Source organism: Thunnus thynnus, chromosome 1, assembly GCF_963924715.1.
Source record: "Thunnus thynnus chromosome 1, fThuThy2.1, whole genome shotgun sequence".
Taxonomy (NCBI): Eukaryota; Metazoa; Chordata; class Actinopteri; order Scombriformes; family Scombridae; genus Thunnus; species Thunnus thynnus.
This window is the reverse complement of record NC_089517.1, coordinates 37,095,410-37,167,498: the sequence shown is the minus strand read 5'-3', so window position 1 is coordinate 37,167,498 and position 72,089 is coordinate 37,095,410. Positions and strand designations below refer to the sequence as shown.

The 72,089-nt window shown below is 39.3% G+C and overlaps 2 protein-coding genes across 4 annotated transcripts; both read right to left on the bottom strand.

Moving 5' to 3' along the window:
- Positions 1-16,224: 16,224 nt before the first annotated feature.
- fgf4 (fibroblast growth factor 4) lies at positions 16,225-24,516 on the bottom strand. Its single transcript, XM_067597011.1, has 3 exons — positions 19,684-24,516; positions 17,967-18,070; positions 16,225-16,911 (listed from the first exon to the last, which is right to left on the bottom strand). Exons 1-3 carry the CDS (start codon positions 20,078-20,080, stop codon positions 16,735-16,737), a joined length of 678 nt encoding a protein of 225 aa, XP_067453112.1. The 5' UTR covers positions 20,081-24,516; the 3' UTR covers positions 16,225-16,734.
- A 3,362-nt stretch (positions 24,517-27,878) lies between these two features.
- Positions 27,879-44,361, bottom strand: fgf3 (fibroblast growth factor 3). Of its 3 annotated transcripts, XM_067596982.1 has the most exons (6): positions 43,168-44,361; positions 41,522-41,695; positions 41,289-41,421; positions 30,389-31,737; positions 29,400-29,503; positions 27,879-28,979 (listed from the first exon to the last, which is right to left on the bottom strand). In XM_067596982.1, exons 4-6 carry the CDS (start codon positions 30,630-30,632, stop codon positions 28,596-28,598), a joined length of 732 nt encoding a protein of 243 aa, XP_067453083.1. In that variant the 5' UTR covers positions 30,633-31,737; positions 41,289-41,421; positions 41,522-41,695; positions 43,168-44,361; the 3' UTR covers positions 27,879-28,595. The 3 variants fall into 3 exon arrangements, with proteins under 3 accessions (XP_067453083.1, XP_067453090.1, XP_067453099.1); XM_067596989.1 differs by lacking the exon at positions 43,168-44,361 and having other exon boundaries at positions 41,522-42,273; XM_067596998.1 differs by lacking the exons at positions 41,289-41,421; positions 41,522-41,695; positions 43,168-44,361 and adding an exon at positions 32,682-34,257.
- Between the last annotated feature and the right edge of the window lie 27,728 nt (positions 44,362-72,089).

Here is a 72,089-nt window from a genome sequence, read left to right as displayed (position 1 = left end):
TTTACTCAAGTACTTTACTTCAGTGCTTCCAGTACATGGTATTTTATACTACTCTACTACATTTCAGAGAGAAATATAGTACTTTTTACTTCCCACATTTATTTGTCAGTTACTTTACAAATTAATATTTTACATACAAAACATATGATGAGCTTGTATAATATATTGCAGCATTATAGGTTTAACTAAAATGAGCTCCACCTCAACCAACTACAACCATCAAACAGCTACATTAATGCATCAATAATAATATTCAATAATATAAGATAATTAGTATATTATGTATAGGGGGGATTTGTTCTGCGTTGAGAACTTTTATTCTTGATAATTTAGGTACATTTTGCTTTTAATATTTACATATTTTACTTAAGTAATATTTTCAGTGCAGCACTTTTACTTTTAATGGAGTATTTTTACATTGTGTTATTGATATTTTTACTTAAGTAAAGATCTGAATACTTCTTCCACTGCTATAGTAGCGGTAGTAAAATATACTGATGGAGTAACATTAATTAAAAAACAAAACAAAACAAAAAAAATCAGTAGAAATAGTAATGGTAGGAGCAGCAGCAGTAATAATGAGTGTTGCACAAGGTTTAACAGTAGTAGTAGTAGCTGTAGTAGCAGGAGTATGAAGCAGTAGCAGTGACAGTAGTAGTAAGAATGTTGTTTTTGTTGTTGTAAGTTAAGAGTCTGGCAGAAGGAACAGTTCCAGTCTAAGCAGACCTTGGTTCATGTCTATAGACTGCATGTCTTACGTTGATGATCACGTTGCACAATTACGTTACATAAAGTGCTACCAAATGTATTCTGTCAAATTGCACATTTTTTTATTTGTGGACAGGGTAAAGTCTACAGATTGGGCTGAATCCAAGCGGAGCTGTGAGACTGGGTCACTCCACACTAAAATAACAGACTTCTTTCCGCTCTTATCACATTCTGGCCTGTGCTTCCGATGCTCTGAGTTGCATTTACATACAAGTTAAACTGTAATGGAAAGTAAACATCACCATTCACGAAAAGGCAACCAGAGGCCCTGATTTCAAAACCTTATCTTTTTGTAAGTTTTTGGATTTGTAAATTGATCCTCTCTGAGGGAAGATGGTGTTACTGTCTGTGCACGTTGTGGCACTTTGACAAGCATGTTTTTTAGGGAGCTTGATGCATATGAGGTCCGTCTCTTAGTACCTAACACATCTGCACACTTTCTGTCACTAGATGGCAGCCTGGAATATGAATGTATCTCTTCAGAGCACAAGGTAAAAGTGAAGATTTGAAGCAACTGTGCTGTGTGTGGAGAACACAGAAAGTCAAGTCACCTTTACTTATATAATGTTTCAAACACAACAGAATTGACCTGAAATGTGTTACAAACAATGATGATCAGAAGTAAAATACATGAAGCTGTAGACACAGAAAGATGTCCAATAAACAGTCATTCTCCAATAGCACGGACACATTGTATACTCTATATAAAAAAGGAACTGTACATCTTTTATCATCACTTGCATCAGTTATCATCAGTGCTCGAATAATCTTTAAGTTATTTATGAGCCTTCCATCTCTTATGATGCCAGAAAACTCCAGCTCTCATTGCTGAGCCTGCACCTGCTTCATCAGTTGAAAGGTTGTGGGGAATAGATAGTGCTGTTCCATGAGGATACTGATGGGTATAATGGTATTTATCATACTATAAGTAGTAAAGATAATCAGTGAAGTGGACTGTTCATGATTGTTGAGTGAAACAATGACACATGAACACCATTCTCTCATGCAGGGGATATATATACAGTCAGCTCAGGCCAAACTGGCTGAATGTGCATGAAATGTAGAATTTCACATATTCCCTCTACATCAGAACAACAGAGTCCTCTGAAAATGAAGCATGAAGCATCAGGCGAACTGTTGACGACGTACATTCATGTCACTTATTTATCTATTTATTCTATAATGTTTACTCTCCACCTGAACTTTCACAACCATCAGTGGTGGAAGAAGTTTTCAGATCCTTTATATAAGTTCAAATACAGCAATGTAAAAATACTCCATTACAAGTATAAGTCTTGCATGAAAAATCCTACTACAGTAAAAGTACATTATTAAAAGTACAAGTATTGCAGTAAAAGTAGTGGTTTGATCCCTCTGACTGATATATTATTATATATGACATCATTAGATTATTAATAGTGAAGCATCAGTGTTAGAGCAGCATGTTAGTGTTGTAGCTGCTGGAGGTGGAGCTAGTTTACACTACTTTATATACAGTTAGCTAGTTTAGTCCAGTGGTTCCCAACCTAGGGGTCGGGCCCCTCCAAAGGGTCAGCAGATAAATCTGAGGGGTTGTGAGATGATTAATGGGAGAAGAAAGAGGAAAAAACAAAGTTCTGATACACAAATCTGTTTTCAGTTTTTGGACTTTTTCTCTAATCTTTGATTTTTGGTGAAATATTGGATCATTTGAACATTTATTGAAATCAAACCATTTGAGAAGTTTAGAAAAATCATTATTTGGTGGAGCTGTTAACAACTCATAGACATGTGAAATGTGACCCTGACTACACACTGCTTTTTGTAAGACGTCAAAAGCCACAAAGGTTGGAAACCACTGGTTTCATCTTTAACAATGTGTTGTATTTTAAAAGCTTGTTATATTATCCATTGTGTCAAATGTTCATCTGAAAAGTAACTAAAGCTGTCAAATAAATGTAGTGGAGTAGAAAGTACAATATTTCCCTCTGAAATGTAGCATCACATGGAAATACTCAAGTAAAGTACAAGTACTTCAAAACTGTACTTATTTACAGTACTTGAGTAAATGTACCACTGATAACCACAATAGTAATAGAAAATTGGGTTGTTGCAACTATAGATTAAAGCCTGGTGTTTTCACTTACATCTCTTGACGTCTCTTCACTCTCCTGTTGCACCTGTCAACTGGGACAACTTTATCATTCTTATTGGTACATTTTAACATGGTTGTGATATCATTTGAGGCAATTTATCAGATTTCACACAGCTCCCTGTGAAGCCACAGAAGGCTTTACACTACTTTTTTCATGCAGTAGTAATCCTTAACACCTGGAAACACATGCTGATGTGTGATATTTATGGAGTTCCAGTTTAATCTTCGCCTTCCTATTGACCTTATGCATGATCTGTCTAGAAAACTTGAACTTTAAAAATGTTGGCATTAGGCATAACAAATATATTGAATGAAATCCAGGGTTTTGCAGAATCAGTGTTGGTGTCTGATGAGGGGTTGCCTGATTCCCAGCATACTTTTGCTGAACGTCAACCTCAGCAGAGATCTAAACATATATGTATAGTGTGGGGAAAACAAAATATAACTAAGAATATAGAACACCATATTCCACCAATTCATTAAGAGGGTAAAACCGATGACATAATAGTCAAAACAGTGTGACATTGTGTAACATAGAGGAAGTGATGGATCCTGAACAAAAGAAAAAAAGTCCTGCCAGCAGCCACAAGAGGCTGCAACGGTCATTACACCCCACAGTGTGGAAGTGTTGGAAAGGACACACAGACTTTGTTTTAGATTCTTGCCAGCAGTGGAGTTAAACTTGTAATGTTTATCCTGAGGAATGAATGGTTTCTGTGAATTTGATGGAGATTTGTCAGTGTTGGATGTTGATGATTCTTTTGTAAAAGTGTTAATTTGAGTTTTGTTTATTTGCACACAAAGACCAACAGAACGTATTGATGACTTCTACCTAAAAAATATAAAACATATTCACACTGTTAAAAATATACTGCATGTTATGACAACAAAGAGATTGTATAAGAGAAATGATATATTTTTTAATGCTCTATACTTTAAGAAAGATGAAATATCAATAAATTTGGAAAAATAAGTTTTATAAATTTGGAGTGCCATATCTGAAAATCAACCCCTGCTCATGAGATGTTTGGGAAAATGAAGTTTACATGACTGTCAGGTTGAAACAATCTGGGAAAGGAACAGCTGCTCACAGCTCAGACATATAATAAAAGGTTAGGAACTAGTGCATCAAAATGATGGGCAGACCGACAGATTAACCGACCGAGTGACATCTGCCATCCTTGGGCCTCTTTAGTGAGGTAAAAATCTACAAATCTATTTATACACACTACAAACATGTCAAAATGAATACACACAACATACTGTAAGTTAGAAAACCTTTCAAGAGAAAATTGTTGATCTGTGTAACCCGTATACATACGTATATCTTCAAACGGTGAACTTTTCAAACTCCTGAATGTGAACTTTTTTCTGTTTTAAGCTTGGTTACAATGCATTTTTAATGAATTCTTTTAATTTTTAAAGGGATTTAGGAAGATTTTGTCAACTGTAATCCTTTTTCTTATAAAACTGTAAAAAAAATTCAAATACATGCTTTTTATCAAATAGCAGCATCTTGTACTTTCTGCAACCCTGTCATTTCTATGAGACAGGGTTGACTCTCTGAAATGTTCCAGAGCTGTTTGTGAACATTTGTTTACTTGGTTACAGGCTCTCCAGTCCAGCTGATGAAATGAGCCACACAGACCAGACTGCGACAGCATGGTTTGACCTGCTGACATTTGAGAAGCGTGGCTGCCTTGTATGATATGATGATGCTGTTTGAGTCAGAGCTGGCCTGAGCTGTTTGCCGGCTGAGAGACACTCTAGGACATAGCAAGATGATGTCAGGCCACAAAACTGGGCTTTTGTGTGAGGCGGATGTTGCAGCCATGCAAGCAACCAACCTACTGTATGTGGGCTTACACCTACACTGATTTCCATCACATCACTGGAAGGCAGACAAATATGCTTTGTAGTCTGACTGTCTTACCTTAGACTTGCAAATGCATTATTTCTTTTCTTAAAATTTTGACTTTTACAGTATGTATGTGACTGAATTAATTAAAAATGAAATGAAATGAAATATTCTCAATTTAATATAATGAGTAAAGATTTCATATTTTCAAAAGTGAGTCATAACCACTTTTATTTTAAACTAAATTACTATCAACTGACACATATGATGGGATCCATTATGGCCAGTATAATTCACTCAAAGTAATCTCCAGTTGGGTAGTAACTACTTTTTTCCAATAGAGGGCAGTGGTGATGCTTCAAAGGAAATGCAGCACTACAGGGTCCCCAAATGTCAAATAGGATTCATCAAAATAATTAAGTAAATAATTGAATTCATAAATACTTTGTTATTCTGTGTTGGTAGAATCTCTGGTGAGTGATTGTTGAAGTTATGTCCGCCCCAAATGAACAGTAAAAGCAAATATGGTTGTGATGCAGAGATGTAAAAAGCTAAACATGCTAGCAACAAGCCGTAGTTTTCACCAAAGCATAATGAAATATATGGCTAAGAACACAAGACATATTTGGTCATATTTTGGTGAAAAGGTGAGATTGGTGGATTACAGCAAGAGTTATTTGAAAGGTTCTGGAGATTTTTACACATTTCTTTTGCCATTGCTGTTGGAATCAATTCTGAATCCTAGCTAGCTACATCTGTCATCCAACACAAAGGAGCCAAGCTATACCAAGTAATCACCATACTGAGTTAGCGTGTAGTTTAACATTAGCATATTTAGTCCATATGCTTTCATAAAGAGGAGAAAAGTAGTTTTGAGTAGATTTAACATTTTTACCTACTGAAGCTTCACGCTAACTCTATAGTTCTTGCTCTATTAAAACAATCGCTATGTTGTTTTGCTATATGAACATTAAGCATCTATAAACTTAAATGCTACATTCAGGAAATCTCTGCTAGCTACATTGTTGTGCTTCATTGCCGTTCTGAAACACACCTGTGCTTAGCTGCAACACTGTTGCCAGTTTGCATGCTGAGGAAGGACGTTTGCAATCAGATAATATCCGGTTACCATTCAGCAGCCAGATAAGATGCTGGAATTGAGCTTGTTGATTTGTTATCATTTTCAAGAGACTCAGGGTGGAGAAAAACAGCGGAGGACAAATCAAGATGTCACAAGACTCCTCAAATAGCCACAAACAGCCACCCTTTAATCATTTCAACAATCTACAGCAGTTCTTACAGATGGAGGGCATTTGGAGTCCCATACAGGTTCTTTGGGCATGTGGACACATCTAGAGGTTGGGTGTTATTTGAAATATTTCAATACTAGTGCTAATATGATAAAGAGTTTCGTACAAGTTTTGGTACTGATACCAAATACTTTTTTTTCTCTATCGAACTTTGAGAAATATTATTTTCTGTAAAACCTATTGTCTAAACACAGGGAGCAGTACAAGAGCCTAGCCTGAATAAAATTCAGTCTAAAATTAGCAAAACTTTGGTTTAATCCAGGAACTATCTGATCCAAAGAATAAGAAAGTGAGATTATTAATTTAACTAGACATTCAGTGTCAACTTGTTGTAGTTTTTGAAACTCAGTGCTATGGACATATAGTCAGTACCGAAATAGTATTGGGGTTTAGAACTCAGCTCTGTCTCCACCAGATCATTAGTTTGAGTGGCTCTTCACTTTCCTGCTTGTACACAAGTTTAAGGTGTTATTTTGTTTTAATTCACATTCTCTTCTGTTAAATTTTTTGTGAATTTGGTTAAGACTTGTGCGTTATTTGGATGGAAACATACACATACTTTTGTTTAGGCTGTAGTAGAAGTGCTTGTACTCCAATATTGTTTCAGTGTTCAGCCTTTGATAAAGTGATAGGGTCGACGGGACACTCAAGTCAGCTGCAGCTTTAGAGTCTCGCTAATAAGCCGTGACCATGAGCTCTGTGTGTGTACAAGGCAAGAGTCCACGTCATTTCCTAAAGTCACACATATACACCACAAGCAAGTACACAGGAAATCACAGTGAGAAATGGGTGTGGGAAATGGGAGGATATAGGGAGTCTTTAGAAGTACCTTCAGTTTACAGCTCAACATCTGGAGCATCTCAGACAGGCGGATGATAACTGCCATCTTCCCACAGAGACAGACAGAAGAGTGCTTTTCTTTGAGGGTGAAGCTCACAAAAATCACAAGTGTTCAATTAAGTCTGATGAACTTGTTTCTGCTTGGATTTTAAGCTCCATATTAATGCTGTGATCTACATGAGATGAGATACAGTATGTATATGAGATAAATGTTACTGATGAGTATTTAAAAAAAAAACTAAAAAAAAACGCAAGAAAAATAATTTATTGTTTGGTTTTCCCAGTTTTAATCAAATTTAATCTGATGATTTTTGTGAATTGTGTGTTGCATTGTGGGACAATAGTGTCCATGAACATTCAGTAATTGATTGGGTTTCATGCGTAAGCATATGAACTTGTGTCATTGTGTCATTCTGCCTGCATGAAGTCACTACTGAAATCATGGTTATATTTATTCATAGAGAGCCAAAGGCCTGGCGTCACTTTCTGTCTAGCTGTGCTTTGCTATCTTCTGAAACTTTCATTCATCTGTCTTTCTGAAAAAGTGGAATGAGTTGCTCTGGTTTGCTGTCCATATTCTATAAGATAAATGACCACCTACTACAGCAGTTACTATTTGAACATGATATGAATTATACAAAAAATAATAATAAAATATATATACCTATATATTATATAATATATGATACAACATTGTAATAGTTGGTTTCTTCCATATTCATAATATCCACCGACGCTCTCTTCTAATGTTATATTTCCATGTCTCTGCTGTCCACCAATCATCTGCATCATCTGGGCCTCCATGTCCTGCTCTAACACAGACATGTATGGACTAACCTCTGCCACAGAACTTGCCTCTTCTATTGAGTTTGTGACCTTTGACCCACAAAGGTCTTGGGCTTCTGGGAAATGGTGTTTGTTTACGGCAGTTAAAAACAGACATTTTTATGTCACTACTACATTTTTAAGTCACTACTGAAAAATGAACATGTTGCTGAGCAAGGTTACGGTAATGATTCACTTTTACACATTAGTGTTACTACAAATGTCCGATTCGCTAACAAATCAGGATGTTTGTTTACATAAAACAATAAATGAGTTGCATTTAAAACACATTTAAATGCAATCATTTTCACATTGGTTTTCTCTTGGATTTGTTTTTTTTTCCAATTGTTTTCATTCCAGTGGATTCCAGCTGAGTGTTTCTAGCCCTCGTCTGATGGAACAGATATCACTAGCATTTCACTTGCACTATACGTGCACAAACATGACCTGAGGCGTATTTTAAACCTTTAACTCTATTTTCTTCCATTTTATGTGCACAACTACAGTGACTGTGTGTTGGACTCTGAGTGCTGCCAAAACTCTGGTGACCGACACACAATACTGAACACATTCTGTGTAGAAGGAAGCTGCTTCTCTGCTAAACATGCTGCTTCCAGTGCACAGCCTGTGAAGATATTGTGTAAAGAGACTGGAGAGGCTGCTCGGTAAAATGTTTTTTTGGCCACATCAGGCAGTGGAAACAAGCTGTAAAGTAAGTTTTACCAAACTGTTGCCTATTTACATATTCAGGTGACACAGAACAACATTAACATGTGTTTTGAGTTGTGTTTGTGTCCACCTGATGAATGTAAGTCCAATATTCACTCTTCTTTTAGCCTGTTTTGGTCTCCATCAACTCCTGAGAAAAAGAAATGAGTCTGAGATCATTTGCTTTGGGTTCGTCACTATGTGCAACTCCTGTTACATACTGTAGACAGAGTCATGTGTCGTAGTCATAGTCAATTTATGACTTTAGCTAGAAATCATGCACATTCTGTACAAAAGCTTGACAACAATCTGAAAACTTAAACTTAAAGGAATTAAATCAGAAAAAGTCTCTATGTACCAATATTTTGGAAAATGGCAATTAATAATTAACCTTGTAGAGAAACTGAAACCCAAATGAGGTTTTTATTTTCGTTGTAAGAAATGTTTTCCCTTTGCAGCAAGAAAAAAGTATTGTTCAGTCCACATTTCTAACTGTTTTAGATTATGGGGACTACTTTATATTACTTTATAGGCCTATCACTATCTCTGCATTTCATTTTCAACGTTGGAACAAGAACTGGTCACTGTAAATTATACATGTCAACTGGATGGACTTCACTAAAAATACAGAGAAAGGTTCATGCGTACCTTTTGATTTTTAAAGCCATCCTTGGTAAACCTCCTGTTTCCCACAGCTCTCAGTCCAGATCATCTAGATGGATAATCTGCAGTGTCTCTAGAGTGCTCAGAACTTGATAAAAGTTCTTCCTCCGCACCATGGGGCTTGGAAAAATGCATCAGATAAGCTTCTGGAATCAGGCATTCAAGCATCACAGTATAAAAATGCTTCATGTAATTGTTTTGAAAGCTTTATATTTCATATGTCTCTCAGGTTCTGATTTGTTGTGTTAGATGTGATTGTTGTAAATTCATTTTATGACACCTGTTGTATGCTGCCATGTCGACAGGTCTCCCTTGTCAAAAAGATAATGTATCTCAAGAGACTTCCTGGTTAAATAAAGGTTAAATAAAAAATGTAGATTATTGTTATATATTAAAATTAATGATTCAATTTATGAAATATTTTTGACACTATAAAACACTTTTAAATATATGTCTCTATCTCTAGCAGCAGTGGCACCAAAGAACTTAGCTGGAAGGAGAGACAAACATTCAGCAGCACTCGGCTAATTTGCCTGTGATGAAATGAAATGAAATTAGCCTGAAATAAACCTCACCGGGCTTGGGCTCAAGGATTGGTTACCATAGCAACTTAACCTGGATGTCTGGATGTGTGAATTCTGTCATGAGCGGAGTGCAAGGTGTCACATAATTATGTCAGTGATGAAAGAGCGTGTGTGTGTGTGTTTGTGCTTGTCTGCGTGTGTGTGCGTGCGTGCTTGCATGTGCGTGTGTGTGTATGTGTGTGTGTGTGTGTGTGCATGTGATTGACAGCCGTGCAGCAGCAGGTGTCTTGTCAGGCAGACTGGGTGCTGGCTGCAGCCAGTCAGGACATTTGAATGCTCCCAGTAATCACCTGATTTGCCTCTGGACTGTCCAGAAACCAGCCAGCTATTTCAACACCAGTGTGACCTTGTTTGCTTTACTAATTGATGGATTAATGATGTCGTCAGTCAGCAAAGATGACCGGAGGGCACTTATTTGAAAAAAACAAAACAAAACAAACAAACATACTAATTTTCACAAACTATCTTTAGGTCCACATCCACATATGTGATGCCTGAAAACTTGAATCCATACAAAGGTCACATTTGAAACACTTCAAATGAATTCAAATCTCCTCAATCCTCCCCTGTCTCACCGTGACACACACATCCTCGCTGTTCTCTCCTCCATCTAATAAAACATCAAAGCGAGTGTGTGTGTGTGTGTGTAGTGGAGGGGGAGAAGAGTTGTGTTTGACCTAAGATCTCCTCACCTATCTGTATGTCTACCTAGACACCAGTAAATGGCTGTTAAATCACTCTTCTCTGTTGGCGCACACATTGTTGTCAACTCTCTCTCTCTGCGCATCTTGTTCAGCTTGAAAGGCTCAAACGTTTCATTGCACAGGTGTGTGTTTGAGTACAGTGCATGGTGTGTATCTCACAGACAATAGGAGAGTGGATGCAGGAGGCTGAGCTCTATCTTTAGTCCACTTTACAGACCTTTAACCAGGCCGGCCTTGGTTTCAGCCAGCAGAAAGCTGTCATTCTGTCATTCTTTCAGGCTGTGACAAGGCCTGTTTTAGCCCAGGCTGCAGCTGAATGGAAGGACAGAAATACATATGTTGAGCAGCTATGTGAACACCTGTCCTGCTCTGGGCAAGGCGGCACTGCAGCCAATACACCATCAGAGTGGCAGGCAGCTATAGAGAATGGATAAATGATTCAGGTTCGTATCTCACAACAGGTCAGGTATGGAAGGCTGTGGAGACCATGGGTGTGATTATTTTAATGATTTAATTTCTCTTGATTATATAATAATTTTCATGAACAAGTTTCATTTTTTAAAAATGATTTTTGATCTCAACAAACCCAAACTGCCTTCACCTAATTTTATTGGATGAAACCCACAAGATTCTGATTTATACCATCTACACGGTGATTGCATTATGTCTGATCTAATCTCTTAAATCCATTTAAGTTCCTCATACTTCCTGTGATTTATTACTGCACTTCCATAAAGTAAGTGACTTCACAAGACAGACAAGAAAAGAGCAGGCAACAGAAGCTGAGATATGTGGAGCTGCAACTATCTTGATAATCAATATATCGTTTCAGTAATTTTTAAAGCAAAAATGTAAAATTTCCAAGTTTCAGCTTCTCATTTGTGAGGATTTGCTGCTTATTTCTGTTTTATGTAATAGTACATTTTTATTGGCTGAACAGAACAATTTGAAGATGGCTTTAGGAAATTGTGTAAGTAATAAATGCTGCATCCTACATTTCCCATGATGCTACTCAATAGGGTTTATCATTTGGAGAGGTTTATACTAATCTCAGAATGAAGACTTTTAAAATACTTGTTCAACAGGTAAAATATTTTAGTCTGATCACATCTCATGTATTTACAAGAAAAAAAAAGATTATAAAAATAAATTTGATTTCAATTTGGATTCACCGAGGGCCTGAGTGACACATGTCAAATAACTGAACTTTCGGTTCATATAACAACATGTTATAGACTGGACTTTGCCTTGACTGAGAGAGAAAGAGCTTTAGGCACGGATTAAAGGATAAACTAAAATAAAAACAGATAAAACAGGTGAATTTTAGGATGGGATAAGTCAGAGCTGAGCTGAGTGTGTGTGTGTGTGTGTGTGTGTGTTTGTGTGTGTGTGTGTGTGTGTGCTGCTTGAGTCTTTGTCTGCAATTTTGTTACATGCCTTAACAATAATGTATAACCAACACCATCCCATAATACATCCTGGTATATTTGTAGCACTTTTGTTCAAATGCATAAAAAAGCAGTTGTTCTCCTGTGCTTTTGATCACACTGTATATATATTGTATATATTGTCAGTTTGTATTTTATTTTATTTTGTCTTCATTTTCAATTAAATTGTATTTAATTGATTTTATTTTCCTTAAATCTCTTTATGAAGACCTTTGAATTGCCTCTGTGTTTGAATGGTGCTGCACAAATAAACTTGCCTATGGGATATAAAATATGGCATATTATATTATTTACAAAATTATTCTAATTCAAGAATTTTCTTAATACTATGAATACACTTTGTGGTTTCACCTATAAGACGAGATACATAAGATATAATAAAAGACAATCTGATCACAGACATACAGATAAAGACACACGTTACTTTGTGGGGATCATGATTTTATTGTTAGCTTCCCTTAAGTTAGACTTATGCCATGTGCACAGCACATACAATGTAACATTTTATTAGGCCCTGTATAAAACTACAGGACAGCTGATAAAAGTAGTTGATACAAAATTGTCATAAGACCACAGGACTCAGAATCATACATAGTACAGTATCATTTCATCACTTCGCAATAGAAAATCCTTTCCCTGAACACAGATGTCCAGGCAGCAGAGCAGTTAGAAAGAAACATATCATCTGTTTCCTGTTCATACATATGTGAAAACCTGCTTGAACAATGAAATCTACAGTATAATGACTCCTATAAGCATAGGCTGACTTTATTTTGTCCTGAAAGTAGTATATTTAAAGATGCTCTCTCTGATACACACCCAGTAACACTGCCAAACTCTCACATTTTCACCAAGCTCACTGTTGATCTTTTAAACTTAAAGGTCAGTTCACGCAAATTACAAAAGACATTTTCTCACTTACCTCTAGAGGTATGAAGCCATGTAGATAGTTGTTGTTTTTCTACCCAGGTTTTGAGATCTGTCTCTTACCCCAATACAACAAAGGTTAATGGAACTTTATTTGTGGTACTCCCAGAATTAAACAAGACTAGGTCAAAACCTAGTATATGGCTGGACCATGTATGAAATGCTATAGGGCTTTTAATTTGAAACGATGGATACAGGAAGTGCGGTCCAGCCAAAAAGATTCGGCAACATGTCCTCCCAGAAACAGTGTTTCTGTTAGTCGGGATATTTCATAGAACATAGTGTCATCAGTATTCACAGGGACTATTTATTTGGTAGAAAGTAGTTCTGGTTAAAACAGTGGTTTAGGAGATTTGGAGTAATGAGGATGTTGTTGTTGAATTATTTAAATGTAATTTTTCAAATGTTCAAGGCAAAAATCTCAGACGCATATCTCAAAACCTGGGCCAATGAAACCAAAACTATCTGCATGGACAGATACCATGGAGGTAAGTAAGAAATGTGTTTTTTTATATATAATGGGGGTGAACTGGTAACTTGGGGATTTGGGGTGCTGTTAGGCAATATAACAAAATCAAGGAGTGCATCGTTAAAGCCTCAATCTATGATTGGTGTACAGAGCCCTTTCTCTCATTCTGCGTTTGGATGTGGACCGTATGGACCCCCGCAGCAGACGCTGTGCTGTGCACCACTCACAGACTGCTGACTTGAGAACTACACTGGTCTTGCTTGGACTATAGCTGAATAATCAAATGAGCAGCTGGAGTAGAGGGCTGGTCCTGGGTCAGTGACAGAGAGCAGAAAGGTATTCTACTGTAAACATGATGCCCGCGATGCAAAGCAGTGATACCGGAGAACACTGAACACAGCTGTGAGCACCAGACACACCAGTATACCTGCATGCATCACTGCTGACCAGCTGAGATGATAAAGAGGAGAAATACACAACTGCACTGTAACAAGAGATGTTTTCGGACGACCAGACAGTGGCTTTTACACTTATTTTGTTTTTTGGATGTACATCACAGTCCTGAGCCTGCACAGTCTGGATCAGTTTGGACATCCACGCTGGTTTGCAGGAATCACAGCCTAAAGCCACTACAGCAAGTGACAGTTTGCATGATATTTGCTTACGCTATTTGCAACTTAATACCAAGCGTGTGCATTCAGTGTAGCCGGTCTCAGAGCTAATACATCATCACTTCTACTGAAGGCACTCTTGCTCAACAGAGAAACAGAGTACAATCACAATATCCCAGCTGCAGTGAAGGAGTCAGGCTGGTTACAATATGTGCTATCATATGTGGAATGTTGAGACTGAGATTTAAACCTTTTCAGACCTCTCAGATAAAAAGACTGAATAAGAAAAAAAGGAGAGCATAGTAAAGAAAAAACAGAAAATGGGTAAGATGTGGTCAACTATCTCTCACCAGTCCTGTTTTTTGACCTGGTTTGTTGATGATTGGTGAATTTATTCATCGATTGCACCAAAGCGAGCCAATCGAACGCCCCTCATGCCTTCAGACAGCGACTTCCACCCAGCTCTGTTGGTTTTAAACTGTGCTCCCCCCGCAAGGAATACCAGCACCTTCAGTTACTTAGAGGTTATATTTACAAAATATATAAAGAAAAATATAGGGTTACTGGCCCGAGCATATAGTACAGTCCAACAGCTGTCCGTAAATATTTCTCCCATGATTATCCTTTCTAAAAGTAAATCACAGGGTAAAGATAGCCGGAACGTGACAAGGCGCAACTAGGACAACATGGCCACCAGAGCTGGGCTGCAGTAGACTGCAGGGACTCACAGAGAGACAGAGAGACTCTGAGGGGACAAACACAAGGAGGAAGGAGTCTGAGAAATATGTACAGTAAACAGAGCTAATGCATAGGGCAGCTAACGCGGTAGAAAGTTTACGTGAAGCTCAAATACGGGTTATAAAATCAACACGGAATTGGAAATTGTTTGTACCACAACTGCGCCAAAGTTTGTAGTTTCAACAAAATGTATTTGTGAGCCTATTTTATCCTGAGTGTGTTGTTGTTTATCACAGCACCAGGAAATGACTGTAGAGGATATGCACTCAGTAAATGATACTGATGTATAGCCTGAAAAATCTGTTTAGAAACTGAAGGAAAATTGTGCTTCAAGACACTAAGGTAATTAAATAAATATGGTTATTAGCTTTCTCCCCAAGAGAAGATTGATACCACTCTCATGGCTGTATGCTGAATATGAAGCTACAATTAGCAGCCAGTTAGCTTAGCTTAGCACAAAGACTGGAAACAGAAGGAAAATGGGTCTGTCCACTGTTCGAAAAATATGCATACCAACCCCTCTAAAGCTCACTGACATGCTATGTTTTGTTTAATCCGTACAAAAACCGTAGCGTAAAAATACTCATGCTGTTGTTTTACATACTGTGACTTACTGGCAACCTCATGGCAAAACTCTAAAAAGTCACTACACTTGGTCATGAAAGTCTGGCACATAACCTCTGAAAACTACAACACATGGTCTTTACCCTTTTTTTTTTTTTTTTTAACAGATTAAACAAATGAGATATAACGTGTTAATTAGTGAGCTTTAGAGGTGCTGGTAGGCAGATTTTGTTACCTTTTGGACAGAGCCAGGCTAGCTGTTTTGCCTTGTTTGCAGTCCGCTAAGCTAATGGGATGCTGGCTGTAGCTTTATATTTCCTGTACAAACATGAATGTGGTATTTATCTTCTCATCTACCTCTTGGCAAGAAAGTGAATAAGCATATTTCCCAAATTTCCCAATTTATTTAAATCCAAAAACATTTTAAGTGATTTCAAAGTGAGAATATGTAACTTGTGAAATAGCAAGTATGGCTACAAGTGGCAATTACAGCAGTAAAAACCGAGTGTATAGAACTAAGTTAGGGTGTGTTTTACTGCTCAACTTGTTATTTGTATCAGTAAGACTATGTTCTCCCCTCTGTGAAACGCTACATAGTCTTGCTGTAAGTGAAGGTATAAATCACTTGGTGAATGGCATTTTCTAGGGGAAACAAATTTTGGTACAACACTGGCAATATGACAAATATCTGTCAGATGGCACAAACTGCCCCAGCCTGCTAAACGATCTCTGGCCAGACTTATTTCTTTCTTCCAGTCCAGTAGCTACTGGACAATCAGAAATAACTTGACATAAAGAATAGTCCCATTCCACAGTCAAGGCTACGGTTTCTCCGTTACATTTCAGCACTTTGACCTTGCCTTTAAACTCCCAAATTCCCCACTTATATAATGTCAAAGAGGATGCCTTTCTCTATCGGCAGTCTTATAGATCTGACTGAGATTGACGGCAGAAAAGTTCAGAGTTCACCCCCCCCACCGCCTCCCCCCCTCCCCCTGGCAGAGCTATAAACAGACCAGTGGAGGTTGTGGGGGTTCTTCGTCTCCCCTCCCACCCCTCCTCTCCTACCCACCTCTCTCAGTAAGATGATACTGTTTCAATTAGGCTCCAGTGCCACACAAAAGAGCCGGAGCATTGGGCAATCAGTGCCACTTCTGACACCAAAGACACTCACGGCTCATGTCTTTTTTTAGGCTAAGACTCAAAAAGGTCCTGTTTTGTTAAAAATAATATAAAAAATAGCAAATGTCTCCAGTGCACTGTTGCGTATTTTCTCATCAGTGCAAAATAAACCAACATCCGAATAGACAGGAGTTCATTCAGTAGCAGCATATGTCTGATAAATTAGAAAAATGAAAACATAAATAACGTTTTTTAGCATCTCTGATCCCCGCCCCAGTGAAAAGACAGACCCTCCTAAAAAAATACAAAACTGCAGTTAAACATAAATAAAAAAATGAATATATACATAGCAAAAAAATCAAATATGATACACTTGCATAAAGCTTGGAGTGAAAGTGCATCATAGTTTGGAGCCCCCCTTCTCTGTCTCCATATTGAGGTGAAGTCTATTTATGAGGCTACTAGATTCTTGGCAAGAAATGTGTCACTGTCATGGCGGGTGACACTCGGTTTCCTCTTTTTGTTTTGCCGTTCTTACTCAGGCCGATGTACATCCTCGGGTAGGCCACCGACTCGTAAGCGTTGTAGTTGTTAGCGAGGAGCTTCTCTCTGAACTTGCACTCGTGGTTGTAGTGTAACTGAGAGAGAAAAGAGGGAGATATAAGGATTATTTGAAAATGCCGATTGTTCAACTGCGAGAGACAAAACAAAGATGCCGGGACATTTTTTCAAGGGGGAATTTCAAGTCTGTATTGTTCGTTGTGATTACTATCAAACAATTGCTTTATTTATGACTGCAGGGCTATTGTACAGTAGCTGTTTCACTCAGATTTTCACAAAAAATGAGATTGTGAAATGATGAATGATGTGAGTGAGGCAGGACTCAGGACACCATGCTTTGTGCCATTTTCCCTCTGTGGGTAGTTTCACTCAAGTAGTTTCATATTCAGCACTCAAGTTTTTGTATAAAGTCTTTCATAAGTTAGCTTAGTAACTACAAGCTAGTTTTAAGCTAGTGATTTACTAAAACACTTTGAACCTTTTGAACCATTTGAAGGAAGGTGTTAGCTAGTAAAGACTTCAGTAAAATGTAAATCATTTTATAAGAAACATCTGTAGTGCTGTCACAGCAGCTTCACAAGCTTTAAAATAATCTCCAAAAAATGTTTTTTTCACAACCAGAGTACAGTGAGGTCATGTCATTTGTATTTTTTATTGAAATTTTTGAGTTTAAGTAACCTGGAAGGGGTACATATTCACCATTAAAAAAGTAGTACTTTATGTTGGTCCCAGTAGTTTCAGACTTCATATAATCATGAACAAATAAGTATTTAAGGGACTCAGTGTTCTCCCACTAGAAATGGATACTGGACAGTGTGAAGAAGGCTTTAAAAGACTATTTATCAATTATGCAATTTACATACTTTATTTTTGGTGTATGGTAAAAATTCTGTCAGGGGGGTCAAGGAGACTTGGACTCATATCCTCAGTACTTCAAAAAGTCCCGACCATGGCTCTGCTCACAGCACGTGGACACTTTTTTCAGCATCAGAGCTTGAAATTATGGTTGTAACAAAACCAAAATTAACAAATGTAACAACTGAAACTATATATTTGTCTTTGTCAAACCAGTGTGTGTATCTATGCGCCTGTTGATGATAAGGACAGTAAATCACAGCATTCGGACACTCACAGATCCATACAGCTTTCCTCGCCGGTTCATGGCTACAAAGAGCCCGCTGCGAACGCCAAGCAGAGTCACCACTCCCCTCTCCACCGGAGAGATCTGCAGAAGACCTTCATGGAGGAAACAAACCACACACACACACAATGAAACATGTTGATCTGATGGGGAAACCTAACCTCCTGATCCACACAGACACAGTGACATTACTGTACTGTAGGTATCCCAGAAGATGAGCTGGATAGTCAGCAGCTCATTTCTCAGAAAGCTGAGGAATTGAGTCTGTTTGAGATTCTAGCTGTAAATGCTGATGGACACTTATGTATTTGAGCATTTCACAGGTGATACATGTCAACTATTTGACAGTATTTTAGTTGAAGGCTTACCTGTGCTTTTATTGGGTTTGGCAAGGTGACACTATGCAAGCCTGATCTCGTTGTAAATTCATGTATTAAACAAATGATGTCTTTTTGCCCGTAGGTTCTACACATTGTTGACTCAACTGGGATGAATTTCACAGTGACAGTTTAGTAAATCCTGATTAAACCTTTAGCTTAATCATGTGAACTTAACCCAACAAATCACAGAATTTCTAAGGTTGACATTTTTTGTGTTAAGAAATGTGGAAATTTGCATGTTTTGGGAGCTGCAAAAAGATGAGTGTTTCCTCTGACGTTTGGTTGTTAACATGTAGCCTAACACCTGAATTCAGTAACCAGACAACAATATCTTACACATCAAATCAGTCGTGAATGTATAATTTTGGAAGTCTGAGGAGGTAAATGACATAAAAGCAGTGACAGATGAAGGTTTACAGAGTCCCCTGCTGATGCAGCTTCTCACTTGGCCTTGACAAGCTGGTGGCTTACAGCAGTGTGTGTGTGTCCTTTGTTCCTGCTATCATTTTAAAATGCTTTACAGTGGCTTGAATTCCTCACAGAGATTTTGTGTAATGTATCTCCCTGAATTTTTATGCCTTGTCTCAAAATAGTACCGAGGCAGCACAAAACAACAAGCTTTAAGTTCCTCAAAGGCAGCCTGTCAATTCCACAGCTCGCCTTTTTGTCACTTTAATACGACCACAATTCACAAACACGAGACGGCAGGGATTAGATTTGACATGTTAAGTAAATAAATGTTTGTTATTCTTCGTGTCTGCAAATGCGAGGTGTGTGACTGTGTCTGGGCCGGACCGCTGGGGTTAATCTGTCTTAACAGATGGGTCTGTGCGCTGCGTCCTAACTTTAGGTGCTGCATGGCTGGCCGCTGGCCTGGATCACAGCGAGCTCTGGTTACACACAAGGCAAAAAGCACCCGCACCTATATGCTCAGCGGCACTACGGGACGACTCCAGATGTTGGCACTAACACATGGATCGATATCTGTGAGCCGATCACTGGCTGATAGCAGGAGCAGCATCTCAGATCAGAAGTGTGAAAAGTGAAGGTTTGGATCAGGTGTCAGCAGGTGGTGAAACATTTTCATTAGAAAGTGCATCCTGTTTACTCACTGACTGACAACATGCCGAACATGTAGATTGTTTTAGTCATCTCATTCTTGGAGATTCTCCAAAACTCATTAAAAAAGAAGAATTCTTTAACTTTGAAAGTAACTTTTCTTTGGTTATTAATGGTATTAAAGTTATAACTGAACTACTAACAAAAGAAGGGAAATAAATAATCACATGCTTATATCTAATTCTTAAATAGCCTAATTGATAACTTACTGTAACGATTTTCGTTGTGCACCCCCGTTATTCTACCGTCCGGTAACACCTGAATATGAAAGCCGATTCCCACGTTGCAATAGAGACGCCGCAGCCTTTTAATGCCCAGGAGGTAGTCCCCGTCCCGGCTGATCTCCTCTCGCTTCTCCCCCGGGATCCGCGCCAAGGACCGGGAGTAGAGGGCCTCCCAGCGGTCCGCCGTCCCGTTCAAGCCGGGGGCGCATCCCGCCAGTCCGGTCACCAGGCCCAGGACCAGAACTGTCCGCAGGGCCGCCAGAGAGCCCATCCCGGGTCTGGCTCTGAAAGCAGCCTCCCGGCGTTTGCCTTTCCAATGAAGCGAGAATAAAAAGAAGAAGAAGCGACGCGGTAGAGAGGAGCGTGTGGAAGTTGCGCTCATTCCCAGACCGACAGGCGCACTGGCTTCAGCGTCGGAGCGACATTGATCTGCATGAACGCTGTGCAGCCATGCCTCTATATTTATACCTGCGGACACATTACATCACAGCTCCACACTTAGAAGAAATCTACAAACTACTTTTTTCACATTCTGGCGCACCAAAGCGAGCCGGGGCGTTACTAAAATCAAATAATAGCTGTCTTATCTCAGAGCAAAGTCAGCAGTTTGTAGAAAATAAATGAATAAAGACGTTATTATAATAAAAAAAAAAGTTCTTTGTGTGAGGCTTTCATTATCAGCAGCAGAATATCATAATTTATGTATGGGAGGATGTAAAATAGGAAACGGCCAAGTTAACAGACCGTAGTGTCGAGACAGGAGACAGTTCTATAAATGAACAATAACAGGAAAAAACACAGGTCCAATTCAACCAAATGAAAAAAAGCGCTAACTTAAGACTGGTAGAAGGAAATCATGTCCCAGGCCCTTATAGAAAACAATGGTAAGACTAAATAGAGAGTATGCAGAATGATAAGTATGCTGTCATTGTTGGCCAAGACTTTACACTCGAAGTTCTGACGTTCAAACTGAAACACTTGTCAGGTTTGTGAACTGTCATGTGTGGCAATAGATCATGAATCACAGTATCCGTGTTTATAGCCTAATAAAATAAATAAACATTGCATGACATGTGGAAATATATTTTGGTTAATGTTTACAGGAAATGCTGCGTGAATTCTTATTTATAGGACATGCTGCGTGAAGAAGTTTACCTGTGTTTCTTAACGGGGTTTCAAGCTATACTTGGAGTGCAAGAAACATTATTTTAGCCTGGTTCTATTTAATGAAAGTGTCTCACTTTCTTCAGAATGGAGACATTACAACATTTTACAGTTAGTTTCACTTGATATTTTTTCTTTATTTGTCTTTTTTTCACTACTGTTACTGTCACTACTAAATGTCTTTAATAGTCAGGGATGTAAAACCAGTGTGTGCACATTTTTATTTGCATCAGACCATCAGACTTTAACATTAATCTAAATTATTATTTTCACTGTGTAAGTAAAAGATGAATGCTTCTCTGAAATAATACATTTTTGTTGTTTAAATTATGATAAACAGCTGGTGTCATGGCAGCGTGTCTTTGATGTGTCATCCTTGACAGTCTTTCAGATGCACTGGTGCATTGCTTTTGATGTCCATTGAAATAAACCAATCTAAATAGTGTTCCCTCCTTTTATTTCACCATGTCATCACTGCTATTATCCCTGCTAATTATATGTTAATCACTAACATTTACCCTCTCTGGTGAGTGTCCCATTATTTATCTCTATGTTGGAGCATTGAAAGTCTTCCCTCTCCGTCAGAAGAGAAACAGAGGTCTTTGATCTCTGGGGTGGCTCAGTCCTGCTCCTCATTGACCACGCATGACATGTTTTCTCACGTTCACATTCGGCTGATCCTCAATGTACGACAACATTGTTTCTTTGTGTGCTGCAAAATGGCTCCTTGAATGCAGCCAGGTCTTAGAGACAATCCTGTGGTGTTGAGGCCCCTGGTTGATGACTACCAAACCCCAAAGATGGCTGACAGACTATCTGACCTCCAGAGCCCAGTGTGATGGACCAAAGGACCTTCATGACGCCTGAACCAGAAGAATTGCCAATGGTCCATCAAACCTCCAGGACAGCTGACAAAGATGAGCATAAGGACCATCACATAATTCTCCAGGATTGTTGAAAAAGTTGATGGACTGCTGTCCTTTTATGATCCTGAATGGACCACTGGAGCTCCAGAATAACTGGATATCCAGGACAAATTAAGGGCTACTGGACTGCTGGACCTGCAGAACAACTAATAGACCACTAGACCTACAGGGCAACTGATGGACTTCTAGATCTCTGGGACATTTGATTGACTGCTGGACTGCTGGACCTCCAAGATAACTAATGGGCTGTGAGAAAGGGTTGCTCCTCTCCCTTTTCATTAGGCTCTGGTTCCCAACATTACTAGTGTTTCGTGTTAAGTCACTAAATTCAGTCCAATGTTTCTGTTAATAAATCAGTCAAATAATGGAATACGGGTTTCATCTGGGTGGTTTGTGTTTCACAATGTTATATTTCGTTGAAGGGCTTCAATTCTGCTGTGATGTTTCTTTTTTGAGAGTTTTGTGATGGTAGGGCAAATCATCTGCTTAATCAGTGATGGTGACAATAGGTGTCAAATAGGAGTCATTAGGCACTGTCAATTTGAGGTAGGAAGGGTTCAACTGTTCTGTAGTAAATGACATTCTGTATAATTTGATGGACTCACGGCTGTGCATTTGTGACCGTAGAAAATGTGATTGTCAGCAGTAACAGAGAAATTCTACATTAATGTTCTAAATGCTTTTGAAAGCTTTGTATCAGTCCAGCTCACCCTGTGATAACCTGAGCAGATGGTACGTTCCAGTTAGGTGAGGCTGAGAAGGTAAAAGGCCAGTCACTGGTCAGTGAGATGGAGTAGGGAAGAGTACGGTGGCCCTGAGAGCTCAACACACTGCAACTTAAGAAAACACATGCAAATAGACAAAACACAAGCACGTCAAGAAAACATCTTCATCAATTTGACAACACATGCGCTGCATTTGAAAACATGCTGCAAATTCAGACAACACAACACATTACAGACAACACAACAGAAGTGTTTCCAGAGAACACTTAAAAGTGATGAACACGTCTGTACATGCTTGTCGTTGTCAAGGTTTGTGACTCATGATATTATTGAAGTCGGCTATTTGTCAGTTGTGTTGGAAAATGAGCCAAAATGTATGTTTTTTTGGTTTATTTTAACATTGTGATCGCATGTCCAGATGTGTTCATCACTTTTAATTGTCCACTGGAAACATTTCCGTTGCGTTGTCTGTAATGTGCAGTGCATTTTCTAAATGCTGCACATGTGTTGTCAAATTCATGAAGATGTTTTCTTAATTTGCTTGTGTTTTGTCTATTTGCAAGTTTTCTTATGTTGCAGTGCATTTAGCTCTCAGGGCCACCGTAGAAGAGAGTAGGTTGCAGTTTGCTGTGTGGCTGCAGATTTTATTTGTTTCTTCTTTGCTTCAGCTATAAGCAAGTTATAAGCAAGTTATTTTTGCTCAATTTCTCTGGGTTCATTTTTGCCTGTTTCATTAATATTTTTTAAATAAACATCACCTTTTTTGCACACACTCCTGCCTACTGACCTGCTTCATTAACATCCCTTTAAAAGTTTCCAGCACCAATCAACATCTTCTTATATTCTTATATACAGACTGATGGACAACTGGGCCACTGGACCTTCAGAACAACTAACGGACTGCTGGACCTCCAAGACAACTAATGGACTGATAGACAACTGGACTTTCTGAACAACTGATGGACTGGTTGAACTGCAGGACAACTGATTGGCCACTGGACTGCTGGATCTCCAGGACAAGTGATGTACTGGACCTTCCGAATAACTGATGGACTTCTGGGCCCCCAGAACATTTGGATGACTACTGGACCTCCAAGTCAACTAACGGGCTGATTGACCACTGCACCTCTAGGACAACAGATTGACCCCTTGACCTCCAGCACAACTGATGGGCTGCTGAACCTTCACCATAGCTGTAGGTTGTAGGTTAGGTTGAGATGTTTCTCTCCAGTCATGCTGAGATTTGTAAGTTATGTACGGCTTTATTTTTTGTTTATGTTGTACTGAAGTCATTGTCGTTTTAGGTTGCATGTACGCAATGAATTATGCTGAGGGAAAGAGGTTTTAGATTTCACTGGGTGACAGCTGCAGTACAGAGCTTAAAATGTCTCAACATTCGACACAAGTATTCATTTGCTCACTAATTTATCCATCATGTCCAAGCCCATGCACTGCATATTCTTATCATTCTTAAATACCAGACAAGGACAATGCTTTTTAATTTGATTTTTAATCAAAAAGCATTGTGACTGATTATAATTACAGAAAACTGTGCTTGCATTGACCCTACAGCACCCTCTCCCTTTGTCTCTTTGTTCTTTGCCTCAACCTTTTATAACCATGAAACATTATGATTTTGATAAACCTTACAGAAATGTTTGGTCGTACACTGAACATATTGTGTACATAAAGTGAGTTGATTTTTCCAAATTTTGTGTCCATTCAAACTTCATTCAGCTATACTGCAAAATATTAGAACTGCCTACCAACCTACCATACCACAAGCTAAACAATATTCTCTTCAGATTTCAACCTGGATTCATGTCACACATGTGTGTAATGTGTGAAAAGGTGTCCTACCTGTTAGTAAATGTGTATATCCAGTGTCATGTTCTGTATATCCAAACAGAGGAGGAGAGATATTTCCTCTGATATTGTTGGCACAGTACAGATGGATGGAGGCCAGCTAGACAGCTGTCACTGAACTGCTGCCAGAGTGGATTCACTAAGTGACTTGTACTGGTCAATTTGTCTACATTACGTAATTCCCTGTTGAAAATGGATAAACTGACGAATAAAATGGCTTCTGTTGAAGCCGTTTCTGTGCTTTTATTGTCACATACAGTGAATGTTTTATTCAGGCTTGTGTGTAGTTTTTCAAAGCAAACCAGGAATTTGGCAGTAGTATCAATTAATTATTATTTATATAATTAATAATTAATTAATACTTATTAAGTATCAATTTATTGGGGGTAAATATGTCAACACTGTCAACAGTTCCAGGTAAAGTCATTTTCTTCAACTGAGCTTTTAAAACCCAATCTGTTCATTCAGGTGATGAAGATAATCAGGTTAATCATTCTGAGGAAGGTGGAATCATAGTCATGAAAAATAACATTATTGTGTCCTTTTCTTCATTTGTTACTACTAAAATCTGTGAAATGGTTGTATGTTGCCTGTGTTCACTTGGCTGCGAGCTGCCTGCAGAGGGCATTGAGAAGCTCTGCCAAACTTGTGAGCGGTCTAATTAGATGCACATTCACACATGGCAACAGGCCACAAGTTGTCTAGAAGAGAGACAACTATCTGCCTCTAGGGGTCACTGTCTACAAGTGAACACTCCTGTGATGCAGTCACCTGCTCTAAACTGAGGGCTTAAAACTATTGCAACCCCATTATACTTTTACAACCCCTGTATGCCTCTAATGAAACCTATACTTTGACCAAAATGAGTTTTTGACGCAGAAGTACATAAATCATGATTTTATGTTATGTGACATATTTGGGGCATAACAATCTTTGAACACTGTCATGCCCCAAAATTTTATTTATGATGAATAATCAGTAAATAACTGTTCTCTGTCATATCTTTGTCAGAAAACTCAAATACGGCCGACTTTGCTGGGTGGGAGTCCAGTGAAAAGTCCCATTCCAACACATTTGCTACATCCAGTATCAGCAGTGAGCAAGTGCAAACACGATTCTCTCTGGAAACTGTTTTTATACACAAATAAGATTTTAAACACATTTTAAAGAAATTTGTGTGTGTGAGAGAAAGAAAAGAGTTTTATAAGTTGTTAATAATTGCTTTATTAATGGTTAATAAGCCATTTATTCATGTTTTGGGCATAAATATAAGCTGTTAAGAATGGATTTGAGGTTTCCAGATTGTGAAAAGTCACTTTGACTGCTGTTTATTCTTTCTATTTGGTAATACTGAAGTTATACATTTTCATAATTCATTAATGAATGATTAATGAGTTGTTAATAAATAGCTTTTGTTGCAACCTGGGAGCCCAAAATTTCATCATGTTAATAGATCAATTACAGTAGATCTATAAAGTATTATTAAATGCTTTGTTAATGATCAATTAAGCCAAAGTTAAAACTTTATAAAAAGTGCCTTCTTACAAAGTGGTAGCAGATAAACTCTGAAATAGATTTTTAATTGAACACACACATTTTCTAAGGAACACCTAGAAGGACAAACATGTGTCCCATTCGTTCCCACTTCACTGACGCTGCAGTGAAAAAGATCCTCTGTTTTTCCCTTTCTGAAAGACGGGCTAAGAATGATTTAGCTATTTAGCTATTATGTAATTCAAGTCAAAATGCTCTCTGAGGAGTCCTTATCCCTGCACCCATCAGTCCAGCGGATATCGTAGATGAATGTCGTTTTTATTGGCCAGCTGATAAATCTTAGTAGGGCAAATCCTTCAGCAGGATGTTACAGATAGAAAGGGCATGTAGGAAGAGATTCAGAAGATAAATGCTGCTAAATGAAACAGGCAGGCAGGGAGAGGGGCCACAAAAGGCCCTAACCTCTCTGAAGTCCCGCATTCCTGTTGAGTAATATTAGAGTTTGGCATTCATAACAAGCCATAGCAAAGGTGTTACACTTTGTATGACACAGTTTCTGCTTTCAGGAGGGCCTGCCTTGTTTATCGACTCTGCGGCTTTTGGTCGGTGTTTCAAAAAAAAGCCCAAAAGTCTCAGGCGGCATCGCTTCCCAGGCCCCCCTTGGGAGGAGCTATTGTCCGGGCCAGGAAGCCTCCCCAGCCCGCAGGTATAGAATGACAAGGCTTTATATGCAGCTACCTATAGATGGGAGTGAGGCAAGGCAAAACCTGAACATCCAAAAGAGTCCAAATGCTGCTTGTGATGAATTTTGCATTGATGGTCGTCTTTGTAGTTTCTGCTCCGCCGTGTTGCAGCAACAGGTGGGCACTTTAACAAATGAGCTGCAGCAGAGAAGAAGGCATAATGTCGCATGTAGAGAGGGAAAGAGAGAGAGAGAGAGAGAGACGGAGGGGGGTGTTACATCTATGAGTGCACAACCCCCCCATGTTGTAAGAAACCTAGCTAACCTAGTGTAACAACCACACCTGTCTACTACAGCTCTATGCAGGAGGAATAAGGCACAACAGGCTGCTCTGTATTGAATCCTCGGTGGGAATATCTACACAATATAGAACCGATTTTCCCACAAGTCATTATTTGAATCTACATATCTTTAAATACTAAAAGTTCCTTGTAAAGTTAATAATCCTTAGGTTTGGCTATTCACAGTCAATTATAGCTGTAACTGCTGTTTTAAAGTTGAACTAAATTAAAATCTAGTTCTATCGTCTGAGGTGGAAGGGTTAAAAAACATTAGCTGTGTATGGTTAAGGAAGAGCGGGAAAATACATTGGGTTTGTCCTGCTGTTTTACACTTTTGTTAAAAACAAAATGTCCTATTGTGTGTTTCAGGTGACACTGTCTTCAAAGAGCAGCGGCTGAAAGAACAGGGAAAAAAAACCCGAAATGACTCAGTGACTTTGTCGCCTCAAAAATCTTCATTTTTCATACCTCAAAAACTGCTTCATCTTAAGGCTTCTTGAAGGGTGGTGTTAGCATTTTGAAAATTGTGTTCTTTTTACATATTTTTTTTTAATTAGGTTTGGTTACTTAGAGGGATGTTGCCATATTCAATGTCAAACCATCATTTGCAATATTTCACTACAGAAGCTAAAGTTCCAATGGAATCAAATGTTATGAAGTCACTCTGAAAGAAAACAATACAACATTCAGCTTTTGTGTCCGCAGCTGGTGTATAGAGCTGCGTTTACCTCTCTACTAAACCACAAAAAACACTTATTTTAAAAATAAAATAATAAGATTTTATGGCTGTGAAAACTTGTTGGAACAAATCAAAGAAAAATCGTCACATGGAACAAATTAGCCAGTTGTTTTGTTGGGTCAGTACCATTGTGTTTTATGTTGGAACCAGAGGGAACAGGTGAGTGGAAACTATGAAACAAATAGCAACATTGGTAAAATGCAGAAAATAGTCTTATCAATAACTTACAACACAGGCACCAAATAAATATTCATATCATTAGTAAAATATACAAAGTACTTCTTTCAGTTTACAGACAGTAGACTATCACATTGTAAGAGTGTCACAAAAACACACCGGATCCCATCTCACGCTGATTTTCTCTTTGCTTCTTAATGTGAATCTGACAAAAAGTGCTTTGCTGTGTAGAGTCCTCTCTTCAATATCCGTTGTGTTTGTTAGCACTTAAACATAGCAAAATATTATATTCTGTTGGTCATCTCAGCTTTTGACAAATGAAAAGCTATAAAGTCACTGTACATGCATAATGTATTTACAATAGAACCAGCTCTTATAAAGTTTTTTCGTTCTGAGTGAAGTTCTACGACAGCTCGTACAAAAGTAGTTTTACAAAATAGTTTGGAAGTTATCAGCTATAACAAGACATCTGTTACAAGACAGTAGCATTTTGAAGAAGTTAGACATCAGTAAATAGAAGATTATACAGATGGGTTGACTTTGTGTGTGTGTGTGTTTTTAAAGTCTCTTCAATCAGAGGATTTGGGTGGCCTTGTTCAGGTCTTTCCTTCTTCTTCTATGGATTTTTTTCTCTGCGTCAACAACAGAAACTTCGGCTAATCCAGAAGGCAGGATCCCAACTGTTTTTTCCACATCCTCCATTGCATTGAAGCTACAGTATGCACTGAGATTAGGGGTCCATGTTTGGAGGAACCATAGTCAGCTCCCCATCTAACAGTTTGCTCAGTCATCTGGCCGTCGACCCCTGCCTTTCCTGGCACGATGCCGGCGTCTCCGGCGTTCACCACGGCTTCCGTGATGATGCGTGTGGTGGTGTGCGCTTGGACTGTCTCTCAGCCGCCTCACCATCTCATGGTCCTTGTTACCCAATACCCGAGGCAGGAAAAGCGAGGCTTTGTCAGTGCTCCGGGTTTTAAAACCTCGCCGTGGCCGGCCTTTCCCGTTAATGGAAACGTACCACTGCCGCTTGGCACTGGCTCGCCGCTTGCTGCTGCTGCTGCCCCCTGGTGGCAACGGCTGCTCAGTAGAGTGGTGTCGGGACGCGTAGGTGTTGTACCCCAACTCGTGGATCCGCTCCACAAACTCACACTCTTTGTTGAACACTTCCTGGGGAGATGAGAAGGAAGGAAACAGTGAGCCACATTTGTCATGCAGCTTGCCGTATGTTTTTGATTCACTGTGAGTGTTTCCACTCTGCTCAGCTCTGCATGGGCTCCTACAAGCCCAAAAGACACCGCTATAAGACACCAGATCAGCCACAGAAAAATACAGTCTACACCAGATAAACATACATTTGCAGCAGGTAAAATTTCTAGCATGAAACCAAATGTTTATATGTTGTTTTATTGGGGGCCTTTAACCCGCTGCCTCTGGCCCAGTGTCAGAAAAGAGCTACAAATGTTGAAGTAAAGGTGACATACTAGAAAATAATAAAAACAATAATAATAACTTAGATTTATATAGCGCATTTCAAGAGACCCAAAGATGCTTGACACAACGAGATGATGAGGTGACATCTGTACTCACCGAGGCATACAGCCGTCCTTTATCATTCATGGCCAGATATCTGCCAGAGAAAAGCCCTTTTATGGCCACAACACCCACATCCACTGCTGTGATTTCCATGATGCCTGCAATACAGAGAAACATATGGCAATTATATTATGCTGCATGAGATCATGTTTAATATAAGATTTATAATGGTTACAATTATTTTAAAGATCATTTGATTTTGGTTTGTATATTCTTTAATACTCAATCAACACTTCCTGGAAGTTTAAAATAAAATTTAAAACATTAAAAGCAACAGCAAAAACAAACAAACTTAAGGCTTGTTCAAAGTAAGGCTAAATGAATTAATTTCCGGTCGTATCTGCCACCTCTTGTCGCTCTACTTACAATGTTTATTGGCTTTTTTAATCAGTGCTTGATTAGTCAATGGCCTATTCAGCGCTGTAGAAAGGCCCTAATGGTCGCTGATTAGATAAATACATCCGTTAGGACAGCGCCTTTGTCCCGCCTGGATGTTAATACTTTGGCTGATACTTCTAATAGAGATGAACCTGCATGTCGGTAGCTTTGCAATGACATGATTTCACACACGCAGATAGAAGTCAATAGCCTGCCACAGACGCGCTTCACTGAGTAACTGACGGTGAAACTCTGAAAGATCCTAATAGATTAATCTTATCAGAATTTACTAATATGGATTGACCAAAACCAATAAAAAACATAATTCAAAAAATACAAATTAATGTATATTTTAATATATTTAAGTAGAGCCTATTTTTGAGACATGTTTTTACTCTGTTGCTCTGTCATTTTATTTCATTTCACAAATCTACATTCAAAAAACATTTATTTAACAACATGGCCTCATGTTTAAATTAAAATTGGTAAAAGGCACTGATCCTTTAGACCAATACAAAAAAATATGCAACTTGTGTTCTATTAACATATCTTAGTTTTCGTGTATAGGTGCTGTTCCCTGTGCGTAAAACCAAATGAATACTCACTAAATGGGTTGTTTTCCTCCAATGATCCATCTATTTTCCCATTAGGATGAATTTGTAAATGATATTTAGTAGCGCAGTAAAGTTTTCTTCGTCTCGGCGCTCCTCCGAGGTGTTCATACACTCCTCCGCGGCCCCCGGCGTCCCTCCGCTGCCGGGGGTCGCAAGCCTGGCCCGGGGCGCAGCGGGCCCGGGGAGTAACGGGATCCAACAGGCTCAGCAACACCAGCAGAGGTATCATCAGCATTGTGGCATGGCCGAGGAGCGACAATTGTGGCGAAAAAACGGAGAACTCCTGCCCGGCTCTCGGGGTCCCATTAAAAAGTCGGGGCCCCAACGCTGGAGAGCTCCAGCCCAGCGCACATCCGAGCCGAGAGACACCGCTGACAGCACAGCCGCCCCCGAGGTAGGATCCGCTCCTCGCCTCTGCCTCTGCTGCTGCTGGAAATCCCTCCTGTGGATCTGACTGAGAGCTTCTGCTCAGACTGAGCGCAGATATAAAAGAAGCTTGTGGCGACAATAGGCTGAACTCCGACCAATTGATACAAAGGAAAGGGGGAGGCAAAAGGTATCAGCCCTGTGTGAAGTGAGAGACTGCGGCGTGGATAAAATTACACAGTGGCTGAGTGCGGAACAGCTCTCTCCTCTGAACTCCTCTTCTGAACTATCCTAAAAGAGCAATTAGACATCCCAAATTATACAGGCGGGCTGAGCCAACGCCAGGCACAGCAACAGGTGAGGAGTAAGACTGTTGCTGGATGTTCTGATAAATGAATACTCTATCTTAACCTAAAAAAACGTTACAAACTACAACAGTTTCAATTAAGTTTCTTTAACTGACATTTTAAGGTAAATTATTCCTGGTTTCTCTCACTTTCTCACTTTGGAGGATTTAATTTGCCCACTCTGACACAATTTATCTTCCAAATTTCTGACTTATTCCCATCACCCCTGATATTTCAAGATATAACAAAAAATGTTAAGCACTTTGACTTTTGGGTGGTCCACTTCTACCTAATGTATAAATACATCCATTCCCATTTAACAGGTGCTTGCCAAGCATACACAGTAAAACCTTCATGACAGGCTGAGGTCAATATCAAGTTTCTGTAATTTGTAATTTGCGTTGAATCAGAGTTCCTTGATGGCAGCACAGTCCTGCATGTGACTCATAGATCCACAGAGTTCCTCCAGAGGTGGTGACAAGCCGCCACTGCAGATCAACTTGGGAATCGAACTCAACCTCTTGTCTCAGCAGTTAAAGGTTCCTGTCCTTCTTTGCTCTCAAGCATTTATACGCTCCTTCTTCCTCTTGACTTGTAAGCATTGCCCACTGATGCTATGGGTCGTTTCTGTTGAAGTTAGATGGAAAAACAAAGACAAATGAATGGTCTGTCAGTGATCCCACAGGGCTCTCTCCATGTGCTCCCCACGCTACACAACCTCTCTCCTGTGCGTTATTCTTTATCCTTCACCCGAGCAATGGATTGTCCCAGACTTTTCCCATCCTAATGCCCCGGCTCTGGCTAGGCAGCAGCCGGTGGGCGGAAGAGCAGCAGGCTAAATGACTACTGCCTAAATTGCTTCCATCTTGGTCGCATTATGGTTTGCATTCTGGTAATTAGCACCATCATCTACAAATCTCTCTGCCCTTTGGCGCTGCTCCACTGCTGCTATGAAGGCCTCTGCTGAGAATCCCCCAGAGAGTCAACGGTTAATTTGTCTTCCCCTCCCATACATCACCCAGCTAGCTGCCTCTGTCACTTTATTTACCCCGATGATCAGAAAAAGGCAGCTCTTTTAATTACAAATGTGTGCACATTATGCCTCCGAGACCCCTTGCAAGTCAGACAACACACCAAAACATCAGCCAGGCCGTGTGTATCAGAGGTTGTTCTGGTGGCCATTTCTAAGTGAGACGCTCTTGATGTGGTTAAATGCTGGAAGAGGGTGGAACCTCAGATGTGGTGTGCTGTTTCTCTCAGAAACTATTTTAATTACGCTCCCTCCACGCCGCCCACAAAGCATCCCAGCAATAAGCAGGGCAAACGCTCTCAATTTGTGAGGCACATGCACACACACATCTTCTTCTTCACATCAGGAAGAGTGTGTGGTGTTGTTTTTAATGTTGAAGGCTAAAAATTCAGTTTTGAAATGGCGCTAAAGCCAAATTTTAGGCCTCTTTCAGATATTCTATCCAGATACATTAGTGCAGGATTGCAGTTCACGGAGTTAGGGTTAGCCCCATTTGTGACCTCAGCACTCCATCCGGTATATTTTTAAAAAAGTTTTTTACCTGTTATTCATCAGCAGGTTGCATCTTCAAAGCTATTTTGTGATCTCACAGATGTGTTCTTTCTGCCCGGAAAATGTTTGCCCGGGTGAAAATAACTCCAATCCAACATTCCGAAAGGCTGAGTTGCTCTGCTCTGCTGAAACATACAGACGGGTGACAAAAGGAAAGGAAAAACTAACATAAAGTGTCTGTTAGGGCCCTTTCACATCAACCTCGTTTGGTCCGGATTTTGGACTTTTCAGTTTGATCCGAACCAAAATTACAGGTGTGAAACCTCCCTCGAACCACAGTGCGGACCAAACAGCTGAACCTTGGTCCGATGAAAAGAGGTGGTTTGGGTCCGGATCAAACCGAACCATGGTGAGGTTTGTTTCTAGTGTGAAAACATTTTTTGGATGGTTTGGACTTTTGCCAGGCTATTGTCAGAACCAGAAATAAGAAAAATGAAAAATGAGCCATGGTAGCACACAGGGAGAGGAGACCAAGTTTTTAATTGAAATATGGTCCGACGACATTATAAAAAGTCAACTGGAAAACACTCATAAAAATGCAGACACTTTCCAGGAATTTTGAGAATGACAGAGAGAGAGGATATGAAAGGATGGCAGAGGAATGCCATTTGATGATAAAGAAACTGTAGTATATATAGTATAATAATATAATATAGTGCCAACAAATCTGTTCATTCATTTTCTCTAGTAATTCAAACCAATAAAAGGCTATCAGCTGAATTGTCTATAGACCAGTGTCAAGTATAGGGAGAGGCAGCCCACGTAGGTGATGATGACAGTACGTAGGTATGTCATGTAAAGTTCTTTAATGCGCTTGCATAATTGCAATGTGAAACCAAAACTAACCAGATCAAACATATACAATGAAACAAAAACATGAACCTTGATTCAGATTTTGGTTCAGACTTTCAGGTGTGAAAAGGCCCTAAGTAAGGTGTTGGGCCACCACGTGCTGCCAGAACAGCTTCAATGCACCTTTGCATTGATTCTACAAGTCTCTGGAATTCTTCTGGAGGGATGAACACCATTCTTCAAAAAGATATTCCTTCATTTGGTGTTTTGATGATGGTGGTGGAGAGCGCTGTCTAACATGTCAGCTCTAAATCTCCAATAGGTGTTCAACTGGGATGAGATCTGGTGACTGTGAAGGCCATAACATATGATTCACATCATTTTCATACTCATCTAACCATTCAGTGACCCCTCGTGCCCTGTGAATTGGGGCATCCTGGAAGAGACCACTCCCAATCAGGATAGAAATGTAAACTTTGTATTGATTTGCAGTGACCCTTCCCTCTAAGGGGACAAGTGGACCCAAACCAGCAAAATTCCCCCCACATAAGCATAAGGCCTTGGCCACACAGCCTACCTCTAATTGAGCAGCACTGAACTGCTGCGGCTTGCATGCATGTGGTGTCCACACAGACAGCGTTGCTGCTGCTATGTTTCTACATAGAGTTTGACTTTGATACTGGCCATCAATAATAGAATGTTTCATGTCATGTCATTATAAATTGAATTTATATTTAGTTTAGACAGAAAAAGGTTAAGAGGCGTGTGCTCAGTTGTGAAAATAGATAAATTATATGTGAGTTGAGTTCAACCCCTGCTGTCACTGCTCCAAGTGAAGAAAATCCCTCCAGATGACACCAAGTTCCCCAAACGAGCCAAACACATTCCAACAATCACTGCAATCTTAATATAACCCTAAGTGATGACTAAGTATTCTCTACCTCCTGCATGAACAATAAAGTATTATGTGGCCAATTTAATCCCAGAATCGAATACCCCAAAATACTTATCATTTAATTGCGTAAATCTTTTACATGGACTGATGATTTCCTAAAATGTAGTTATGATGTACCATCTGATCAGAGTTAATACTGACTATGCTTGGATCCATCCACATCCTCTTGGGTATTAGACATATTGACAAATGGACTCATGACGTGTGGTAGTAAATTGAGACCCTTCCCAAACCTGATTGGACTGAGTATCAGTCTCTGGTCAGTGAAGGCCTCTATTGTATGGAGTACTGAGGCTAAATTAGGGTTAGGGTTAGGGTTAAGGCATCGAATGCATCTTGAATGATCACTTGTGATCGGATTTTCCTCCCCTGCTCACATTTGACCATGGGGAAACTTCGACCACAGGTAAACAGAGAAAATAAACACTTGTGCTCATCCATGGAGCAAGAGAGGAAGGTCCTAGCAGCTGTTTGATGCCTCAGCTTGGGTACAGACTTCAGAGCCTCGTCCGCGTTGTTTGGCAGAGGCAAATCAACTGTGTTTGGGAGCTTTGTCCTGCTATCTGCACAATGCAAAGTTGACTAATTGGTCCTTCAATGTGGCCAGGGAGCTATTTGAGTTCACATTACACTGCACACTTGCATTCCTGACCACCTCCCAGTGTGGCTGGAGTTATCAGATCCTGACGCGTCCTCAATGCATTTTAGATGCATTCACACCTGTTTGTAGAAGAACAACACAATGAGCAATGCCTTCCCTTCAAGAAAAAAGCTTTGGGCAATTCTTGATTATTTACCCAACTGAAATATTTCCAGCCAATCCTTTTGCCACCATCCACTTGACAAATGAATCCAAACCCAGCCACGTGAAGTACCCCGACACAAAACCCCAAAGCATACATTTTAACTTTCCCTTTTTCTCTCCTCCAGCCATGAATGAAAGCAAGAATTTCAGGGCTCCTTTTTTAATTGACCTCCCCAAAATTCTCCCCCCACCACCAACCCCCCAAAAAACCCTCTTGGCACAAAAGAGTTTCTTTTCTGCAATAATACAAAGGTTATTAGCCAGGTCCTTTTCTTGGCCCCCCCTTTTAGCTGAGGAAAAAGGAGGTACCAGTAATCCAGAGCAAATCAAAATGACCTTTGAACCCTTTCTGCTGTACTTTTTCTCATGGGCAGATTTCTTTGGTGAGGCGGTGATCAGAGGGCTGAACCCGGCCGCTGCCTCTCGTCTCCTGACAAATCGCTGCTGAGCCTCTTTTGTCCCCATGACTTTGATCTCACCTGCTTGTCAGGCGCTTCAGAAAGAAGTCTAGTACAGTTCCAGCACACAGCAAACAAATTGGCAACTATTTTATTCTGCCTCCCTCTTTCTCCCTCTCTTTTATTTCTGCTCAGCCCGGTTCAGTCTTCAATTTCACCATGTTGATTTTGTTAATGGTACTTCCAAAGCTTCCAAATACAACTGAAAGTCACAGTTTATAACAGTTCACTCAGACAGTATAATTGAAAGAAACATTCCCACTTGTATTAGCTTTTACTTTAATGCCCTGTGGTGATAAAGAGGCTCAGTAGCAGACAGTAGCAGGACACAGCGAAGAAAAAAGGGCATAATTGTAAATAGAAAATGGTGTAGAAAGAAGGTATTTGTATCATTTAAATTTTGGTTGGATTTGCTGCCGTTCCTTTACTGTTGGGAAAAAGGAACTGAAAGTCAATCAGAAACTTCAGTGGAGGAGTACACAACACTGACTCTTCAATTTGTCTGCAATTTTTTTTTGGTAATGGAAGTGCTTTGGAAAAGTTGGTTACTGTTGTGTCTTGACATTTTAGCCTGACTGTGAACCATCCACATATAGTAGCTCTTTGGTTTACTCTTTAATTTGCATCAGCAAATACATTAGGTAGGAAATGTAAATCCACGTGGATTTTATGGCTCCACTTTGACAACTCAAAGCACAAAGTTAGGGAAAGATGGTGAATTAAGCTGAACATTAAAAAGTCAGCACTGACTTGAAGCACAATATGAAACCAAAACCAATCTTTCCCCAACCTTAATCAAGGCTTTTAGTAGTAACTAACAAAACATGGGGCACAAGACCTGAACCTCAGTGTATAGTGTCAAAGTTCTGTGCTTGGTACACCCGACCATCCATCCCGACCACGTCCTTATAACTAGGTATAAAAATGCCACACATCCTGGATTGAAAAAGACATAATGTAAGGGTAACATAGGCGGCAATAACATTTTCTCTTCGGAGGAATATATACTGTATTCATGAAGTTGTCATCTAGCATCTCTGTTTCTTCAAACATGTTTGAACAAGAAAATCACAATTGCTGAAATTGCACCAGTGCCCAGGGGCATATAGAATTCACACTACTGATCATACTGTTTCTTCTATTTTCATGTTAAGATTCAGGTAGTGTGTATATAGAAGCAGAGACAACAGGAAATAAAATAACCACAAATCTCTGCATATCTTACATATCACTGGACTTCCCTGAGTAATATTTATCCTATATAAACTGGAACTAAACATCAAAATAATGGAGGAACTTATGTTTTTTTTAGTTGTGTTTTTACTTTGGTTTCTTTTCAGTGCAATTCTTTGGAATTCATTTTCTTTACAAGTTGATGTTTTGACATTCATTTTGTAAAGATATTCATGGTCCCCAGAAGATAAATCCCATTAACTTTGGTGACCCCTGATTTTTCCTGTAGCGCCACCATGGGGTGGACATTTTTTTGGACACGTAGCTTTTTAATTTCCTTTGTGCATTGTGTTGTGGGAGAATAGTGTCCATCAACAACACACTCAAAAATCAACAGCTTTTTAGTCTGCATACCAACCATTTTGAGTCACTTTTCCAGTGTGAACACACTACGTACTCAAATACCTGCTTATAATTGCTGTGTGGTATTGATTAAAGACACAGCTTTGTATTTCTAAAGACTGTGGTCGCACTGTACAGATGTAATTTACACCTGGCTGACCTGATCACAATGCAAGCCCTCATCCTGACTGCAATGCTTTCTGCATTAACACTTTCATTACATATGTTTTTCTTTATCCAGATAAGAGATACAGATTTGACTGCATGTGAATACCAGGTGGGATCTTTAATTCACTAACATGTTCTTGTGAAATCACGGGGCAGTACCAAATGGCCCACAGCTTTCAGACTTTAGCATGTTAACTGAACAAAACAGTGAACTAGCAATGGATTATTGCTTTCATCAAATCATGGCCGTGTGTCAGTGGTGTTGGAGTTAACACACTGTCTGACTTATTTGAACAGTAACATTTGAATAAGCAGCAGGCATTTATGTTTCTGTCACGTGCACTTGGCACATCAAAGTCATAGGATTCCCTTTATGAGGATATAGGGGAGAAAAACAAACAGCAGGGCTTTTCTGTGTCTCCCATGTATTCATTGTGCTATAAATTGGTTCTCATGCAGAACAGAGGAAATGTGAGTGAGCAGACAAATGCTGAAAGAGCTGAAAGGTGGCTGGAAGGCTGGGGAAGCCTCACCAACAGTTTTTTTTTCTTTCTTTAAAAAGTCATGCTATATTCCATCAGAAGATGGATGAAAATAACAACCTCTGTAATGTTTTTCTCCCTTTCTCTTTCTTACACGCTTTCTCTATTTCGCTACTCTCTCTCTCTCTCGTTCTCGCACTGTCACTCTTTGTCTCTCATTCACTCGCTCTCCCTCTGTAACCAGATAGGTCTGTCCTATACTCCTACAGCTCTTTGATTGTTAGCTGCAGGTTTCAGATGCCTGCAGAGCGGCTGCACCTTCTAACAGGCAAATGATTGTGGAAGGATGAAACTCTAGAGGCCATCAATGGCTGTGACAGACAAACACACAGGAACGCGCACACACAAACTACCGCATGTAAAAAATACAAAAAAAATACAAAAAACATTCACACACACACACTTTAACAGTGTGTGTGGGGGGTGGGAGGTGGGAGAACAGTAAATTAGTTGTGGTGTTGAGCTTTTAAACAGAAGTTTATCCTGTTTATCTGAGGCAGGCTGTCTTTGAAGTGTTTCTATCCTGATAACATCTAATTATTAGTTTGTCTCAAAACATCAATCAAAACTATAGAAATCACTCCCTCTACATATCAAGGAAAGTTTTTTTTTTTTTAAAGCAGACATGTATTTTTGTCTTCTTTCCAACTTGAGGACCCGACAGCCAGGTTAGGAACAGAAAAATTAACAATTTAGATTTGATTAAACATTTCAAAAGTAATTTATCAAGCAAAAATTCAAAACATTTGCTGGTTCCAGCTTCTCAGATTTGAAGATTTGCTGCTTTTCTTTGTTTTATATCATTGTAAATTTAATATTTTTAAGTTTTGAACTGCTGTTTGGACAGAGATTCAGTTGGACATTTTATTTCTGAGAATATATAGACTAAATGATTAAGGGGGCATTTTATTAAAAAATACTTTATTGATTGATAATGGAAGTAATTATACATTACAGCTTTAATATTTTTGCAAAGTTACATATAAATGACATTATAGCTATCTATAGTCTCAGGTTTTGAGGTTGAGGGAGCTTATGATGGATGAGTGGATGCTCTCTCCCGCTGACAGTGATGAAACAGCTGATATAAGGAGGTCATTTGAAATTGAATGTTGTCTCATTTCCCCATGATACTGGACAATTGAGGACAAACCCTGGCTGCTCCATGGGGGGCACTGCATAAAAAACCTGCTGAGTATGTGGAAGATGGATGAGGTGGTTTTACCTGGGTTCTCCATGCTACTATTTGTCTCCTTTAAAGGGATATGATGTGGTTAACAGGCAAAATAGTTCCCATCCGGGGGCAAGGTGAGAAGATCGATATCAATCTCATGTCTGTGTGTTTAGTACAGAAAGACTGATTCACTAGAGGAATAATGTGTAGTGATGGTCAGTGACTGTTTCCCACTAGGCCAGGTTTACTTGAAACGTTTCTTGCAGACCGCCTTCCTTTCAGAGGGAGGCTGAGATCACTCAGTAAGCTAGTTGGCCAGATGACAGACATCTGTCTTGAAGGTACTTGAGGCGGCAATCTGTTTGCTTTTGTCTTTCAGCCGACATGCAGCAGCTATGTTAATGCCTCTCTAAGGCCTCTCTAAGGCCTCTGAGCAGTTTCCCAAAGTCCTTTTATTCACCTGCATGCAGTAGTATGCAGGTAAATATTTAGTATTTCCCCTCAATTTCAACCTCATCAACAACCTTTGACCCTTTTTCATGCTTGGCCTTATTTCAGCAGTGTATTTGCATTGTGTAACTTCCTCCCAATGTAGTTTTTACTGGCAGAGAACCCCTCCTTTCCGTGATGATATCACCAGCACAGAGTTTGCAGAAGTTGCCACTGACTCAGCAGGTGTTGAAATAACATGCATGAAAAATAATGTCAAGTGGGAATCAGTGCTAACGTTAGCAAGCCAGGCTAACTACTATCCACTTTCCGAGTGGATGATGAACTTTTAAGAACTCCTCCCAAATACTGAATGTTGTAAAGGGACAGATCTTTAAATTGCTAATGGTCAATAGCTAACACTATGACTTGGAACACTAGGACTTGTATTAACATTTGCAGTCCATACAGTATGTTATTGGTCTTGGGAAATGCCCACCCAGATGCTTGAAGCTTGGACTACATCTACATTAAGCCTACATTCTAAAACACAGTTTTCAAGCAAAAACAACTCACGTCCTTCGCAGGAGTTTCAGCTTGTTTCTGCAAATACCTCCGTCCACATTAAAACGCCCCAACTGGTAATTCTCCTCCTACTAGGCGTATGTGGAGGACAGATGAGCAAGTCAGCCAGAAAAGCAGCAAAGCAGAAACTACTATTACTATTTCCGTTTCCGCGGTGACTTTTTGTTTACTGGGAGAAGATTACAACAATGTCAGCGAAAAAAGAGGTAGATAGCTACATTTAACTCTAAAAAAAAAAATAAAGAGAACAGCACTAACATGAAGCCGTCCGCCATCATTGTTGTCATGTTTCTTTCTCTTTCTCTTACAATGAAATATCGCGCTACTGCCATCATCTGTTTTGTCATCAGTATGATAGTGTTTCTACAAAGCTCCATTGTCTCTCATACATACTACACATCAAGCCGACATTTTCACATTTACACACTCTGGAGGACATTTTGGAAAAGCTCCATTTTCAGGGGAGGAAAAGACCATTTTAGTCTGGACAGAGGGCCGAAATGGAGAGAAAAAGATGCATTTACAAATTTAGCCGTCTTAGTGTGGACCAGGTCGTTTCCATAAATTTGTCCACAAATGTTTTTTATCCTCTTTTAAAAAGTAAATGTAGTTTCATACTTTAGATTTTCTTACACAAAGGGTATGGATAAATCTAATTTAAGTTCCACTTTAAGTGAAATGTGAAAAGAAAATCACGTCATTGCATATTTAACAGGCTGTTTTTCTTTAGCTATGGTGGTTGATGGCTGATGATATTCAATCACAGTTATTAGAGCTACTTCATATTGACCTGGATGCTGCAGCCTGTAACATTGGAGGACTACTTGCCTCCTATGGAAGGGTGAGTTGATGGGTGAGGGCGTGAGGGTAAGGGAAGGGGATAAAACAGGTTGAGGAGGTGGGATGTAAGGTAGTTTGAGGCCGGTGATGGTGAGGCTAGGTGGGATTCAAAGGGTCTGGGCGGAGAGGGAGGAACAATGAGTCTGCAGAGAGGAGGGAGGCAGCGTGGGAGAAAATTTGCAGTCTGAATACAGCAAGAGCTAATCGCACCAAGAGTTGGAGCAACATGGGGTTTTGATGGCGGATTCTTGAATTTGACTGCTGTGTACTCACTTTTTTTCTTCAGTAAGATCAGCTGAGGTTGAAGGCTTCCTAGAGGTCGGTGTGGCTCTTTAGTTGGGCACTCAACATCAGTTTGGGGGTTGCAGATGATTTATCTGCATTCTGTTGCATTTTATCTTATTTTCTGCAATAATATAAAAGTTACCCATGACATGCATGAGAAACTCATTTTCATTTCAAGTGGTGCATTTGCTTTGCTATGAAATTAAGAAAAGGTCACTTACTCCTTCTTCACTCTTAACTCTGTGTCCCTATGTGCCCCTTTTCCAGAGCCCTCCTCAAACACACACACATGCACAGAGCCAATGGTTGCAGAGTTGTTTGTCATTCAGTGAAGTTGTGCTTTCTAAGCTGGGGGCCATTGTTGTGTGTAATGACACTTGACATGAGGTGACATGCTGAAGTAGTTGGGGCAGATTGCAGGATGCCAAATTAGGGCGCAGACAGCAAAGCAGAGGAGAAGAGAGATGAAAACAAATATCTCATTCTTTAAGATGTGTTTACAGAAAGCATTGTCATCCAAACTAGAATGGCAGCTATAAATACACTGAAATTGCAAAAAGACATGCCCACTGGAATATAGACATACCACTTCTATCCTCACTGTGTACAGTTTGATCAACTGGTCATGATGTGGGTGCTCACACTGGTCATAACCAATTGGTTTTGACTATTGACAGTCCCCATTAAGTTTCATTCAGACAAGATGGCCGCATCCTCAACAACGTTGACAAAAAAGAGAAAGGTAGCTTGACTTTTTGCAGTTAACTTATAATATTCATACAAGTTCTTTACAGTTTGACAGCCATATTATTGATCGTTCGGACAATTAATCTGAATCAAACTGAATGTCAAATGACAGGCAATCTGGTGGAAATTTGGCTCGATTCTAAATTTAGTTGGGGGCAACCAGCTCCTGTTTAAAACTGGGTTTATTTCATATAGTGTTTGCCCAGCATAAAATGTAAGGATTTATTGTTAATAATAGAGGTGAACGAGTACACCATTATCTGTTATCTGTTCGACCAACTAAATTATCTGTATCCGTATCTGTACTTGGAATGGCGGGGCCTAACCGGAAGTTGGTATTTTAAGCCTGAAATGGATATGGGTTGAAGCAGTGAGAGTCGTGAGCTGTTAATCCCTGTGGACAGAGTGGCTGTGATGATGGCAAGATTGTGTTGTGTGGCACAGCAGCAGTGAACTTTGCAAAGGCTCTGTTTAGTGTTCTGTGTGTGGCTAGCCTATCATGGAACAATGTGAACACAGCTACCCAATGAGGATTTTCCTTCATCACGAGTATGGATATTGACACATTTAGTTGGATGATACTCGTTTCATCCGCGTATTCGGCTAGTTAATAACAGACGGATGTTGACATTTGGTAGGCAGAGGTTCCTTCTACTTCCAAAGCCTGGAATTATGCTCAAGTTTAACTTTTGTTCATATCCACAGTCCATCTTTTAATGCTACCACCACTTAACCCATTGCCAGAAAAGAATCATGGAGTAAAAGATTCTGGAAAAAGTTCAGTTTAATGACAACATTTTTTAATGTTCAGGGCCAGTATTTTTAAAATGACTTTCATTTCTCCAGGTGGCAAAGGCACTATGGTTAAGGTTAGGCAACTAAGACACTAGGTTGATGTTAGGGAAGTCGGTATTGGTTTCCGATTTGACAATGCCTGACAAAGATCCCTGTTAGATAAAACATTGCTCTGTTAAATTTGCTGGATGCTATCAGTGAACTGTACACTCGTCTGACTTGTTTGTCTAAATGCCAACTTTATCTGCAAGTCTGTGAGAGAACATGAATTAATTTTAATTAGTTTATAATCACCTGAAAATGAGAATTGTTGTGTTTTCATTACCTTAGAATGAGCCCTTTATATCTACACATGGAGCAGGTCCTCTTCCACGGAGCCCGCCATTTTACACCACCATGTTTCAACAGTAGCCCACAACGGACAAACCAAACACTGACTCCAGAGAGGGCCTTTCGTGTTTTTCACTAGTTTCGTGGCCATTGTAGGTTCTCCTACATACTTGGAAGGAGAGGTGAGGGGAGGTGTATTCATTTGGGTGCAATCTGCAACCTCACTGCTAGATGCCACTAAATCCTACACACTGGTCCTTTAAGTCCTCATACTTCTTATGAACAAAACTTAAAACTTACTTACAAACTTTTATCTGTATCAACTCACAATCTTCATGAAGATATGAAGTGATACCATAGAGTTGATATGGTTGAAAGCTCAGAAAAAGCTTGAAAGTGGACCTTGTGTCGAGACAGACGAAACTGGGTGGTTCTAAGAGCTTACCAATTTTTTTTCATGTTTTTGCAACTAATACAAGTTAAAAATCATGGTTTAAACAAACTTTCACTGTTAGTTTGACTGTAGCCCCTGGTTGTCGAAGGCAAGCAAACCCAGTCCCCCACCTTGACCTAAGACTTACCTTTGCTACTGAAAGGAAACAATCAATTCTGGCATTCTTATGCAGAGGAGAGATCTCTAATCTGGTGATATGACCAAGTTCCTGTTAAATTAATTAAGCAACTTGTGGGTCCATGTTACTTTTCTTAACTTGTAACAGATCAGAGTGAACAAAAAGTTTTCACCTCTGACTCAGACCAAAGAAAGAAAACGCAGGTGTGATCACTGTTGGAATGGCAGATGGCACATAGTTGAAAACCCACAGCTTTTGTTCTGACTGCTTTTCTGAAAGTGAAGGACTTTACAATGTGTGTGTGTTTTGGGTGAATATGGTACGAGATAATCACAGTGATTTGTTGGTAGACAGAAGCCACACATGTTAACGAGGTCTACATGTACGTTGAAGCATGGTGGGCTGTCTAATGAAAAGCAGACCAGTGTGTGTGTGTGTGTGTGTGTATGTGTATACTGAGCTGCATACCTCAGTGAGGAGGTGTGACACTATAATGCTTATTATTCTCCAATAAACACAAGGCACTTCCTGTTTCCAGGCTTCATACCTACAGGAAACTTTGAGGAGGAGCTTGTATCATGTGATGAGTTACACTAATGATTTGAAAAGATACACTTCCACTGTTTGATACAATACAATTCTTGATGAAAAATAATAAACTGTATCTTTGTGAAAAAGCTGGCTGTGCTTCCTCAATTCTTAGATGCTAAGTACATGTACAATTAACATTACCACCCAACATCCTTTACCTGATTTGGACTACAGGAACCTGGTCCTTTTGGTTCCTGGACTGTAGTTCCCTCCCAGAAAGTCCTTTTGCCCAACGCTTTCTTTCAAACACACATCCTTACTTTATATGCAATATTATTGTGAATTGTTGAATATGTCTGTGCCCTGTATTGATATATTTGGATGACAAATGGTTTGACCTGTCTGAATATTAATCCAAAGTTTTTAAGCTTTCAACTGTTTGTTTAAATGTCCCTGCATTAAGTCTGAAATGCTGCCCCTAGAGCACAGTTTAAAGTGCGTAGAAACACTCCAAACCTGTCTTTAAAACCAGATTATGTAACTTTTAAAATAATGAATAACTTCTTAAAAATAAAAAAGGTGAGATCATAAGCAATAAAACACACTATTCAGTTCACTACACTCAGGTATTTAGTGGCTTGGTCTCGTATGACCAGTAGCTTATGGCAGCTAATGTTAGCTGATGTTACTGTAGCAAAACTTACACAGATATTGATATGTAACAGACTTTCAGTTATAACATCAGTAACTTCACTGACATTATAACTCATCAGTATGACTGTTCCACTACATTTTACTTTGCACAGATAAATATTGCAATGGCTTTATCACAAAAGTAAACACACCTGATCAGGAGACATGTTTGTTTCCTGCCTGTGCTTTAGCCCCCAGAACGCATTTGTGGAGTATTGGTCATAGTCAGAATTGCAGGTCACATGATGCACACTGACCCAAAAACCTTTTCCCATACACAGTAATAAGTAACAGCTGTAAAATGATAACACCAACACTTTTGAATGACTCGAATTCTTATATCAGAATTGGATTAAGTCAAAGAGTCAAATGAGTGAATCAATCTTGATGTATGTGCCCTACAAGCATTTTTATCAGAGGAAATGTGTCACCATCTTGGATCACTGTATCCAGTTCTCTTAAAATCAGTTCTTGTGGTCCCATTCCACTCGCTCTGAGTGAGGTCGCCTAATGATGTCTTTAAAGCAACTGTTTGCATCCATTATTTTTGACATTATTTGTAATTGCCACTAGTGGTAACTGTGGCTGCTGTTCATAAAGGTTACATAGCATCACTTTAAAACTGCATATAGTCTGACAAACAGTTTGTAATGAGTAGGCTTCTTGGTGATTCATTTGTTAATAAGGACCACATCCACCAGTGGAGAGATGTATACAATTTATGTCTGAGGCAGTTTGGTGCTGAAAGGACAAGATTGGAAGACGGAATTCGAGTAACTTAAAAAACTTTTAGAATATATTATATATATTTACCAAAATGTTCTGAATATGCGTCAAGTAATGGATATTTTGACTTTTAAATGTCGTAAGAATGTCAGAGGGTTTTCTTGTCTGTGTTTTTTTAACAAACCAGCCAATCACAAATCTTATCACCGAATGAAATGACACATTTAACCCAATCTGTTCTTATGGCTGTATGATATGTTATAGGTGGTCTTTGTAGCTCTATAGGAATATAAAAAAACAGTTTGAACTGTATGATCATAGCAAGACCAACTGAAAGGACAATCTGCTCTAAACCTGGTAAGATGCTAAATAGTGCTGCTAACACTGTAGTAGTTTCTCCTGTGGCCTGGCAGCAACAGGAGGAGGGGGAGTATGTGTGATCCCTCCCCAGGTAACCCTACCTGTCCCTGAGGAGGGAGCTCTCTTCCTCCCTTGCCCATGCACCACACACTAGCTCCTCCATTAGCCGCAGCAATAGTCCTCCAGCACCGCTCCTGCCATTTGTTGGCCCTTTTGTTGTGATACCTACTTAAAATATCAAAGCGGACAGAGCCTTCAATGAGACATCTGAAAACTGAGAAACACTGGTTTTATGTGTCAATGCAGCACAATCCAACACCCCCGCCCCCGTTTGGCATGTCATTCATACTCTCTCTCTTTCTCTCTCTCCATCTCTCTCACTCTCTGTTTGGCCCTAGCTCGCTTGCTCTGTGCAGGTATCCCAAGTTGCAAAAGGCAGGGAGTAAAGGAGTAAAGCAGGCTTAGGGTGGGACATGAATGGTTGACATGGTTGGGACCAGAACAATAAGTGAAGTCAGGAAATCAAAGGCTCTAAATACAGGGAACCAGGTCAAAGGCATTGCCATGTTACTAGTGTGTGTGTGCGTGTGTGCGTGTGTTAGGCCAATCATTGCTCTCACAGAGCAGCTATGTGCACCAGATCTTCCTGACTACTTCCTCTCTGTGTGATTAGGCTGACCAGACACAGTCTAAACTGCCCTGTGTGTAACTGCGTATGTGTGTATGTGTGTGTGTGTGATTAAGGGGGAGACTTTTTAAGGCCTGAGGCAACTCACAGTGCCAAGCCAGGCTGACATTAGTTTCAAAGTGCAACATGTGTGTGTGTGTGTGTGTGTGTGTGTGCGCCCCGTCACCTCAGCCTCCCCCTTCAGTCTCTTTCTTTCTTTGCCCTGTGTGAAACTCTTCCTCTGCTCTCCCACTGGGCCACAAAGAGAAACATTACAACACCATCACACACAACCGAGCACACAAACATACACACTCACCTAAGACTAATATATTTTTTTTCAAAAAGTTGTTCACACACTCACTCATGGGCTACAAACTAGGGTTTTAATATCCGGTGCCCTGCACGTTCATTTATGAGTTGCAAAAAAACCCTTTTATTTTCCACTTTTACTTTTTGTTTTAATTGATTTCAATGTTGTTTTTTGCTATGTGCCTATAGTATATTTATTGTATATCAAACATCTTGGACAGAATTTTTTCTTTCAGAATTAAAATACATATATCTTATCTAAAATACATAGTGCTATGCAGTGGCTTTTAGTGATACAAGAAAGCTAACTTAAAGGGGTAACTTTGAATTTTACTACCATAAAGAGGCTGAAACTTCAAATCCCTATTATGGATCAAGTAAAAAAAAAACTGGATCCTACACTTTCCAAAATGCAACTCGATAGCTTTTTTTGTTAGATTTTCTTTCAAACTTCACATCCCAGTATGGAACACAGGCTTTTTGTTAAAACTGTGTAGTCTTCAAGCTCAGGCTGAGATCTTGAATAGGGTCCTCTTCAGATGACAGACATAAATTACTCAAGAGATGTTTCTTGGTTAATACTTTCAGACTTGACAAAGCTCCTGCCGGAGCCACAGAAGTCATTATGCAGCTGTTCACACAGGAAGTGTAGTACTTCCTGTGACTACCTGTGACTAGTAAATTTGAAATATAAAATGGGTGGAGTGTCCCTTTAAACCAAGCAGCAGCCATCAGCTGAACTTTGATCAACTCGCAAAACTCTGACTTTGTTGAAAATAAATGGGGAAACCTTCCATTTCTCTTTTGAATCAGAAGTTTGAGTCTGGTTGGATTTCAGGTTTTCTGTATGATTAAAGAGATATTTTAGAAAGGCCTCACCCTGTCACACTTGATTGTTGCATAAACCTACATCTAAGCTACAAAACATCCCTCTGGAAACCTGTTGGTGCTGTAACAAACAAAACAAAACTTAAACTAAAATGTACAGGCTGATTGATGACCTCAGTATTGATGTATCCTGAAAGCTTATCGGCTAGCTACGATGCATATATTAAGCTATAAACTAGCATGGCTAGCTTGACCTGGAAAGGTTAACTTCATGTATGAAGAAGAACTGGATACTGGACTCAAAGTTGGTGCCTGGTTATTCCTATGAAAGAAGCTCAGTGGCGCATGAAGCCCAAAACACAACTTCCCGCACTAAACAAATTACCTGGATGTTGTTCATGCTTCCTGATCGTTGGGCCTATTAAGCAACTCTTCTAGACTTTCCAAATGTTACTGGACTGAGTGTATCAAATATTGATAATAAAACAAGTCATTTCGTGGGGGTTGTGATGGTCAAAAAAATGTATTCACTGTTTTACAGCCACTCCTTTTCCAACGATTGTTTTGTGTGAATGTTTTTTGGGCAGTTGTAATTACACAGTTTGGCCACTACATCAGGTTGGCTTCACCCCTGGCACTGTTCCTAGGGGCTTCGTGAACTTATGGGAGACTCTTGATGGACTGCTACAACCTGCAAGGCAAGGATCATGTGACCAATGGAGACAGTCAAAGTCATCCGTAGGATAGTTTTTGTAGCCTTGCTAGCTTGTCTGCTTGTCCTGTAGAAGAGGGTTAACAGTGAAGAGTACATAACACGCCTGTCAAATTGTGACTGGAACAATGTTAAACCAATAATGGTGAGAGAAACTTAACACTTAACAGCTAACCTCCTCCCGAAATATTTCATGCAAACTTTATGTCTAGTTTATGTATGAAGAAGAGCTGGATACTGGACTCAAAGATGGTGCAAAGATGAAGAAAAAATGTATTGGAAAAATGTAAGGACAAAAAGTCCAAGATCCAATGAGAATAAATAGAATGTAAAAGGAACCTAATCTGACCTTGTCGACCTCTTAATACTAGCCAGAAAGCACAATAAAGTATCATGGATACAAATACCTAAATAGTAGACAAGGATAAATGTGTCTATATGAATCTTAATACGGAATCAAATGTACAAAAGGACCTCAAAAGACTATACAGACTATTTTACAGAAATAAATGATGAAGAAAACTGACTATAGAAAACAGCCTAGAGGCAGTTCTGGAGGATGTATCATATACCTTGACATTTAAGGAAACAGACATCATTGCCACCTGAATGGAAGTGTCTTGCCACTGGAGATTTTTCGTCTATTTTCCATGTGTTACTTTTATGGGATCCTTTTGTATAATTATATGTTGTTGTCACTGATTGGACTTTGGGTCTCACCTGGTTGTCTATATTTGTATTGTCATTTATTTTGTTCTTTGCGCTGATGATGGCTTTACGCTGAAACGCGTTTGTTATCTGTCCACAATAAAAAAAACATAAGAAGATGGATTAGTGAGTGCCATTGTTTTGTTTTGTTCATTTATTCTTTATCACAACCGTGCACCCGATACGATCTCAAGATTTGGAGTAGTGCGCACCACTGCTTAGTACCAGTTCTTTATATGATTTTAAAAAGAACATTTAAGGATCCCATCAGTATAAGATACTTTCTGTATCATAGTAGTATTTACAGAATTTTCCCTCAAATTCATCAACATGTGGGTCTGTTGCCCAGCGAAAGGCTACATCCAGAAACAGAATCTGTTAATATTACATATCTAGAATCTTCGCTCTTTGGCTCTGCCTCCTAAATTTTAAGTCAACCAATGAGATAATTTCTTCTTCCAAGAAATGTTAATGAAACCATGAATCCAGTTTTCCCTTGAAATAGCCGGTCTTTCATTTAGTGTTTAACCAATCTTTAGATAAGTGTGTGAATAAACCTTTAATTACCACTGTGGGATTGAACATGAATCTATAGATCTCCATTTGATCTCCAGTTGATCTAAATTGATGAGGAACCAGCATCAAGGTATTCAGTCCTCTTGTTCACTGCTAATCCCTCTGTGTTATCCTGGCTTTGTTGCTGTGTGTGTGTGAGTGTGTGTGTGTAGGTGTGTGGTGTGTGTGTGTGTGTGTGTGTGTGCTTGGAACTGTCTGTCTGCTCGTCTGTGATGTGGTTGCTCCCGCTCTATTAGAATGTGTTTCTGATGTCTGCAACATGACCTTCCTCCTCGTCTGTGCACGGGTGGTGCTGTGTGTACAAGAGTGTCTTTTGTGTGTCTGTGTCTATTAGTGTGTGTGTGCGTGTGTGTCATTGGTTTATGTGAACGTGCATGTCCTTTTTGACTATTTCCGGTTCCATGTTAGACCACATCTGAGTCCTTTGACTTTAGAGTCGGAAAAGTTGCTGCCTCTTTGAAATAGATTTGAAAGGAATATGTCCTTTGGGTGCCACCAATATACTGTCTGATACAATAACCATGTCAATATGTGAGCAATTGTGGTGATATAAAAATCTTATAATATCACTCTCAAATAGTTCTTTGCCCAGAATGCTTTTTAGTTTTCATTAACAGCGCTGTGACTCCAAAAACACAATTAAATCTACAAATAAAATGTCCAATAATATCCAATATTAATAATATTTTTTCATAACAATAATTCTTCCAGATGTTTCAAAACCAGCATTGGCCTGATTCATCACAAATTTCAGTTGGAAGTATGTTTGTACCTACACCATTTTTTTCTGTCAGTCAGGACTCTGGAGCACAGAAACTCTATTGTTTCTCATTTGTTATTCATTTTTTAACTATAACCGCTACATTACTCATATCTTTTTACGACCCTATTTAAAACCCTAAACTGGAAGAACTACAACTGTGGTGCTGATTTGTATCAAGCTGCATAGTGTGGCTCTGGGGAATAGTAGTTTTTAAAAAGTATTAGTCTTTTTCCTAGAATTGGAAGTTACAGATACCGGATTGAAAGCACACTGATGAGTTTAAGGGGATGGAAAACACATTTGTGCAATCAGATTGTATTATGTAACTGTTAAATGGGTGAAAATTCATTTTAACCATATTTTACTCTATTTGACAGTGCTCCCAGTTGTTTACTATACTCACATGATAGCTGACGCCAAGAGCTCTCTATAACAGTTGGTCACATGTTTGTAGCTCCTTTTGTTGCTGAATTATGAGCCTTCAAACATGCACCAAGGTCAAGGTTCAAAGGTCAGTTCAAAGACGGAGCCATGTAGAATCTTCATACTGTCATATGTTACTCTCCAGGTCAAGATCTTTTCAACGGTGTATTTGGTTTAGCTCTACAACAAAGTTTTAATTTTCTCATTTCATGGACACAAGCCATCCCAGGTCTAGTTTGAGAGAGCACTTTGAAGGACCAATATGTAAAATGAAGCTTTTCGTTTGTTTGTTTTTTCTTTTTATTGGAAATACTGACCAAAATGAGTCACCTTCAGAGATTACAATTACTACAGGCTTGGAGGAAGGCCTGAAGTGCTTGGGTTAGGGTCAGGGCAGAAAAGACCGACCCGTTCTCATTTCCATGTCGTCAAATATCGATGCATGCATAGGCTTCTATTTACACAACCCTGGAGATTTTTTTTATCTTTATGATTCTTGGTTTTTGTGATTTTATGTTAGCATGACATACAGTTGCCAATACAATCAGCATCTGTTTTATTAGCCAATGCAAGCATACAAAGAATGTGTCTTGGCGTTTGCTTCCCAAAAATGCAACACAGAAGAATAAAAATGGACATAATATTAATAATGGAATAAACCAAATAATATTAAAATTGAATTGAAATTTTAAAATCTATTTACAGAATAGTAAAATGTATGAAATATATGAAGGTGACAAGAGCGACAACTAAATGAGATATGTGTTTGTACATATATATATATGTATGTGGTGGTGTCATATAAAATGTTGTGATTTTCCACTTCCAAGATGAACATCTTGTTACCATGGTGACAAATATCCTCTGACCAGTTCTCTTCAGGCCTGGTGCCAAGGTTATAACATAATGTTGATGTAGTGATGTGATATACGATCGGGAGTCTGCACAGGGCGTTTTATTTTGAAAATTGACTGGATGCTTTGTGCTGTTCCTGTGTCTAACTTCCTGCTTGGCTCAATCTGCTCTGTGCAGCTTGATGTATCTTCCATCAAAAATAGACTAGGGGCGTATAGGCGGAGGGCTGCTTCTTGGCCACTTCTGAAATGTGCTGCAGCACATCTGGTGGGATCATAAGTATTGACTAGAGTGGCTGCGATCAGCTCCAGTGGCCATGTTGCAGCTGGAACTCGAAGCAGACGAGCCCATTGGAATCAAGCCATAAGCATTAACTGCTAAACATCAGTATGTTAGGATGTCATTGTCAGCATATGTTAGCATGCAGACATTAGCATTTAGCTCAAAGCACCACTGTGCCAAAATGTAGCTTCACAGAGCAGATAGCATGGCTGTAGACACTTCTTCTTATTATGAAATATCTTTCATGAGCTACTATAGCTATTAAATACTGACTGCCAATACCTGATATATGTGGCCTTCTACCTGAATATAAAGAAATGGTTGATATGGTGGCATTCTGGGAAAATTCTTCCATTTTATTGTTATTTTAACAGGTTTTTGATGGATGTGGTGAAGAGTGAAACTTTTAGCCATGGAACAAGGTAATTTTCGGTGTGCTCACTTTCAGTTTCACTTCTAAATAAGTGGCTTAAATAAATGAGCTGCTTGTGTTACTGACCTATTGAACTCAACCTTCTGGTGTTTCAGCATCTCATCTTAGCACTGCAACTGGTGAGTAAAATATTATTATATCTAAAACAAATGATTTCACCCAGGTGAATATCAGCATCTGTGTGAAAAAGCAAAGATGAATGGGAAATGAGAGGCTGTGTGTGGTGATAGGTTTGGCTGAGGTCTTATCCCGGAGGTCTGCTCTTGCCACCAAGTGCACAGTGGGACAGTTCAGACTGCAGTCAGGGTGGTTTTGAAGGGTTTCAATTAGTGAAGCAGCAGGGAAGGCCTGTAACTTACATGACACTGCATCACCATCAAACACTTCTGATCTCGTGCTGCTCACATTGATGTTGCTTCCTTCCTCTAGTTTTTTCCGTCCGTTAGTTTTTTAACAGTTAGTGACTGTGACTAGTTAGTGACAGGGCAAAGGTTCATACATCACATGGTACTTTATTTTGATGTGATAGATGGTATTCGCTGTAAAAGATTAAACATGTGTCCAGACTATGGAAACAGGCCACAGCAGTATCTATACATACCGCAAGACTCAAGTCTTGATGGTGCTAACGTTTAGGACTAAAACAAAAAGTTTTTCTCTGTTAGCAGGTTATGTCATTATGAAAATATCTATTCTACAGTATGCGTTTTTTTTTTTTTGCAATGTCCAATTCTGTCTGAACTTCAGTCCATATCAGTGCTAAGTCTACTGTTGGCCTGAAGACATGTACATCCACAACACATGCTGTCACCAGACAGTTCTTTTCCATGCTAACGATGATATTAACCTGGAGGGAAATAACACTTAGCAGCCCTTTACTAGCTTTCCACGTGTGAAACATGACCAGTTGTGTTTGTTGCAATGCATGACTGAGGTGGACGTACTGCCACTGGGATCAAACCTTGGATCTCTTCTGTATCCAAAGATTTCCATGAAATTTGGAGGAAGTTTGGCCACTTAGGCCTTACAGATACAACTTTCAAACAACTGAATGCACAACACATTTGATGAACCAGAGAATCTCCCTCATTTTAATTCCCTACTGTTCTCGGTTGCCAAAGTCTTGTAGGGATAACCTTTGAAAAATTGTCCCAATTCTTGTAAACACTGGCCAACTGCAACCAAATTTAGAAATCACATGAATGTGGCAATTCAAAGTCCTGCAAAATTTCATGTTCAATTTAATCCTTGCTTTGCCAAAAGATTGGTAAATAGGCTACTTCCAGCAAGTTCACAAAACTAAATAACCCTGGTAGAAAATGACTGAAATGTATATATAAAATTGCTGAATCAAGGGCCGTGCAACCTTTGAGAGAGCTTTAGCGCCGCCAATTGACTGTAAATAAAGATGGCCGTCATGACAGCTCCCCAAAACTGAAGCCAAAACATCTCAACCATCTCACCTCCTGGTGGCTGACTGCAGTATAGGTCAAAAGTCCCGCCCCCTCCATGTTAGTGGATGGGACATGAGCCAAACTAAAAAAAATCAAAGTACATGTCAAATAAATTTTTCCCAAAGATGGTTTCTGTCATTTTAGGTAGTTCTTATCATGCTGATATTTGTCTAAGTACTCACTTTTCTGATAAATTTGTTTTTAATTAATTATTTGACGATGTAAAAAGGGGGTGTGACGTCATGATTGACCACCATTCGCCACCATTCGCCACCACCGCCACTCCCAAACCTCTATCAGCTGAGGGGGTGTGTCCCGCAGGCCATCATCCCGCTGCCCGTTTCTACTTCACACACTCTGGGTCCAAATAACATCACACAAGCAAGATGGCCGCTCCCGGAAAAGAGATATTTTGGCTTCACTTTTGCGTAGCGGCGGGAAGTGGAGACATGTCGTCCATATTATCATACCACACTGGTCCTGCTGCTAGTACGCGGAGGATAAAATGCCCTCAAATTGGGATGAGTATTTTCTAGTTAGAAAGTACATTATTAACGTTAATGTGTGATAATGATAACATTTAAAGCTGGCATAAATAATGCCATTCATTTTAGAATTCTTTTAATCAGACAGTGGATATGTCCATGATGTATTGTTGGAGTTATCTGGTTAATTCAAATGCAGCACAGTCCAGAGCCACAGCAACAAATAAGTGCTTAAAAGATGGTCAGCTGATCACACAGCCCGTCCACAAAGAAAACAAGCCCACCAGAGTTCACACTGCAAATCAGATCTTAGGTTTCCCCCACCTGCCAAATCCCACTTTAATGTAATGCATGTAATTGATTATATTTCATTTCAATATCCTGAAACCTCTGACAATAGGGTGCTTATTGGTGAAACATCATCAAAATTTCTCATCTCACATAAAATCTGACTGCTCTCACCTGTAGTAGTATTATTATTATCCTGTAGGTTAGGTTAGGACTTTTCTCTGAAATTTTCCACTTTAATTTTGAATTATTATGATTTTATTGAAGAAATCTCCAAATTTTTTGCTGTCTGCATTCTGACCATAATACTGTTGTACATACAACATCTCTGTTAAGGAAAAATCTGACTTTTCATAGCTGCCTTTCAATCCTACAGGTGGTGAGTATGTTATACTCTGAAGATAGATTTTGGAATATTTGTACTCCTTTGATGCTCGATATCTCAGGTGCTGCTCGGTGTTTGTTCTTCCAAAATACCTCTGCTGAAGCTTTACTTCACCTCACATGCTCCTATGCTTAGATACTGTATGTGTGTGTGTGTGTGTGTGTGTTTTAGTGGGTGTGGTAGTTTGTTTGAAGTTCTTGCTTGTTGTGTCTGTGTGTGGTGAGACAGACTGACGGACAGACAGACAGGGATGGACGGATAGACTGCGACAGGCCAAACAACAGGTGTGTCTTTTGAACGTAACCCGCCGCTATACGAATGCCCTCCTTACCGTTAGCCCTGCTGATTCTTGTTTTCATCAGCAGAAGAAAAGACTGCTCCTCCTCCTTGTCGCTGACTGTCTTTCATCTGTGGGAGAGACAGACAACCTTTATGTCTCTCTACTGTCTCTCTTCATTGATGCTCTTGTTTCTTTACTTAGTTATGACTAGGTCTGTACTGTGCATCAGTTTGCCTTAGAATGCCCTTTTACTAAACATCAGGTATCAGCCAATCACAGCCCTCCACCTTCAGGATGATATGATGTTTTACCTGCCCACAAGAGGTCAATATGTTTTTATCACGTGTGTACATGTGTGTAAAGCCCATGTCACACTTTAAAAGACAAGGTTTTGATTATTTCAGTTAACTCATAATTTGTCAAATTACATAACATATATGTGATATGATGATATAATTATTAATTATAATAATATAACTGTAAAATGTTATCATTTTAATTTACACTCTATCAGATTAGATTCCATCCATTTTATGGATGCAAGCTGTGAAGTTGTGAGGTGAACAAAATATTAGAAACACCTTTTTATATAATACAGCCCACTGCAACATTATCACTACAAAGTACAATCTCAAAAATGTCCATATAACCAAGTAAACACATACAACTAAACATAAGTAACGGGTATTTATTTTAGTTTAATTTGCATTCTATCACATTTGTTTTTTCCACTCCCTTTTTACTAACTGCAAGTATTAGACATTAAAGCGGACAATACAGCAGAAAAAACAACATAATTCTTTCTAGGAGCTTTTCTTTCTTCATTATATCCCTGTGTAACCGAAATTCTGATCATACAATGCATTGACTAGTTATCAGAAATCATCGTTACGTTGTTTTAGTCAACTGTTGGGTCAGTGTTAAAACAATGTTGAAAGATACTTCCACAGACACAGTAGAGGGAGGGAGACAGAGAGATAGATGTGGGGGAAATGACAGGTTCCCCCAACCCACATTTGGCCGAGCAGCTAACTGGACTGGGCTGATCACCATAGTACAGCCCTCTGTGTGTGTGTGTGTGTGTGTGTGTGCGTGTTTTTGTTGCAAGACCCAAATTGTATAGCGGTTCACTGGGAAAGCTCCCGGCACTCCAGATGGCCAGTTGCTTTTGAGTCTGCTGGTATGGCTTGTATGAGGTCACTCTCTTGACCAATGATCTGTGCAGGTTTCAGCTGTTGACTGGCAGCACTGTCAGTGTTTAGAATAACTATTATAATATTATAATAGCTAGATTTTCAAACAAAGAAACCCTAAAGGCATTTTATTAGGCTTTAATAGGTAATAATATTAAAAATAATATTAAAATGAGGCTATTTCTCATTTTGCAGAGGAACCCTTGGTCATACTATGCAGATCTACAATTATAGTATTGTTCAAGCATTTATCTGAAGGTTAATACAACTGCATGTAGTGTTTCCAAATTCCAATTTACAGACGTTAGACCACAGTTAAAATCAGCCAATTAGGATGGACTGCTGAATTGTGAGATATATGTAGCTTCCATAACTGCACCATAAACAACAAGGTATAAACTGATTTTATGTTTCAATATGACAAAACACAAAATGAGCTTCAAAAGGAAAATGATTATGTACTTTTTGGGACTCCTCTGTATACTGATGGGTTTTTTGTTTTGTTTTGTTTGTTTTCTGTTAAATACTGTATATATCACAGAGAAATAACCAGGTAAGTGTTCTTGTGAAGTAGATCCAAAGATTTGACATTTTTGGAGGATCTTCAAGAATATTTAACTACATGTTTTACATATTTTTGTCAATATTTCATTTGACAGAAGCCAGGTTTACAAATTCCTCTGATATGATCCATTGTTGATGTTGCATGTGATATATGTGAAAATATTTTTCTGTTCACAAAGTTCTCTTATATACAAAGTCACACATAAAAAAGTGTTAATTCCAATAAATTAATGAGATAAATGTCAACATTTAATGTGATATGTATTATATATATATATATATATATATATATATATATCTGTTAATGAGTGCTGACTCATTTCACAGGAAAGAAAACTAAAACGGTATGTAAGTATCTGAAAATATTAGTGATTTTTATTAACATAATTGGTTATTAGCAAACGATGATCAGTAACTGGAGGACATAATTTGCCCTCCCTTTATCCACCACTGCTTCACTGCCTCCTTGCTGACTGGGAGAACTGGGTTGGAACTGTAGGAGCAAAGCTACTGTGCCACCTAGCTTCAGAAAATGCTGCTGTTTTTCAGGCCACACAGACTTTACAGTTCAACAGCGTGTTTCCACTGTAGCTGTTCACTGGAGAGAATAAAGAGTTGTGCTATTTCTGCCTGCTGTGTGCTTTTGAACGTTTCCATGTTTTATTGTCTTTCTCTGGGTGGGATTCCTCCTGTCTGACAGCACACAGAGCACAATAAATAATTGGAGTGGACAACATTTTAGGTCAACAAGAACTAGTCTGGGAATGGGTTTGAACTTAGAACCACTATGACAAGGTTTTTTGTTTCTTAATTTATTTTTTAATTCTATTTGATTTCACTGTTTAGCTTTTAAGGTGTCTTTTTTCAGGAAAACTAATCCATTACTAATGACATATGATTTATGATTACTCTGGAGCAAAATATATTTTTCAGTTACTTTCTGAAAGTACATGCAGACACATTATTTTATTTTGTTGTTTTGTCAGGAAGCAATATTTTGCAACATTCTGTAAGTGAGTTTACAGATTCACACCATTGTCAGTGAAGGGCCAAAGTTCTTGTGCAATGAGTTTTTTCTGCTTTCACCCTTTCCACAACTACCACCACCTAAATTTAAAAATTGTGTTTTGCTTTTTCTTACTTTCTTTGGATGTTTCTTATTGTATTTGGATACTTTTCTGTGCAGAGAGATGTATGTGCAGGGTTTGTATTCACATTAATCTGCTGATGGGGGAGAAAGTTTCTCTGTGCTCACCTTAAATCTGAGTTTAATACACAAGCCATAGATTTATTTTAAGATTCTGTAACTGGTTGATTGAACTAAAAAAAAACATACGATACAAGAATTAATTTAACATGTTTTAAAACTGTGTGGTAGGGATGTTCAACAATGGAACAAATGCCTGTGTATGAAAGGAGTCGCTCACAGTGATGAACCCACAGAGAATTATCACCAGGTCAGCAGGTCCATAGAGCTGCTGCAGAGTCTTTCAGCATCTTTCAGCTCATTGTTTTGGTTTTCCTGTCACTGTTTTACTGTTTGCTGTACACTACCTGACCAGCACCAAACAGAAGACAGACACAGTTACCAACTAGCTGGTGAACATAGTTGAGCATTTAGCAGCTGAAGAGTCAGATATTTCCCTCAGGAGTTGGTGGAGATCAAAACAGAGCTAAAAAGGAGAGTAAATATTGAATTTAGAGACCCTGCACTCATGGTACATCCACACAGGTGATTTCACTTATTTTGGCTGATTAGACTTTCTTCCCAAGAAAAACAACACAATAGGTCGTAATGTGAGTCGCCCAAAAACGACATATAGTTATATTTGAGTGACAAATACCATCTGCTGACTGCAGTAATTATGACCCGGAGCAGTGGTGTAGTTCAGGTAACGTATATAAAAGTTGGCTTCTTCCTCACTCGGAGGAGGAGGGGTGGATGGAGGCATCAACCTAACAGTGGACTATGCAGTAAGAGACTGCTGTTCATTTCCCTTTTCCAACTGTGAGTCGGGACAGTTTTTTAAAAACCAGAACGATCATCCCCTAACCTTAACCCTGTGGTTATTATTGTAACCATGATGACAAGGATCACCTAGTTTTGTTGAATCTGTGAGGGCAGGACAAATAATACCTTCATCAGTCTTACTGGTACAGTACAGTACAGCCACCTTTAATCTATGCAGAGGTGTAATTAGCTAGAATAACTAAAAACACCTGTGCAAGGCCTTTAAATCTCCTGAATGTGTAAATTAGCAACTGTTTGTCCACCATATCAACTTAAAAGGTGATAATATGTCAGTGTTGTTTTTACAGCTTGTTCTGCTGCACCCAAGGTAGCAAAAAATATTAGAGAGACATAGCCGATAGAAACTCTCCAAAGATGGAGGAAGTTTGAAGGAAAATAACTGTAGTGATGAATCTGGTTTAGGCTGGATTGTTTTTTTACTTGCCCATCGGACACAAGACACAAGAGATTTTCTATTTTTATTTAATGATGAATAATGTGTGAAAAGTATCAGTGACCTGACTTTTAAAATATGACAAAATGCCTTGAATGCATTGTGTTGCAGCTAAGATTAATATTAGGGTTAGTCTTATGTTAGTCTTCAGGCAAGAAATGTAGTGAATGAATGTCCTGAAAAGTCTAGAGTTAGTGCCAAACTAGGATAACAATGGCTGTGTGTAAGTGTGTGTAAGTTTAAACTGTACCGATCATGGTAGCCTTTATTTTTGAACTCAGTGTCCTTTCAAAAAGTAGTTCTATGACATGTGAGTGAATATATTGTAGACATGCTTTTTCAGTAGGTGACACTGTGTGAAGGTTCAAAGATGTTCCACCTGCAGCAAAGTTCAAAGCTCTTCCACCTGCCGTTGATCCGACTGTAAGGAAATTGGAAGGCCGGGCCTGATGCCAAACCACAGGCGGGCGTGGAGCGCTGCAGCAGATGGATGTGTTTGGGGCTGAAGGGACTTTGATGATGAAGCTCCTATACTGTGGACACACGCACACACACACACACACACACACACACACACACACACACACACACACACATATACTGCATGGCCCTCAGCTGTTTTCTTGGTGAAGTAATCTGGATACTATATGTCAGTACTGGCAACAAGTGTTACATTCATAGTATGTGAAGATGAACTGAAATGAAGTAGGAGGAAATGCTGATGTGATAAACTGATATGATATTCACTGTTCATAACAGCTAAAGTAGGTATGACAGAAAAAATGAGTTTGTCTCTGTCCATGACGTCATGAGAACTGCAAGGTCAAGTTGAAGGCTGCAATAGTGACTACATTTAGATGCACAGAATAATCCATTTTGTGTGCATGTAAACATATTCTTCTTTGAAAAGGCCAATGTTCCTACTAAACTATTCCACTAATATTCCTATTTACATGCAGCCATGTATAGTCCAATCAAAATAGGATTCTTTCAAAGTTTTCCACTGGTGGTGGACTTGTGCGACTGTGTAAACACAGCCTCCCACTTTCATTTGTTCAACCACCTTCTTAAAAAGGTTGGCGTTGTGATATCCACATATGTCCAAAAACCTGTTGATATCTAAGTCTTTCAAAATGTTTAAAAGTAAGTGTGTTTTGCCTTCAGACCAGAAACGTGGGCTTTTCCTTTGGGAATGCATCTCTATCCCAGCCTTGCAAACTGTTGGCTAGTTGGTTTGTTTACAATGCACAGAGCTGACCATAAACAGGCAAGAGGCCATGTGTTGCCAACTGTGGTAAAAACCCTATTTGAGCCTAGGGATGGGTATCGAGAACCGGTACTAAATTGGTACCAGTCCCTGACTGGTCAGTATCAAAATACTGATAAGCTCCTGGACAAATGGTGCTGCTATTGATATTTATGTAACGTTAAATCATTCTAACAAAGCTGGCGTGGGTGGCAATAATGTACCTTAACGCTGGTAGCCACCCGCCATAAAATGGAAAGAAGAAGAAGAAGCTAGCACTGCACAACCAGTGGCAGGCCAAGGGGACAGCTGCCGACCAGGGTGAGTCTGAGATGGAGGCAGGAGCAGGAGAGCTGCCTGTAAGAACAGAGGCCTTGTCCAGGCTTGTCAGGCTCCGATATAATGTTATCTCCTGCTGTCTGCTTAGAAGTGGTGAATTTACCTCTCACAGTAACTGAATATGATGTAATCTCTGGCTTTTGTTTGATATCTAGTGTCAGCAAAAAATGTTGCTATGATATCAACTGCTAACGACATAGTGTAGTTAGCATGCATTCGCTCTGGGGGCTAACTTGGACTGTTTATATTACCTGAAGTTGCTTTTTTCCCCATTAACCAATCCACTGGTTGGAGAGTAGGTAGAATTTCAGTCGACCAAGATTTTCTTTGGTTGACTTCAGCCCGAATTGTTATAAAAATAAGTGTAGTTATTCACTCAGGACACAGCATTGGTTTAAGCACCTCTTTTTTAACTGTTATGTTCGTAAATAAATAACTGTTGAATCTTATCACATCTTTCATGTCATGTCTTGCCAAATCTGCCAAATTATGGAGACTAGCATCACTAAGAGTACCGATAAGTATCGGTATCAATAAGCAGTATCGGTATCGATATCGGTATCAATAAAATCCCAACGATACTCATCCCTAATTGAGACGCATGTTCTGAATGCACTGTATACATGTCTAAAGAATGCTCCTAAAATCTGAATAATCAGCATATCCCACAGCTCAATTGGAAAATGCTACATTCAGAATAAGACCAAATTTGGAATATCCAAATGGAATATGCTGTTTACATGACCCATATCAAATTTGGAATATTGTCATATTCAGAATAATAGTGGAATATTAGCATGTAGTCAGTGAATGGTAACTAGCATATTCCCAAATGGCTTCAACAATGACAAGAGAGAATTGTAATGAGATCAAGAGGAGGGACTGCATTGCTCCCGGTTGTAACAATGAACATTACAAGACAAAGGCAGCTGGTCTAAAAATACACTAACACTGCTTACCTGTTCACAGGGAAGTAGCCATAGATGAGCTAGCCCACCTACAGCCCCTGAGTTTAGGGTCTCTAACCACCGTAGGTGTTGAGTAAGATAGAAGGAAAGTTAAATGAGCAAACCACAAAATTCCAGTCCTTTCCTGTTTTATAGAATTTGGTCATATAAAGACTGGCATTGCACATCTCTCTTTGAATATTATTAAAAGGTCAGTTCACCCAAATGACGAAAATAAATTCAGGGTCAAACCAAGACACATCTCAAAGTAAGAATATGTGTCAAAACAGCAGTTCAGAGAAATATGGAGAAATATTACACCTGCACTGATACCTGACATTGAAACAAAGCTGAAAGTGCTTGTTATGTTTAATGTTAACTATACATCAGATTTTCAATCATGGCTGACACTACTTTAGTACTTGAATCTTAGTTGATTTTGAGATTGAATCAAAACAGGATAGTTGTGGACCAGACAGCTAAACAATGAGCTGCAACTCACATTCAGACCAACATTAGCCTTATGTGAAAAAACACAGCCCTCTCATTTATTTGAATGGGGGCATTGGATCAATGCAGTGGGGTTGCCAACACACTGGGCTTTGGCAAAACAACACCGGATCAACCAGCATCAACCAGATCAGATTTCAGAACGCTTTCAGAGATGTAAAATCCTGTTGTGTGATGTTTTGTTGTCTGATAAGCCTTTAAACACATTAATCTGTAACTCCAACTGGACTTCCTGGAATGTATTTTATAGTCTCTGGTACCTTAAACAACATGTCCCCACCAACACAGCCCTGTTTTAATGCAGAACTGCTTTCAGTCTGAATCCCTGCTAAAGCTCTGTCAGAGTCTGGTGAGATTTGATACACTGTCATTATAAGAATATTGATTAACGCTGCTTTAAAAAAGAAAAAAACTAGCTTTCACATACACACTTCCAAACAGTAAATGACAGATGGACAATCTGTAATTGACTAATAAATTATTCAATGTGACTTGGAATTTGTATAAAACTATACTTATACTTACTGATCGAATTCATAAAGTGATATATAATATCCCAGCATGTTTTGCAAGTGAAACAGTGAGTGATATACAACAATATATAACAATTATTTGCTTACGGAACATAGAATATTTATGTGATCACCTCATGTGATTTCACACTTGTAGAAAAGTTGTTCCTTTTCTTCCTCCTTTCCTCTTTACCTCACCTTCCTCTGCTAATCGGTTCCTCTGATATTATTTAAAATATTCAAATGAAATTTGTCCACCAACATTGGGATCACACGTGTTTACTGCATGTGTTTGTGTGTGTGTGTGTGTGTGTGTGTGTGTGTGTGTGTGTGTGTGTGTGTGGCCCAGCCCAGTCATCCTGGAGCATTGAGTCAGTGTCTCTCTTGTTCTCCCCTAATTGATCAGCAGATGGCATTGACAAATGATGAATAGGTTGGACATGGTACACTCCCCTCCCACTCTAAACACACACACATGCACGCACGCACACACACACACAGTGGCGCCCCACTCGGTGTCATCACTCTTGTCCTACAAGACTCCTAACACCCCAGTGGCATGGGAGAGTGAGCGCATCAAACCACAGAAGAACAGCCCTGCTCGCTCCACTGAGACAGAGAGAGTACACAAAGACATGAGAGAGAGAGAGAGCGAGGAAGAGGAGATTCCTTACATAGCTTCCCATTTGTATGCACGGCTGCCGTCAGAGAAATGAAGGTATCCCCAGATATCCCATCCCTCCCTGTCCTTTCATGTGGCATTCAAAGGCAGCTCTTTCCTCTTTGGGCCTATTGAGATGCCACCACCTGTAACTGGATGCAAGGTTTTCTCTCTTTTGTCCTCTCTCTCTCTCTCTCACTCACACACACACACACACTAAGACTGTGGGATAACGTGAGTAAATGAAAGAGGGAGTCAGTGAGTGAAAAGGTTCATATCTCCCTCTGACACAATACACTATCCAAGAAAGCTGAAGAGATTAATTCATTTAGAAGATTAAATCAAACTTCAGCACTTTAGGAGTGAATTTGGGTGTCATTGGACAGCTTTATTTACTACAACATCGTCATGATTAAATAAAATAACAACATAGGATGTGTACATTTGTAGTTTTGGCCAGTGTTCATATCAGTTCTGATAACAATTCACCAAAGTAACTGCCGAGATCTGGGGACACGATGAAATCGTCCAAAAGAGGTCTGACAAGACAAGAAACACAAGTGGTCATATGATCAAACAGGTTGTAATCTCCATAAACAGATATCTGTATATGAATGCAGAATTTTGTAGTCAATAGAACAAGATTTTGGTGCTGGAACTGTTCTGGTTACCGTTTGTAGTCCATTCTTAATACGAGTAGTATCGACCATGTTTGAGCAGGCTATGGTTGCATGCAGGTTAACAGTCCATATGGAGAGCAAAAGAGGTGGAATGCGTCTAATGACAATTTAGCTCTTTATAAGCTTTTTTAAAAAATGTATCTGTTATCCGTTATCCAGATATCTGCTTGCTGCACTGGAACCTACAAAATATTGGATGTTGCCGCCAAAAGCTAAGTCGTCATCAGACAGATAGCCAATCAGTTCCGAGATTGAACAAGTTGTAAACAAGCCAACAGTTTAGCCAGATTATCTAAACCACTTTATTTTGAAATACAAACTGAAAGTGAGTGAGAACTTTGAGAAACTGTGTGAGCACACTACAGTAATTACGGTAGGTCTGCAGACTGTGATGCATGTTTACAACCAACAGTGTGTGTCATAATTTTACAGCTCACTTTTGTTTTCTCTTCCAAATAAATGTGTCCAACCTGGGGGTTTGTTTGAAACTTTGAGTGTACTGCTGCTTCTTGCCCTGTCTGACTTTATTACAGTGATGTCACTACAAAAGATGCTGGTGATGTCATGGCAACTGTTTTGGTATGTTTGTGTTTTCAGAGACCTACCCTGGTTCAGTTCAACATTTACAGCACAAAGTTATCACTCTTTGTCCTGTGCTACTGTAACTTACTGGGAACCATAACGCTCCAGAACACTACATTTAAATGAAGCAATGGCTAAGCTAGTGGTGGAGAGCAGTTACAACTGGTCCTGGCTGCAATGTAACCAAATAATTAAACTCATGAAACTGGCATACAGAAAAGCCAAGAACCACAACAAGAAAAGTGACAGGGGCAGGGTGATTTGTCCCTTTTTTAAGAACTGGATGCAGTGCCGTGCATCATTGAAGCTATAATATGTAACTATTCTGCATTAAAATGTCCTATGTTGACCTATGTTATATATTTTGTTGAGTTGTGTACTTACATTATCCCAAATGTTTTTCAACAATTTTCAAACCCAGAGAAATCTGTCATTTTAATCAAGGTAACAGCCTGTTTCATTTGGTCGCCTGCCAATGCCGTCATACCCCCTCTACCAAAGAGTATACGTTTACAAGATGCACGCATGTGTCGGCGTTGTGGTTGTCCACCACAGTGGCATCTACCAAAGAGTATACGCATACAAGATACTACGTAAATCATAAATTGACTTTTTTCCATTTTAAGCCACATTTTGAAGATAAACTTTTATCTTTTAACCAGATGAATGATTTTAGTCATTGGATGTCTGGAACTTAAGTTATCAGAGAAACAAGCTGAACAAACATCAGCGGCAGCTCGGCTCACACAGAGCTCCTCCTGGACGTCCTCTGACCGCCAAGCAGTCTCGGAGAAACACTGATTTTTAATGTTAAACTGTTTTTACCAGTTTTAATCCCAGTGAACTCTATGGATAATATGGCTCCCGGTAAAAACCTCCTGAATGAGGAAAGCTGAAGGAATCCTAACTGGGAGAAGCTGGTTGTTTAACAAAGACAACAACTCCCATGATCCCACGCTACTTCACAACATCATCAAACTTCATCTTTTGTTATTGTTTTGATTGAGAGACCATTAGTGGCAGAAATTACATAGTGAGCATTTAATACCAGTTGTAAATGTCAGGTTAAATCATATCTAGATACAATCTAGATGCATTTTAATGCAAGGTGTGAAGGGACTTTTTTTCCTTTCTTTAACATATTAGTACTGTACATATTAGTGATGTTCATCTGTTTAAGGTGGCTTTTGTGTCACAGTTCCTCTTATTATGCATTGTTGTTTCACAAAGCAGTAAAAGAAAGTTAAAAAATAAAAGCCAAGTGGAACAACTAAGACATCGTTATATCGCCACGAGTCTCTTAGGAGGGATGAGTGGTTGGTTGTACAATATCTATCCCAAAATCTGATTTTGACACCAGAGACCAATATTAACATCTTGTCTCCTAACACTTAATGTTGGTTTCTTGTACCCATGACCAGGATGTTCAATTATGTTCAAATTAGATGATACTGCGCCTCATGATTTACATCCAGCCAACGTCGGTGCCAGCACATGAAGATTTGTGCTTTTTTATGTAGAGAGGCAGAAAGCGAGGATGTGAAGGTCAGGGTGATGGATGGGCACATCCAAGTTTCATACAGGAGACCATGAGTTTGCTTCTTGTCACAGTTCAACACATTTTAAATGTAACCACAGTGTTCCCTTAACCTATGTTTCAGTTGCCTAACCTTAACCAGACCTTAACTACAGTTTATTTGCCTAACCCTAATCATACAGTAGTTCCCATGCTACATGCAGTCTAAAACAAACACTGGCATTAAATGTTAAAAATATTGTCACTGAACATAGGTTCAGGACTGTAGGGCCATGTGGTTGTTTTGGAGTATGTATGAAGACTTGTTCTCACGACTTTTACTTAAGGCGACACAAAAATAGTAACTAATTTGAACTCTATAAGGTAAAGTTGAGTTTGGTTGTTGGTTTTGAGCCATTTAACAGCTGATTCAGAGTGAAAACCAGCTCAAAAATAACACTCAAGAGCGACTGACTTCCAGTATAAGGTAGCTGGCAGAGGGTGTGTTATGTCAACTTTAAACTGTCTAACCCTCCATCAGCACGTCTATTTTCATGACTTTGTGAAGGAATTAACATCTTAACCTTTGCAGGCTGCTCTCTCTCTCTCTGTCTGTCTCTCTCTTAGCCACCTAGGGTCTCTCTCACAGTCCCTGTGGGCTGAATGTTAGTAATGAGGTGGCAAATTACTGACTTAAGGCTTGATGGAGAGGTCCCCCGCTGACATCCTGACATACACACACACACACCGTTCCCCTCAGGGCTGTCCTCGACCCCCTGCTAACTGTAAAACAACAATGCTGCAAACTCTTTATTGATGAGACAGCAGTGGTTTTCACTGACTTGCCATTTCCCTCCAGCCATTTGAAGAATTGTTCTTCTCTGTTTTCACAGAATGGCTGATTGACATTTCTCCAGGACCAGAAACCTTCCATTAAAACCGCAGAAGAAGAAAGGGCAGGCATCTGGAGGAGGTTTGAAAGGCACTAATCAATGTGTTTCACATGCTTTTGTTGAGTCATCAGTCTCATCACATCACATCAGTGGGTTGGGTCGATATGCAGTTATAGGTGATGTAACAAATGTCCACATAGGAGTGTTGTTTCATTGATTATTTGGTTTTTAATATAGTGTTAGAGGTTAAATACAGAATATACAAAGGTGAATGTTATTGATTGTTTCCAGCTGCAACAATTTATATGATCTGAACAGCAGCAGTGATTTCCTCTGAACATATAAGGGTACAGTATCATATAGATGTAAACATACATGAATATAGAGCTTATCAAGGTGACAACAGCAGAGCTTCAATACAAAAGGAGTTTGGGATAGTTGATGGAGTTGATGCAGCAAAGTAATAGTGAGAGCTCACAGTCTAAATGTGTTTAGATGTTAGTAGTTGAACAAATGATGCATCAATATGCCAGTGATACTGTGACAGCTGACTATCAACTGAATGATGTATTCAGATCTCTCCTAATCGTTGAGGCCATGGCTTGTTATGTTTTGGATTACTGTGTTTAGGTGTTCACATTATTTTGTCCCCCAGAGGTGCATCATCTCCTCTCTGGCACATTTTCAACAAAAAAATGAACATTGTGAGCTTTGCAGATACATAATTGACTGCAGGGTTGTTGTTTTTGAATTGCATTATACTGTGCAGATTTTCATGTTAATGTCCTGTAATCCTCTGCAAGCAAACTGTCACGAAGACGCAGCACAGTTTCTGGACAAGGAACAAAGTTGTCTCTGCTGAAATGCCTGCAGCCTGGCTTAAAGCATGTCTTGAGAATACAATAGAATGGAATCAAAGCTCCTTTTAATTTTTATCAATGATGCTTCTAATCTTTTTAGCAGCGCCAAAGTTGGTTTAAGTTATTCAGGTTTTGTGCTTGGAGTCTTATATGATTAAAATGATATTGAACTGAATCATATTGAACTAAACCCACAAAACATATCCCACATTATCACTCTGTCACTGGCTTATTCACTCTGCTGTTGGGATGATGTATTGAATAAAACAGCAAGAAATGTGGAAAGGAAAATTAGAAGACAGATGGTCTTCCTTCCACTTTTATACTAAGACTTAATACTTCACTAGATTTCAGAAATAATGCACTTTTAAACCGCATGTAACATCTGTACGTATGGATTTAAATAGAAGAAGAAGAAGAACATGAACATAGTGCTGATAGTGTAATACTGTACACTGGCAAAATGAACACAAAATCTAAGATTTTCAATCTTAGATTTCAATCTTAGATTTTGTGTTCCCACTAGAGTCTAGACACTGATTGTGGTGGAGTGAGGCCAGAGAGTCAAAAGTGGAACTTCTCAGTTGAATCTGAGGATCATGGTGATGATGGAGGTGATGGTGAGTAGTGGTGATGTATGAGTAGCTAGTCTGGAAGGACAAGATCATCAAGATATTTAAAGAACAGCATCCCACACTGGAATAGATCATAGAAGCACACAGAGAGATGATAAGCCAGACATAATGACGTAAGAAGGCAAAGAAGCAAAACACAAGAGAAAAGATCAGCTGTATTGAACTTTCGCCAAAGCTTCTTTGCCATATGAACTGCACCCTAAACTTTCACTGCTAGAATACAACTTACTCCTCCACCCACTGATGGAACTCATGAACGCAGAACACAGCGAACATGTTTATATCTCTGATAATGCATGCAATCATAGAATTAGATTAAAACTTGAGCACAGTGCTGGACTCTGTGGAGTTATTAAGGTGCCTGTTGGTTTACAAATATTTCACAATGCCATTTAGTAGAGTTAAGTTCATGATGTAATGGTGCATGGCTAGCGTAGAGATAAGAAAACACCCATCAACCACTGCAGAGACCTACCTGAGGTGCTTCCAGCTTAGCTCAGTATTTTCTTGTGGGAAGGGATCATCTTGGTGTATCATGCCCTTTTTTCTGAACTTGTGACTCCTTTTGGTTGGGGGGGTACTGTTGCAGTAATCTGGAGGGGCTTTTACGCTCTCCAAGTAAAGTTCCTCAGTGGCAGGTGAAAAGAAATCTGATACACACCCGTCACCCAACCAGAACATTTCTATGTCCAATTCCAATGTTTTTAAAATCCTCACTTTCAACAATATAATGTATATTGTATTGGGAAAGATTGTGGCTGCAGTTCAAACTGTTAATTGTAGATTTATGTTGACATGCAAACTCCAGTCTCCAGCAATGAAAGTCAGACAACCCTTGACACCCTGACCTCTACACCCTTACTTCCCTTACTTTCTGCTGCTACATAACAGACACACTACTTCTTGCATTTGCACTGAGGGTTGGCACTGGACCTTTATCATGAGGAGTGGAATCATCCAATATGGATGTAATTCCCATGGATACTAGGGTGAGAAAACCCTCCCCAGGAAAACAGTGACAAAGGCTGTAGTACTTTGGAGGATCAGATAGTTATCCAATCTCCAACAACATAAGTGTAAATGCATCCAGGAGGCATTTAAGATGGATTTAAGACCACCTCCAGAGGATGTATACTTGCCAAACGTTAAAAAGGTGTGAATGCATCCATCTCTATACTGTTATTGTTGTAACTAAACTGCTTAAGTGTACAAGTTATTCTTATTCTGGTGATTTTGGCAGTTACCAAACCCTCTGAACTAGAGTAGGACAGATTCTTATTTGCATGTAGCCAGGAAAACCAAAACAGATTGCATACACATCTGACCAACTGAGTCGCATATATGTGTTTAGGTGTAAAAAATATCTAATCTGGATTTTATCTGGATATGAGACATGTGAAATGAAAAGTGTACATGAGGCCATAAAGGGAAAAAAAATCTCAAAAATGTGTGTGTGTGTGTGTGTATATATATATATGTATATATATGTGTGTGTGTGTACAATCTGAAAACAGGATGAGAATCGGGTCCTGCAGTATGATGGTTCAGTGCTACTTAATAGTTTTTTATGGTAGGTCTGGGTCTAATAATGTGTCATAAAATCAAAATGATTCACTTTATAGATGCTGTCAAACATTACAGAAAAAACACGGCATTTATGTCTTATAAAACCAATTCCCCGAAGAAGCTGTGCCCCCCAGTGTGCATTCTCATGGGAAAACTAACACCTCACTTCTTTTTTCCTCCCTCTTTCCCTTCTTCTCCCCCTCTTCCTTCTTCTCCAATAAAGAAGAGAGAGCTGAGGGGCCATAACAGTGGCAAGGCAGGTCTGTTTGATCCCCATGCCGTGCTATCTTCAGTTTTCTCCATTCAGCCCGTATGGACGAGGATCAGTGGAGTGGACCGCCCGTCTGCCCAAAGGGACAAAAGTCCCCCTGCTAATTGCTGCCACATCAAATGAAGAGGGACATCCCAAATAGGAGCCCTCAGATTGATGGAGAGGGAGAGAGGGAGGGAGAGAGGGGAAGAAAAGGACAGCCAGTTATTCTTAAAGCTGCTCACTGGTTTCACTCTGATTACTCCTCAGTCTTTGTTGAACATCAGCTGATGAAGTCTGGTTATTTGTTAAAGTTGTTGAAGTGATCATCCATGATTTTAATATTTTGAAGGGGAATTTTCTATGTCTTTAATTCATAACAAACATTTTTATGCACATAACACATTTTTGTTAGAACCAGGCCTTTAATAGCACTAATCACAGCTAAGTATGAATGTAAGTCATGTAAGTACATTGACTTAAATTCTGACAATCAATTAAATTTTGAGGTAATGTCTCAAGGGGATTGTCAGCGTGTTAGCATCTCTGATTTGTTTAAAGAATATAAAGCCAGTAGACCTCAGAGCCAAAAACATTAAAGCTGCATACCAGTACTGTGCTACACAGATGAAACCAACTTCATTTTATAGCTGCATTATTAACTATGTTCGTATTAACAAAGAATCAAATGACTATAATGTGAAAGACAAAGCTCTTTACTTTAAACTAGCCGACAGAACGATGACAATAGACTCAGAAGTTGAATGAGGTGCAGTTTTAAAATACTTTTTATTAGCACCTCATTCTTTACCAATGACTGATTCTTGTTTCCCGCAAGTATTATTGTGACTGGAAAACTTTCCGTTATTGCACTGCTTTTACTTAAGTGAAGGATATAAATTCAGTTTCTGGCATTGTGCTCATAAAATGAAAATGGCAGCAGTAGTAAAATGTAAAGGTGATGTTTTTAATCAGTTTTCATCACAAATGTAGAGTTTTGTTTTACTGAATCAAAGGGATGAATGTGCTATGCTGTTGTATCCAGTGGCTGTGGGGTAAATTAATGGTTCAGTGACGTCCCAGTAACCATACCAGCATTATATGAAGAGGATTTTAGTGGTGGGTCAATGTTTAGCTTTTGTTTTATTCCTCATCACAGAGTTTT

What these genes read in the sequence shown, in the direction of transcription:
- fgf4 (XM_067597011.1), bottom strand. Translation starts at nt 20,080, where the DNA reads ATGAGCGCAACTTCCACACGCTCCTCTCTACCGCGTCGCTTCTTCTTC. An exon ending in GCACAACGAAAATCGTTACA is followed by an intron (nt 18,071 to 19,683) that starts GTAAGTTATCAA and finishes TCCTCCATGAAG; the next exon opens with GTCTTCTGCAGATCTCTCCG. An exon ending in GAGGAAAGCTGTATGGATCT is followed by an intron (nt 16,912 to 17,966) that starts GTGAGTGTCCGA and finishes TTTCTCTCTCAG; the next exon opens with TTACACTACAACCACGAGTG.
- fgf3 (XM_067596982.1), bottom strand. Translation starts at nt 30,632, where the DNA reads ATGCTGATGATACCTCTGCTGGTGTTGCTGAGCCTGTTGGATCCCGTT. An exon ending in GGAGGAAAACAACCCATTTA is followed by an intron (nt 29,504 to 30,388) that starts GTGAGTATTCAT and finishes TCTGTATTGCAG; the next exon opens with GCATCATGGAAATCACAGCA. An exon ending in AAGGACGGCTGTATGCCTCG is followed by an intron (nt 28,980 to 29,399) that starts GTGAGTACAGAT and finishes TCATCTCCCCAG; the next exon opens with GAAGTGTTCAACAAAGAGTG.